Source organism: Sorex araneus, chromosome 4 (genome assembly GCF_027595985.1).
Source record: "Sorex araneus isolate mSorAra2 chromosome 4, mSorAra2.pri, whole genome shotgun sequence".
NCBI lineage: Eukaryota > Metazoa > Chordata > Mammalia > Eulipotyphla > Soricidae > Sorex > Sorex araneus.
This window is the reverse complement of record NC_073305.1, coordinates 208,862,246-208,933,545: the sequence shown is the minus strand read 5'-3', so window position 1 is coordinate 208,933,545 and position 71,300 is coordinate 208,862,246. Positions and strand designations below refer to the sequence as shown.

At 47.1% G+C, this 71,300-nt stretch overlaps 1 protein-coding gene and 1 pseudogene across 1 annotated transcript; both read left to right on the top strand.

The window, feature by feature from the left end:
• The first annotated feature begins 13,628 nt into the window (after positions 1-13,628).
• Positions 13,629-65,289, top strand: LCMT1 (leucine carboxyl methyltransferase 1). The gene is made up of 11 exons (XM_004604270.2): positions 13,629-13,886; positions 26,791-26,882; positions 30,789-30,910; positions 35,539-35,615; positions 37,340-37,401; positions 46,664-46,766; positions 50,321-50,441; positions 54,693-54,794; positions 55,865-55,956; positions 62,928-63,025; positions 65,081-65,289. The coding sequence occupies exons 1-11, from the start codon at positions 13,783-13,785 to the stop codon at positions 65,101-65,103; spliced, it is 996 nt and encodes a 331-aa protein (XP_004604327.1). The 5' UTR covers positions 13,629-13,782; the 3' UTR covers positions 65,104-65,289.
• LOC129404612 (small nucleolar RNA SNORA73 family) lies at positions 43,149-43,332 on the top strand (annotated as a pseudogene).
• Positions 65,290-71,300: the final 6,011 nt, after the last annotated feature.

Sequence of the window (71,300 nt, the reverse complement as noted above, 5' to 3'; positions counted from 1 at the left end):
ATGGTTCCTTTTTAGCGGGTCGGACTTTGGTGGGAAATCCTAACAAGAATAGTAAATCTTGTGCTGAAATATTGAAGGCTACCAAAGTGGTAGCCATCTCTATAGACTGAACTAAGCCATATCCCCACGCCGGCTGAGAAGAAATATCCTTCTTTCTCGGGAAGAAACTCGGCGTGGCGTTAACCATAGTATGATGTCCATTAAGCTGACACGGACCTGGTGGCGTGGGAATGGGATACAAGGGAATAAATTTTTATGTACTTGGAACAGCGGGACGCTGGTGGAATCTCAAGCCGGGGCCGATACCAGCGTATTACTTTTGGTTCCAGAAACTGCTTGCAGACATTCTACCAGACTATCAACTAAGCCAGAGCCCCACGCCGGCTGATGACGGGAAATAACCATCTTTTTTGGTTTGTTTTCCCTTTGTTAGGCAGTGTGGTGATTACTAAACAGGCGTGATCTCGGTGGCGCAGGACGAGAGGGTAAAAAAATTGAAAAGTTATGTAACAAACATCGGGACTTAATATCTCTACATTCTCAGCAATGGAGAGCCATCAAATGCTTCCTTGACAGTGGGACTGTCTTCTCTTTTTTGGGGGGAAACCCTAGCAACAATAGTGAGTTATGTGTTGAAACATGGACTGTAACCAAGATAAAGCATAAGTGAAACTTATCACTTACAAGGGCGGGGACTGGAGGGGCGGGAGGGGGCGGGAGGTATAATGGGGTGGTTGGTGATGGAATATGGGCACGGGTGAAGGGAAGGGTGTTTGAGTATTGTATAACTGACATAATCCTGAGAACTATGTAACCCTCCACATGGTGATTCAATAAAATTTTTAAAAAATAATAATAATAAAAAAATGTTTAAAAAAATAAAAAAAATTTACCCGAATATTTCATGAATATACAAAAGACTTCAGCTTCCTATTCACTGTAAGTTTTTATTTACTACCCTTTCAGTTTTAAATTATCTTCTGCATTTATTATTCTGTTAACTATTTTTAAAATACTTATAATGTGCTTGTCAGTAAAATGAAATGTCTAAGAGTTTGTCAACTATATCTCTCTTACTTTTTTTAAAATTCTATTTAATTTTTATAAAGTAGTTCACAACAATTGATTACATTTAATATGCGAACACCAATCCCACCACGATTACACCTTCCCACCACCATATTTTGGATGTTTCCACGATCTCCCCTATATTTTACATGTGCTACAATTTGTGTATTAGCAGTGCCTTTTAAATGAATACAGTTTGTTGGTATTTGACATGTGTATGTACAATGAAGCCAGCAGCATATTAATTTACTGCCAGTAACAAATTTTTCCTACTCCCTATTATTTTTCCTCCCTTTCCTTTGTGAGGAGATAGATAATATAGTTATTACCTGGCTATTATTCATGTTTTCAAACTTATTATTTTTTGGGGAAATATGTATTATAAATGTCTTGGAAGTTCCTCATTACAGTATTGTTTTTTTGTTTTTTTGTTTTTTTTTTCTTTTTGGGTCACACCCAGCGAAGCTCAGGTGTTACTCCTGGCTTTGCACTCAGGAATTACTCTTGGCAGTGCTTGGGGGACCATATGGGATGCTGGGGCTCGAACCCGGGTCAGCCGCATGCAAGGCAAACGCCCTACCCTCTGTGCTATCGCTCCGGCCCCTCATTACAGTATTGTTTCAGTTGGTCCATATTGTGCCTGGCGATTTTCACCTTGGACCAGATGCTGGGAGAATTTTGCGGAAGATCCCGTTCATTGCTGCCTACTTAGGACTGGTGTGCCTTTGCCATTTTTCTCTGGAGAACTGTTATTTGTGTGAGTAAACTGAGTTTCCTTTCATATTTTTTTCCTAGTAGTTTTCTCAGGTTTTGGCGGATATTCTGTTAGAAGTATATATTGATTTTCTGTTGTTCAAAGTATAATCATTAAGGATTGGTACATCTTGAGAAATTGACCACACTACCACAAGATAGGACTGGAGCAATTGCACAGTGGGTAAGGTGTTTGCCTTGCACGCTGCCAACCTGGGTTCAATTCCTCCATCCCTCTCAGAGAGCCTGGCAAGCTACCCAGAGTATCCCGCCCGCCCGGCAGAGCCTGGCAAGCTCCCTGTGGCGTATTCTATATGCCAAAAACAGTACCAACAAGTCTCACAATGGAGACGTTACAGGTGCCCGCTCGAGCAAATGGATGAACAAAGGGATGACAGTGCTACCACAAAATAATGCCCTATTCCCTACCTATTCTGATAATTATCCTTACTCTGTAGCACTTTTTTTTCTGTTTGTTTTTCTTTGGGAGCCTCACATGGTAGTGCTCAGAGCTTACTCCTGGCTCTGCACTCAGGAATCAGTGCTCAGGGCTTACTCCTGGCTCTGCTCTCAGGGATCACTCTTGTGAGCTCTAAGAAGCACACGGGTTGGGTGCTGGGGATTGAATCTGGGCTAGCTGTGTACAGGGCAAGCACCTTATCCCCTGTATTATTATTCACTCTGGTTCTGTAGGCTCCTTTTTCAGGGACAATTTTACTGACTAAAGAATTTTAGATAGATAATACTTCAACACTTTATAAGCTTAACTGCACTTTCTTGCTGATTGTATGTATTCTGAAGAGAAGACTATTCTCCTTATTCTTTGGGTAAGGAGTTATCTTTTCTTACCACACCCTAATCCCCAGATTCTTCCAATATTTGTTCTCACTATGATTTTCCATAATCTGAACATTATATAAGTACAGATTTTGGTGGGTTAGGGGGTGGGTTTGTGTTTGTGTGTGTGTGTTTGTTTTATTAATGTAGGAGTACTTCCATTTATTCAGCCATTGATAAAGCTGATTGAATTGGGCATGAGCTCCACATTACTTTTTAATTTTTTAAAAATTGTTATTAGCTTAAAAAAACAAAAATCCAAATAAAAGCTGCATTTGTCTATAAAAATGTCAACCACACACATGGTCAAAATTAAAAATACTGATTCTTATTCAATAATATGTATTTTGGTTGAAATGTTTCATAAAGTATCATGACTTAAATTTTAAAAAATTCTACGTTTTATTTTAATTCATCACACTGAATAAAATTATGACAGTAGTCCCTCTTCATCCATGGTTTGCTTTCTGAAATTTCAGTTACATAGTCAATTGCTGTCCCAAAATGTTACATATAAGATATTTAAGGGGAAAGAGATCATATTCATGTTTTCTATAATGTATGTGATAATAATTGTTCTGTTTGATCATTGGATTTTGTCATTAATTTCTTTCTGTGTCTAAATAACAAACTAATTTGCTTACATCAAATATACATAAAATAACATTATATGTGTGTGTTTTCATATATATATATATTCAGTGGGCTGGAGCGATAGCCAGCGGTAGGGCGCTTGCCTTGCACGTGGCTGACTTGGGTTCGATTCCTCCACCCTTCTCAGAGAGCCTTGGAGTATCCCACCCGCATGGCAGAGCCTGACAAGCTCCCCGTGGTGTATTCAATATGCCCAAGACAGTAACAACAAGTCTCACAATGGAGACATTACTGGTGCCTGCTCAAGCAAATCAATGAGCAATGGGATGACAGTGACAGTGATTATTATGATTATTATTATTCGCTTTTGGGTCACACCCAGCAATGCTCAGGGGTTACTCCTGACTCTGCACTCAGGAATTACTCCTGGCAGTGCTCAGGGGACCATATGGGATGCTGGGATTCAAACCTGGGTCAACCACATCCAAGGCAAATGCCCTACCCTCTGTACTATCACTCTGGCTCCTCTTCATTTTTTTTGTAACATAGAAAATCCCTCTGCATTCAGCTTTACCTCCCAAGTTATGTAAAGTAGCCCACTGAATAGATGTGAAAGAAAGGTACCTAAACAACTTACTCAATCTCTATACCTCACAATGCTGAAATTTGGTATGAGTTGGAGGCAATTAGAAAAAATATTAAGATACATTTACACATATATCAATATGAACAGATTTGTATATTTCTTTAAACTTTATATTGATAGCCATTAAGAGGAGCTGTTTTTCATATTCTTTGCTTTCTCCTTGACATATGGCCATCTGACCCACTATTCAGTAAGGAGGAATTCTGTGGATACACAAAAATTTATAGCACGTGATCTTTATTTTCTTTATTGTGCATTTCTTTTTGTTGTGTGCTAAACTTCTTTGTGTGTAAGTCCAAAGTGGATTAATCACTTTCAGATGAACCATGGGGTAGCAATGGCAGATGTTTGTTTCTTTTCAGCATTTTAATTTTTTTTGAAGGGGGATGCATTATACCCAGTGATGCTCAGGCTCATTTTTGGTTTGATGCTGAAGGATCATTCCTAGTAGTGGTCGGAGAACATGATGTGGTGGTGGGGATCCAACCCAGGCAGCCATGCAGTGCAAGAAGTGCCTTAATCCTGTACTACCTCCATGGCCTCAGATGTTTGTTTTATGTGTCATCTTTTCTCTTTTCTTTTCTTTTTTTTTTTAAATTTTTATTAAATCACCATGTGGAAAGTTACAAAGTTCTCAGGTTTATATGTCAGTTATACAATATTCAAACACCCATCCCTTCACCAGTGCCCATATTCCACCACCAGAAACCCCAGTATACCCCCCGCCCCCACCCCCTACCCCCTACTGTATAACTAATGAATTTCACTTCATTTTTTCTTTACCTTGATTACATTCCATAATTCAACACAAAACTCACTATAGTTGACATAACTCTCTCTCTCTCTCTCTTTTTTTTCTTTTTCCTTTTCCCTATTTTTTTTTTCTTTTTCCCCCTCATCCCCCTTCCTGCGCCTCATAGTATGGTGTACGCCACGCCGCGTCGGCCAGCGTGGGGCTTTTGCTTAGTTCACAGTCCAGAGGTGGCTGCTACATTAAAAACCTTCAATATTTCAACAAAAACTTACTGTTATTATTTGGAGTTTCCCCCCCAAGTCAGACCTGTTCAAATGGAACCGTTTCACATTGCTGACAATTATAAATGTTAAGTCGAGCGTCCGCAGCTGCGTCCGCGCGGTTTTGGATTTCTGTATAAAGTCCAGGGAAAATTCTGCCAGAAATCACATAGCCCAGCTCACAGTCCCAGTGCATTGCTGTAAGAAGTCTCTGAATTCAAAGTCTTTAGGCGCAGAGGGTCCGATTCGCGCTCAGCGGCTCTGGGTTTATCTGGGCCAAGGGCGTGCCGGTTACGCCCCCTTCCCATGAGTTCCTGGGAGCCCCCAAAGTAAAATCCGAATACCTGTGGGTTTGGAGTCACAGAAGACGGCGCCTGCCACATGGGTGCCGCCAGCCCACCGCTTTCCGTGCAGGAAGACAGGGTGGGGAGGAAAAAAAAAATCCACCCCCAGCAGCACAGAGTTGTAGCCCAGTTTGGTGTCCCAGTGCATCACTCTCAGATACTGCGCTGGATGCCAGAATGTGTTACATCTTTGGAATCAAAGTCTTTAGGCTCAGAGGGTCCGTCATCTTTTCTAATACCTATCAAGCAGTCAGAAGTGAACGCTGAAAATGAGAGATCAGAATGGAATAACACTGAGATCTCGTAAATGCAACCTGTAAGGTATGTTGATTGATGGGAAGAAATGAAATCTCCAAGTATGGGAATGAGTTGGCATTGGGAAAGGAAAGTTGCTGCCTTGAGGGATCTTGCCCATCTCCTCTTTGACCGAACCCATGGAAGCACATAGCAAAATAAGTCTTCCTTCACAGAAATGAGAGGGACGCTGGAAGAGAGTTATAAAAGGCTGAGATCCCTGCAGAAAAGCAAAGAAGTGGAACTCAGACAACTGAAGAATAAAAATTACTTCTTGGTGACATTCTATCAACAGAAAAATGCCAACATAGAAAAGAAAGGTGTTTTGTGTGAATTCTAACAAATATTGTTGTGTGAGTGACTACATCTCTAATGTGCACAGATTTATTTTTCTTAGTGTCAGATCCAAGATATTTATTCCAGATCCTTCAGTACATATTGTGTCTGCCCTACCTTCCTTGATTTCTAAAATCTGCATTTTCCTTTCTGATCTAGCCAGCTATCTCATATTTGGAGTGGTGAGTATGATATGGACATTAATCTCCTCATCTCAGATTCCACTCTGGGCAAATCTTTGAGTTTAAATCCTTCCACATTGCCTTGTCTAGACCTGTGTCAAATAACTTTTTATTCAGTGACAGGCATTGCATGGTCAAAAATATTTTTTAAAAATATTGACTTATGTTGACAAAATATGGGAATTTTCTTCTGGTAGGTGGTCAGAGGTGCCAGCTGTACTGATGCCTTGAAATCAGTCTGAAGTTGGCATCATTCACTCCAAGCCCAATCTCCAATATACCTTTATCCCTACCCAGTAAGTCTCTTGGGGCCCAACCAAAACTGATGGCATCACTACAACTCACCACCTTTGTTATCAGACTCCAAATCCATGTTTTCCTCCTAAGTCAACACATTTGTGAAAAGGTGATTCAGTTTTTTTAAAGCACTGTTCTTGGGCACTCAGGATTTCATTGTATATGATAGCACAGTAGGTAGGGTGTTTGCCTTGCACACGGTCACCCTGGGTTCGATTCCTCTGGCCCTCTTGGAGAGCCCAGCAAGCTACTAAGAGTGTTCCACCCACATGGCAGAGCCTGGCAAGCTCCCATGGTGTATTCGATATGCCAAAAACAGTAACAACAAGTCTCACAATGGAGACATTACTGGTGCCTGCTCGAGCAAATCGATGAGCAATGGGGTGACAGAGCCCCTGGGCAGCTGACAACATCTGGAGCCCAGCCACAGCCATGCTCAAGGCCCCTTTCCACACCTGCAAACTACCTAGAGTTTCCTGCCCGCTTGGAAGAGCCTTGCAAACTCCCCTTGGTATATTCATATGCAAAAACCAGTAACAATGCTTGATCTCATTCCCCTGACCCTGAAAGAGCCTCCAATGCGGCACCATTGGGAAGGACGAGTAAAGAGAGGCTTCTAAAATCTCAGGGCTAGGACATTTCTTAAAATGTGCAATTATATTATTTATGTAGACCTTTTCATATTTCCTAATGAATACATATGTAGTTATAAATTTTCCTCTTAGTGCTGCTTTTGCTGGTACAAATTCTGGTAGCTTATGTCATGATTGGTCTGGAGGGATAGCACAGAGGTTGGGCGTTTGCCTTTCATGCGGCTGACCCAAGTTCAGTTCCTCCGCCTCTCTCGGAGAGCCCGGCAAGTTACTGAGAGTATTGAGCCCACCTGGCAGAGCCTGGCAAGCTACCCATGCATATTGGATATGCCAAAAACAGTAACAATAAGTCTCTCAATGAGAGACGTTACTGGTGCCCGCTTGAACAAATTGATGAGCAATGGGATGACGGCATGTCATGATTATCATTGATTTCCAGAAATCTCTTGATTTCCTCTCTCGCCCTCTGATTGTTCAGAACTGATCTGTTTAAATTCCAAGCACTTAAGTTATTTATCCATTTCTGCTTGTGATTACCTTCTATTTTCAGTGTATCACAGTCTGAGAAGATAGTATAATTTCTGTCCTCTTGACTTTATACGGTCTTTTAATTTTTTTGTATGGTTCTATCCTAAACCAAGTGTCATGTTGAAATACTTTCATTTAGAACCTAGTTTTCTGATGGTGACACTGATAATGAGGTTTTTTTCAACCTATTGTTCCTTGCTGTTGTTAATTCTCCATGACCTGGTTCTTGTTCAGATGGACTGGCATTCAGGGATTTACTCTTGTACATCTAACCATATCTCCTAGAGATATCATTCTGACTGTGGATGCCCAATCCTTTTACAGTTAATAAATGTTGCCAGCACAAGGATTTTTATTGATTCCTTAAATATATCACGGGAGAGGCAGGGGCTCCACTCATGAATTCTAGACATGTCTGGTAATGAATTGCCGTCTTTATGGGGCCTTGTCCTGGAAGATTCTCCGTGTGACAGCTGTCCATGCCAGAGAAAAGCTTGAAAATGGGAGTCAGGCGTCCCAGTGCAGGAGTGAGACTAGTCACAAACCCTGTTTCACGGTAGAGTGTCGTTGTGGGGCCAGAAAGACAGCCAAGTATGTAGGCAACTTGTCTTGCACATTGCAGATCCAGATTCAATCCCCTGCAGCCCTCGTGATCCCCTGAGCCCACCAGGAGTGAACCCTGAGTGCGGAGTCAGGCCTAAGCTCGAGGACCTCCACGTGTGCTTCCCACCAAAAAAAAAAAAAAAACCAAAAAAAACCAAAAACCCACTGCTCCAGATTTCGCAGGAGCAGTGCATCCACAGTGTCAAGAATTCCCCTAGTTCCTAGAATGGTAATGAGGGGAAAGTTTCTTTTCATAGGCAGCAATAGCCATCAGAGGGTATGTACATTCTTATAGGATCAAGTTTCAGCAGAACTTGCAGGGACCTGGAAACACATCAGCTAGAGGGGGAGTCTGCAATGCTTGGGCCTCTTCATTGATACATAAGGAGCCTCATTTTGGCCCAAAAGACGGGGTGGCAGCTCTGTGCAATCTCTGGGGGAACTTTGCTGGGAATCTCAGACTCTTGCATTTGGGTTATTGCTGCTGGATTTTTTTTTTTTCTGACAGTACTTAAATTAAATTTATCCTACAAAGCGTCTCTTGCTTATGGAGTTCTAAGCCACTACTTCATAGATACTGCGCTAATTTATTTTTTTTCTTAAGGTTCAGGACTGTTTGAGGAGAAATCTCACTCAAATCTGGAGGAATTAGGATGTGAATAACTAAACATTGGATTCCAGAACTGAGTCTGGGACAGTTCCCTCCCCTTGTCCAGTCATAAAGGATCTCTAGCCCAAGGTGAAGAAAGAAACGCTGCTTCATGAGAGAAATGAGCCATAATAAACTCCTACTTCATCCCAATGCATTGATTTGTGATGAGAAGGTCAGGCCTGATTTTCCACATGATAATAAATTTCTGCTGTCCCGTTCATAGGAGAGTGGCAAGGAGCATAGTGCATAATTCATACATACTTTTAATATTTGTTTACTGGAGTGATGCTGAGTAGATAGCTGTGGAGAGAACTTAGAATTGCCAAACACAAGCTGAATAGGCTGGACTTTTGTCCCCATTTGGGAAACTTTAGTTCTCTCCTATGTGTATATTGGTCGGTTCATGGATACAACTGAATCCTTACCTTAAGGTTTCTAGGAGGGAAGAAAAAACTTGTATGGACAGTAAATATTTCTTCACCTCTTGGGAATTTGGGAATGAAACAAACTGAACAAGTGAAAGGGGGAACCATCTATCAGCCTCAGAATAGAAATGAAATCGACTGCAGAGGAAATACCTAAGTACCAGTTCAGCTCCTAAACTAGCAACTGATAAAACCTCAGTTGGATTTCTTTTCAACTTTTAACTTTTTATGGAACACAATATGTGAAAGCCAGAATAAATCATCCATTTGTAGCCCTTGTCAGTCAGGAATTGCCTTAATATAAAAAGTGTGAGAAGTGATAAGTTGTACTCAAGTGAGGTCATTCAAAGGGCAAAGTAAAATCCATGGTTCAAAACATTGTTTTCATATGTAAATATTTTTGGAAATTTTCCTTTTTTGTCATCTTCGGTTTGCACACAAAAATCCTAATTGTACACAGGCTGAAAATTGTGGATCTTTCAGATGTGTTTCTGGATCTCATAGCCCTGTTATACGTTCAACATAAAGTCAACTTTTTTTTCTTTACCTTGATCCAATTAAAAACCCGTCTTTTATGTCCCTACCTTAAGGTTCCATGACATCCCCATCCAATTTGATAATGAAACAGGAGTAAATATGTGACTAACTGAATATAGTTAGGTTGTATTATCTTGAAAGTTGTTTTTTGTAGATTTGAGTGATTGTAACCCCTTGTAGATACTATTCTGAAAAGCTGAACTGTGGTTTGAGTGAGAACAGAGGTCAGTAATATTTGATGGTCCTGGTTATATGCATGGTTATATGTTCTCTATGAAATATACACATGCTAAGCAATTATCATGTCATCTGTCATTTACCCTCTAATGATTTTTGGGGGGTTTTGGAGCCACATACATTGGTGCTCAGGGCTTACTTCTGCCTCTGTGCTCAGGGGTCACTCCTGGTGGGGTCGGGGAACCATATGGAGTGTCATCTATAGAAGCCAGGCTGGATGTGAGCAAGGCACACTTGCTATACTGTCACTCCGGCTCCTATCTTCTAACAATTTTATTACCCACATTAAAACTCAGTAATCAGGGGCTGGAGCGATAGCACAGCGGGTAGGGCGTTTGCCTTGCACGCGGCTGACCTGGGTTTAATTCCCAGCATCCCATATGGTCTCTGAGCACCATCAGGAGTAATTCCTGAGTGCAGAGCCAGAAGTAACCCCTGAGCATCGCCGGGTGTGACCCCAAAAGTGAAAAAATTTAAAAAACCTCAGTAATCAGTCCAGACTTATCTCATGGGTATTTTGGACCCAGTAGAAGAATCCATCTGACTTCTAAGAATCAGACTGAAATATTTAAGACTTAAAAGGTCATATTAATTATTCTTAAATCTCTCTCTTTCTTTCTTCCTTTCTTTCTTCCTTTCTTTCTTTCTTTCTTTCTTTCTTTCTTTCTTTCTTTCTTTCTTTCTTTCTTTCTTTCTTTCTTTCTTTCTTTCTTTCTTCCTATTTTGCTTTTTGGGTCACACCTGTCGATGCACAGAGGTTATTCCTGGCTCTGCACTCAGGAATTACTCCTGATGGTGCTTGAGGGACTATATGGGATGCTGGGAATTGAACCCGGGTCGGCCGCATGTAAGGCAAATGCCCTACCCACTGTGCTATTGCTCCAGCCCCCTGTTCTTAATTTTCTTTTAGCCAGTGTGCTTTATAATTTTACAATACTGTAAGTATATAATTTTACAATACTGTAAGTAGTAGGGTTTCATCTGTGCAATATTCCAATACCACACGGCCCCACTAGGTGTCCTTCATGCTCTGCCCCCCCCTCCTCCCCCATCTTACCAAGTTTCTCCAACATGCTGAGCTCTGTTTTGTAGACCACTTCTTTGGTTCCATCACTTATGGTCATTTGTTGTTACCTCTATGTCCCATGTATGAGAAAGATCATTCTGTATTTTTTTCCGTCTCCTTCTGGCTGACTTCACTCAGCATGGATGCCCTCCTCTGTGAAGGAGAGGATCTGTGTCTGGGCAATGAATATAATAGAATGTTATATAGTGGAGAACATGAACAAACTAGAACTACTATCAGAAACATAACATTCTGTGGAAGATAAATATAGAGCACTTTTGAGAAGATGAGAACAAGTGAAACGGGTGATCCATCACATGTGGTAAACCAGGAGATGATTGATGGGACCCCTATGACTAAGGCTGACCATGTACCATGAGATAAGCGGACAGTGGACCTTGGCAGCTCTGCAATGCAGGGACACAACCTGCAGGCTGTGCTCCAGTTGGTAAGCACCCCTGGAACCTTCCCCTGGGCCTGGATTCTGTGCTCAACATGCACGGGCCATTGACTTGGTTTGGTGACACTTGAGTGGATGTCAATTGCTTCTTCCATTGCTTCAGTGAGAAGTGTCAAAGATCTAGGAGAAAGTTCCAGCTGCTCTGGCAGATAAAGGAAATGGCCTGAAGAATCTTGAGGCATCCTAGGAGTTACAGGGTGACAAGTCCTCTTGGTCACTGGGTCAGGGGCTATCTGATCCCGAAGGAGCAGACTATCCAAAGCTGAAGAGCTTTCACAGACCACTCCAGCACCCAAAGGACGGATGAGAAGACAAACCAGTCGCACTAGAGGAAGCAGTCTGAAACCGTGCTGAGAACTTTCAGGAGCAGCTTCAAGACCTCAGCAGTGTGGGCAGTACCACAGTGAGAGACAGGATTCCATTAAAACTCTGGCTAAGGAGAAGGACCCCCTAAAGGGAGATAAGTGGGAGCTGTAGCACCAAGCGAAGAAAGCCTGGAACCATGCCTTGGCCCTATGATCCCAGGAGAACTTCAAGGATTACAAATAACTGGGTGAAAGAGCTGGTGTCCAAGGTGGTGGCCATGGGCTATAGGGAAGGCTTCCGTGAAATAAAAGGTAGGCAAAATCACACCATGCTGATATATGTTTGGGTAGTCCTTAGCTATGCTAACCATAAATATAACTAAGCAGAATTTTCTCACCCTCAACACACAAATCTGTGCTCAAAGCAGGCAGGGAATTAGTGGTAGCCTCCAGACCTTGGGCTAACTACCACCATGCTGTAAAGCTTTTAGAGTCCCTGCTCCACCACACCCTATCTCCCGACACAGGCCTGCAATTGGTGTATCTGGAGAGGCTTTATGGAGAACTACAGTCCTCTGAATCATCAGCTTTTATGGATCCAAGGTGCAGTCAGCAAAAAATGCACTTTGCTCATCAAGCAAAGAAGGTAGATCAAAGCATCTGCCTTCACATACCAAACTCAGTTTGACCATCCACACCTGTAGGACCAACACCTCCCACACCTTGTGGTTAAGACTTGATACCCACCAACACCCACTCAATGTGTACATAGTCCAGCTGGGAGATTATTCTTTCTCATTTACTTGCTTTACCTTCTTGGCACTGGACCACTTATTACCCCCTGGCAAAACTCCCTAACGTCAATATTTCCCACCGCCATTTCCTAGTGGTACCAAGGAGCTCTTGTTTTCATCTGTTGAATATCAAGTTGGCATTTGTTATCTGATCTTGTCCCCAGATGTATCTGCTGTTTATTTTTGGTTTATTTTATTGTTTGTGTTCCTACTTTTTAAAAGTGTGCATGCACCTGTTCCAGCTACCACCACCAATTGATAATAAAATTGAATGTAGACACTTCTTTCTATGTTTTTAATATTTACTTTTGAATGTTTTATAAGAACCCCGATATCAACTATGCTATGAATATCTTGAATATGCATAATATTGAAAACCACATATTAATGCCTTCCAGCTTAGTAAGTAGTTTAGGTGCTTATGATCTTCCCTATTATATGTTCTCCAGTATCAGAATATATACTCTCCGATCCTCCACAAGGTACAAATACCCTGGTTTCAGTCATGGATAGAGACAAAGTGATAGCTCTATTTCATGCATTTTTACTGTTATTTTATTTTCCACGAAATCCTTCCTTAACTAAATCGAGCGTCATTTAACTTCTTTTTTTGGGGGGGGAGTGGGGGGATCTTGCATGCTTTGCTAATGAAATGTCACTAAATTTTATATATTCAAAGCCCCTTAGTAGTTCCTGGTGCTCAATAAGTATTCACTCAATGGTTGAATGACACTGAATCCTGCAGCTGGATTTTCTGTCCTTCACCCTAGCCATGAGCCTCCTGCTAGCTCTTCCCGTCCTGAGTTAAATGTAAAAACCTGGAAGAAGCAATGAACGGGGGGTGGGGCGGAGGGGAGGTTGGAGCAGAGGGCGTGTGTAAGCGCGCAAGGTACCTCCGACTACAATTCCCCGAAAGCATTGCGGCACCCTTCGCGCCCATTTCCGTTTTCTTTCCGCGCTCGGCGAGTTTCCGGGTCTGGAGGGCGGGGCCAGGGGGCGCCATCCAATGAGCGCCTCCGCGGGCTGAGGGCGGCGCCAATCAGCGGGCCGCTTGCTGGAGCCGCCTTCGTGGGCGTCTTCGCTGAGAACCAGCGGCGGAGCCGGGTGGAAGTTCAGCGCCCACTCGCTCGTCTTCGACGTTCGCACCTTCCCAGAAGCCTGTCGACCCCCGCTTCCATGTCCGCGGTGGGCCCCGCACCCCGCTCCCGCCAGCGCCCATGGCCTCCAGCCTGAACCGGCCCGTTTTCTCTCCCTCTTCCTCCACCGACGCCGACGACGAGGGCGTGCGCGGCACTTGCGAAGATGCTTCGATCTGCAAGAGGTGCTGCTGGGAGCGGGGGCGCGGCCGGCTGCGGGGGCCCGGGGGGCGGGGGCGGGGGGAGGTGGGCGTGGAGCCCCCCGCCCGGGGCAGAGGGGCTCGTGGTGGAGCTCACGATGATCTCTCTGGCTTGGATCTTGCGCCGGGCTCGGTTGCAAGCGCGGGCTTGGCGGTGGCGGGGGGTGCTGGACCGCCTGGAACTAGGTCGTCGCTGGGCCTTCCTGGCCTCCCCGGGAAACGAAGACGCCTCGGGAGCAGGACAGCGCTGAGGCGCGAGGGGCGTTGCAGCCGGGGTGGGTTGCAGGAGACGTAGCCGCTCGTTCCTGGAGGGGTCCGGTGGGATGATGATGCTTCGCCGTGCAACCTGGACCCCGGGCCAGTCGAGACGGGGAGATGGACTGGGGCCGGGGTAGGAGGCCAGCGGGGTCGGGCGCGCTTGTCTCGCCGTGCGGCTGGTCCAGGTTCGACCCCTGGCTGCCCCCGACGCGGCCCCCCCAAGCCCGCCAGGACTGAACCCTGAGCGGAGTAAGTCCTGAGCACCAGTGGGTGTAGCCCAAAACCAAATGAGAGAGAGAGAGGGGGGGGGGGAGGAGATGGACTGCCCAGGACCACAAAGTAGTTGCCCGCAGAAACAGAATTTTCCAGAACTCCTACTTATATTCTTAGCCTATGGAAGGTTAAGGGTGTAAAGGATGGGGGGTAGGCAGGTGGGGGCGGGGCGGATCTTTTTGAGCATAGATACGTGTTACACATCTGAAAGTGTGGAAAAGAAAATGACAGATTAGGAATCTTGCGTGTACTCCATCCATCTATCTGTGCATCCTTTCATTTATTTATTTATTTATTTATTTATTTATTTTGCTTTTTGGGTCACACCTGGCTCTGCACAGGGGTTACTCCTGGCTCCGCACTCAGGAATTAGCCCTGGTGGTGCTCAGGGGACCATATGGGCTGCTGGGAATCGAACCCAGGTTGGCCGCGTGCAAGGCAAACGCCCTACCCACTGTGCTATCACTCCAGCCCCGCATCCTTTCATTTATTCTTCAACACGAATTGTTGGGCTTCCTTTGTGCCAGGCCCTCCCTTTGGGTTGGTGGTGGAAAGTCGGGATTTGGAGCACTTGATGATGAACAAGGCTTATGGGGTGTGTGGCCAGCTGAGACCCAGAGCCTAATTGTTAAAAAGACCAGATGGAAATAATTACCCCCACTCTAATTACAGTTCTCTGTTGACTGCAAGAGAATTACAGCAAGGCCATTGGTGGTTGCAGTTTATGCAGTGTCATTTAAGCTGAAAGCAAAAGAGACTTTTTTTTTTAAAAAAAAAAAAAAGGTTTCTGTAGGAGAGTGTTCAGGAATATCGACTTTAGAAGAGCAAATGGGGTGTGCTGGAGTCGGGGTCCCTCAAGACTATGGAGTTGAGACAACCAAAGTTTAGGGCTGATCACTGTATCACTGTCATCCCGTTGCTCATCGATATGCTCGAGCGGGCACCAGTAACGCTAGGGCTGATGTTTGCACTTTCTGAAGGTTGTTGGAGACCAGCCTGGTGATTCCGCCTGTTAATTCTGGAGCCAGGCCTTTTTTCCAACTCATCTTAGCTCTGTCACTGGTTGAAACTTGATGGAGTCACTCAACTCTTCTGTGTCTCCTGGTTTGTAAAACCATAAGGGTATTAACATCCACTTCACAAGTGGCTGCAAAGATTAAATTATTTTGTATTAATAAAGGACTGAAAACAGTGTCTGCCGTGAACTAGTGTTAAGCTGGTTAAGGAAATAAGTATGAAAGGCATGCAGGCAATCTTTGGCGGCATAGGTTAGTGAGGTTCAGTTAGATTATCAGGTTCAAACTCTGCCAGGCACTGTGTGTGGTGTGTCCCATCACCTCCAGGATGGAGTACAGAGCCAGGAGTAAGCCCTGTGCACTGCTGGATGTGACCCAGCCTCTTCCCCCGCCTACCCACCCCTTCCCCAAATTGTGAGATTTCTGTGAGTTAATGTTTTAAGATGGGCTGGAGCGATAGCACAGCGGTTGGGCGTTCGCCTTTCATGCAGCCGACCCGAGTTCGATTCCTCCGCCCCTCTCGGAGAGCCCAGCAAGCTACCAAGAGTATTGAGCCGAGCGGCAGAGCCTGGCAAGCTACCCGTGCGTATTGGATATGCCAAAAACAGTAACAGTAAGTCTCTCAATGAGAGCCGTTACTGGTGCCCGCTCGAACAAATCGATGAGTAACGGGATGACAGTGACAGTGAATGTTTTAAGATACTTGGGGGCCTGAGTCTCTAAGTGTGGATATACTGTGCTATGCATCTTCATTGTAATGTATTAAGACCATAAATTATATCCAGAAGTCATACTAGAGGAATTCCTTATAAATTACAGGTAAACTCTTTGCTTGTGTCTCCTCAGCTTCATAATGGGATTTCACAATGGTAATAGAACTCTGAGGTTTGAGGATTTAGGGAAATCCTTGATGGGAAGCAGTTAGCAGAGGTCTAGCACAAAGTCAGGCCTTAAGTAATTTTTTTTTTTTTTTTTTGCATCACACCTGGCGATGCACAGGATTACTCCTGCTCATGCACTCAGGAATTACTCCTGGTGGTGCTCGGGGGACCATAAGGGCCACTGGGAATCAAACCCAGGTTGGCCGCATGCAAGGCAAACGCCCTACCCACCGTGCTATCGCTCCAGCCCCAGTAAATTGATTTTTTAGTGGTTTTTGACTCTTCTGAGTATTGTTTTGATTTACTGACTGTATAGCAGAAAGGTTCCTGCAGTCCTGAGTTAGTCATAGATAACTAAGGAACATTTAAAAGCCCCTTAGTTCTCCTATCGGACTCTGTTTTAAGTTTATTCTTCCTTTTTTTTTTTTTTTTTTTGCTCAGAATGCTTCCAGGGACAATAATGAAGGTGTGGGAGGACTGAGTGTAGAGTGCTTCCAATCATGTTTGACACACGGTGACCAAAAAGCGCATGGTAGATGCAGAAACATGGCAGTTCTTGTCATCCAAGCATCATCATGATTCACTTGTGCTGTCAGCCCTACAATCTTGTAGTTAGCATTTTTCTGATTTGATGTGTTGTGTTGACGCTTGATAATTGCATTTGATTGAACTTGTCTCCATTGATTAATTGTTCATTCTCCCCACACCCTCTTCTCGCCTTTCTTCCCATCGTGTCTCTTAAGCCAGTTCTCCGCTCACACATTGGCTGGCCCGTGAGCCCCGCACTGCCATCAAACCCTTACCGTGCTTTCTGAAACTGCCACGCCACCACCAGCCTCCCCAGGTTCCTCAGCTCTTATTTGCCTGGACCTTGGCCCTTCTCCAGACATCTTTGAAGACTTCTTAACTGGTGCCTCTGCAGCCTCGCACCAGGGGTTCAAGGTGTGCGTTCCCCGTCTGCTGGTCTCCCATCCCGTTTCTTTGCGGTCACGGGACCCAACGGGGCACTGCTCTTCCTCCTCGCTGCCTCCTCCCTGCTCTGCTAGCTCATCTCCTTCTTTGAAGATGCGGGGGGCTTGCTCACAGCCTTCCTCGCCACCTCAGTTCTTTCCATCACCTCAGCGGGCTTCCCCGATGGTGGAGGATCCTTCTATATGCGGCTTCGCATTTTCTGGAATGCCTTGACTGCAGTGACCGCGCTTCTTATTCACCTCCGGAAGTCGTCCTTCTAACCCGGACTCCCGGGGCTGGCGTCCAGGTGCTCCCCATGGCACGGGTGAGCTCTGCAGCACCTGCTGTCAGCCACATCTTCATTCCAGAGCCCCCGCAGGGTACTTCTGCTGCGCCTGCCACATAGTTACCCACGCTGGTGGGCATAGATTCCTTGATTTCCCTCACCCCGCATTCAGTAAGTCCCCAACCCTAGTTGAAGCAAATAATCCAGTTTGTTCCAGCTGGTGGCAGAAATCACAAAACAGGAAAACTTGGAGCTGCTATGCTTTCCTTCGACCTGTGCCCTTAACACGGCCTGCCATTCCGGCGTGATTCGCCGGTCGGTCAACTTTTCCTTATGATTTCCAAGACATTTCCATACTGCTTCCCACAGGGATGGAGCCAGACTGCATTCCCACCAGCTGGGAGTTTCTTTTCCTCCACATTCATTTGCTGCTTTCGTTCTCCACCGAAACTTTTTCTTAGGACTAAAACATGCTGTCGGAGGCGAGGGGCGGGGGGGGGGGGGCGGATATGTTAGATCTAATCATGAATCATGGGCTGTCGCCTTTCATACACAGATTACATAGCTGTGTATGAGAAATAGCTGCGGAAGATAATGATCTTTCATGCAATCTTTTCCTCTTATTTATTTATTTATTTTTGATGACAGAGTGACTTTACCTTTCTCCAGTAGCCTAATCTAAGTATGTTGTAACTTTCGGCAGATCTACTTCGTTTATTTTAATAGTTATACAGAATGACATGGTGTGGTTTTACCCGACATTGCTTGGCATTTCTCCCATTGTTCTGGTTTTTAGAATAAGAGCTTTCATTTTTCTGTTAAGGTAATACTGTGATGAGCATTTTGCTTATTGAGTGTTTGGGGCTGTGTTCAGGGCTTATTCCTGCCTCTGTACTTAGGGATCACTCGTGGCCGGGCCCATGGAACCTTGTGTGGTGTTAGTGATGGAACCCTGACTGGGCATTGGTTAGACCTTACCCTCTGTACTGTCTCTCAGAGAATATCTTTTTTTTTTTTTTTTTTTGCTATTTGGGTCACACCTGGTGATGCACAGGGGTTACTCCTGGCTCTGCACTCAGGAATCACTCCTGGCGGTGCTCAGGAGACCATATGGGATGCTGGGAATCGAACCCGGGTCGGCCGCGTGCAAGGCAAACGCCCTACCCGCTGTGCTATTGCTCCAGCCCCGAGAATATCTTTGTAACTTGTATTCATTGTCACCAGTAGACGGAGCATCTTCATCTGTTCACTCTCTTTCTCTTTGTGAAGTAACCGGCCTTATAGCGTCTAAGGTTTAGGTGTGTATCCATGTGTGTAAATACCACATCACGTTAACTAGTGAAGGTTTAGTGCTAGACCAGAGAGATGGTACAGTTGATGGGGTACTCGCCTTGCATGCGAGTACCCAGGCCAACCTGGGTGTGGCACAAAAACCAAAACAGAACAAACAAACTTTAGAAGTCCAGTTCTCTCTCTCCATACAGTGTCCCCCTTTACCAGTTTACCTGCCTTCCTGTCCCTTCCCTTCCAGTAATCGCTATATCGATATTATAACTGGAAGTTTGAATTTCTTTTATTTTGTATGCCCATTTATTTTTTCTATATAACACCTGTGAGGTCAGATTGCTTATCTTCCTCAGACTTAATTTCACTCAGCATAACACAGTACTCTAGGTCCATTCATGTTGCAGACAGAAATTAAGTTGTTTTTTTGTTTTATTTTTATCAAGTTGTTCACAATGACTTATTGCATTCAATATTTCAACACCAATTCCCCCACCATCACACCTTCCCACCACCAATTTTTCCAGTGTTCCCAACCAGCAGCCAGGCCTGCCTCAATAGCAGGCCCTAAATGATTCATCGGTATTGCTGGCTATGGTTAATTCACTAAAACGATCAAAAATGCTTTCATTAGAAGTGTGTAAAGATTGTTGTAGCTCACCCTGGAGCCATTAAGCCCTTGTGTAAGAGATTCTTAATGTTAAGGGTTAAGCCTTGTATGTTAATCTTTTTTCTTAAGTTCACAATATTTGATTGCATTTAATACTCAGACACCAGTCCCACCACCATGACACCTTCCCACGACCAAATTTGGCATGTTTCCATCCCAAATCCCAATCCCTGTCCCAAAGCAAACCGTAAGAATATATTTTGTATTGTCTATTACGAAGCACTGCTGAACATGCTTACAAAAAAGTAAAAGTGTCCCTATAGGAAACAGTGTGAAGATTGTTCTGTTTTGGCAGGAGCCATTAAGACATTCTGTAGGATATCACTAACATGCTAAAGTTTGGGTGACGTGAGCTTTGGTATATGTATCTGAAACTATGTATATGTGCACATATATATGTATATGTATACATATATGTATATATTCCTCTATGATTTGTTGCCTCCTGTCTGAACCCCATGGAGAATGGGTTAGGGAGTGTCATTACATGTCACTCATATGTTCACTCATATGTGAGACTCGGCCTGAGCACATGGGGCGCAGCCTTGAGCGTGATGGCGTTTGGGTTGTGGCGGTCGGCTGCCAGGGCTGGGTCCCTTGGGGCAGGGGGGGTCTCTCACCCGCCCCCCTCTGGGGCGGCCCATGTGAAACAGGCTGACGCAGAGCCCCGTGGCATGGCTCCAGGGGCCTTATTTTATGTTCCCTTCCGGGAGAAGCAGCTGTGGGGTCTGGAGGGTGGCCCGCGAATTGAATTTTTTAAATGTGAACCTTCTTTCCATATCATTTTTGTATAATGTCTTTTTCTTCTTCTTTGTGTTTTTTTTTTTTTTTTTTTTTTGCTTTTTGGGTCACACCTGGCGATGCTCAGGGGTTACTCCTGGCTCTGCACTCAGGAATTACTCCTGGCGGTGCTCAGGGTACAATATGGGATGCTGGGATTTGAACCCGGGTCGGCCACATGCAAGGCAAACACCCTCTCCGCTGTGCTATCGCTCCAGCCCCTCTTTGTGTTTTTATTATGATTTGTAAGAACTCTTATGAGTGATGGTAATCTGTTGCCTCTGTAGTTATGACAGTCTTTTTTCTCAAATGGATACATGTCTTTTAGTTTTACTTGTATATTCCATAAAACTGAAATGGTGAATCTTTATGGTGTAAAATCTGACAGACTTAGCTTTATGGCATGTGGATTTCGGGAAATGCTTTGAAAGACTATCCTCAATCATGATGATATTAGCTCTTAGCACTTTCATTCCACGCTTGGAATCTTTCTTGTATATGATTTTATTTGTTGTAGGATAGAGGTTTAAACTTAATTTTTAAAGTATTTCCGTACTCTGTCAACTGATTGGTCTTTATTTCCCACTGATTTGAAATGTGACTTGTTTGGCTTCCTGAATTCTTACCCGCCTTAACTCAGCAGTGTTACTTCAGGCTTGCAATTGAGGTTTTTCTGTTTTGTTTTGGTTTATCCTTCTCAGAGCCTGAATACTTTGACTCATAGTTTCTCTGCCCTCCGAGCTTGCTTCCCAGAGTAAGCAGAGGTTCCTACCTGGAATATCAGACTTTTCTTAGTCTATTTGTGCAGCTGTGCTACAGAAGGGGGGCGGGCGGGGGCGGGGGGAAGCCAGGAAAGGAATGCAGAAGACTTAGGTCTCTCCCTGCTCACCAGGGAAGCCTCCCTGGGGCGCTCTACCCTATATTTTCCTGCGTAGGTTGTCATTAGGTGTCGTAAGAAAATGTGGGTCTACCTTGAACTGCAGAACATCGCAGTGGATGAGACTCCCTAATTGAGCTGGGGATGCTTCAAACAGTGTTATCGACACCTCTTTGGAAGAAGGGATGTGTGGGCATTGGAAAGGGGCCGTGCGCAGAGGGAGTCCGCTGCAATTCTTATTATTACCTCCAGAATTTCTCTAGAGATTCTTGAGAATGGGGGTAAGGAGGGGCAGAGAGAGGGGGACTCTGTCTTGGTCTTCAGCGTTTGACACTTGGAATTATCTTTGTAGCACTGCCTCAAAGTAGATACCAAATATTTCTGAAACGCTGCCAGGTTCCCTTCTGTCTCTTCTGGTTAGTCTCCTTTCCCCACCTGGCACTCATTTTCTGATTTTGGTTGCCATAGGTTTGCCTGTTTTTTTTTTTTTTCTTTTTGGTTCACACCTGGCCATGCCCAGTGGTTACTCCTGGCGGTGCTTGGGGGACCATACGGGATGCTGGGAATCAAACCTGAGTCAGCCGCGTGCAAGACAAACGCCCTACCCGCTGAGCTATCACTCCAGCCCTGGTTTGTCTGCTCTTGAAAGTTTGGTAAATGTCACTGTCAGTTTCCTTCTTTCTGTTGTCTTCCACTCCTCGTGCTCTTAGAGATTTAGCCAGGCTTTTGTGTTGTCAAAAATAAAGCCAGAGATGGCAGTGGTATCACTGTCATGGTATCACTGTCACCCCGTTGTTCGTGGATTTACTTGAGCGGGCACCAGTAACGTCTCTATTCCTCTCAGCCCTGAGATTTTAGCAGCCTCTCCTTACTCATCTTTCCCAACAATTGAAGGCTCTTTCAGGGTCAGTGGAATGAGACCTATCGTTATTATTTTTTGGCATATTGAATATACCATGGGCAGCTTGCCAAGCTCTGCCGTGTGGGCGGGATACTCTGAGTAGCTTGCTGGTCTCTCCGAGAGGGATGTATGTATCTGTTACTGTGTTTGGGATATGAATACGCCACGGGGAGCTTGCCAGGCCCTCCCTTAACAGTGACTTAACAGTCATAGTCACTTAAATAGCAACTGGTATTAATCTCCACCCCCCCCAACAGGGTGACAAAGAGGGTTCCTAGAGTATCACAACTATCATGAGTGTTTTACTAATGACATGGAAACTGTACAAGGACATATTTGGAAAAGAAGTTTCTCATATAAACATGACCATACTACCACCTTAAAATATACAGAGATGCTTACAAAAATAATTTTTTACTACCTTTTACCATTATAAAGAGATTACGACTTTAGGACAGATACCTCAGAACTAGCTGTCTTCAAAATCAGGACTAAATAAAAATACATTAAGCAAGAGTACCCAAGCTAAAACCAAGCTAAAACTATGAAAAAAATATTTGCAGTGGTAGCATTTTTAATCTTAGAGATTCATCAGTACTACTCCAGTGAGGAAGAGTCCAGCAGAGACAAAACTCCAAGTTTTGTTGTGGAGTGTTTGAAAGAGAGTAAGAGCCGGTGGACATTCGGGCAGGGGGCCGGGCCGGGGGCGGCAGGCAGAGGCTGAGTAAAGCTAGAAGTGAGAAGTTACTCCGGAGAAGAGGGAGGGGCTGAGCCACGTAAGCCCATTTGGGTTTGGCGACTGGGAAACGGGGCCCCTGACTTCACGTGCTGCCTGGAACAGCGAGATCAGAGCTCTCGGCGGCCTGGGCTCTTTCAGGCGAAATAAGAGACACGCTAGGAATGTGCCTTTGAACTGTTAGACTTATTAGTGGGCGTGGGATTTTGTTTTTTCCAGGTCTTAAAAGCCAAAATTGAGGCCTAGTCAGGCAGAGCGCTGAGTGAAACCTCACTAGTTTGGGAAAGGAATCTTTCCTTCCTTCCTTCCTTCCTTCCTTCCTTCCTTCCTTCCTTCCTTCCTTCCTTCCTTCCTTCCTTCCTTCCTTCCTTCCTTCCTTCCTTCCTTCCTTCCTTCCCCCCCTCCCTCCCTCGTCCTCTCTCCCTCGTCCTCTCTCCCTCGTCCTCTCTCCCTTGTCCTCCTTTCCTTCCTTCTTTCCTTCCTTCCTTCCTTCCTTCCTTCTTTCCTTCCTTCCTTCCTTCCTTCCTTCCTTCCTTCCTTCCTTCCTTCCTTCCTTCCTTCCTTCCTTCCTTCCTCCCTCCCTCCCTCCCTCCCTCCCTCCCTTCCTCCCTCCCTTCCTGTCTTCCTCCTTCCCTTCCTCCCTTCCTGTCTTCCCTCCCTCCCTCCCTCCCATCCATTCTCCCTCCTCTTTGCCTCTCTCCCTCTCTTACTTGACCTTTTTTCAGGAGGAGGAACTAGAACAGGAAATAGCTTTATTAGGGACTATGAAGAGGGCCAGAAGGGAGAGAGAGTAACACATTGAAAACGTAGCCTCCAGAGGGGAAAGAGCCCCTAAAGCAAAGAATTTCATGACTCGGGGTTAGGTGCAGGTGACCCCAGACGCGGGGTGTGTCCTTTAATTTTTGCGTGGGTGTGTGAGTATCCCATGATTTGTTCATCCAGCCACCTGAAGAGTGGTTTTGTATTGCATCCATTTTGTGGTTTCTGTGAATAGTCTGCAATGGCTATTCTTATTTAATTAAGTCTTTTGTTAGTCTCGGATAAATGTCTAGGAATAAAATTGCTTCTCATGGGATGGGTATATATTGAATGGCCGAATTGATTTCCAGAGTGATTTATCAACTTAATACTTCTCACAGCAGTGTATCAATAATTCAGTATTGGTATTTGGTATTGTCAGTAAGTATAAAATGACACCTCATTACGGCCTTAAATTGCATTTTCCTGGTGAGTAATGACATTGAACACTGACTTTTGTGTGCTTATTGAGCATTCCTGTATTTCATTTTGTGAACTCTACATCCCATTCTTTTTTCAATATTTGTTAGTGGTTTCTTTGTTAGTTTTGACTCATTGGAGTTTTATATATTCTAGATAAGAGTCCTTAGTGAGATGAACATATTGTTATTATGCTTATATAACAGAAATGGAATTTTGAAATATCACTTAAAGTAATGTCAAAGACTGTCTAGAAACAGATTTAATGAATGACACCTTTAAAGAAGTACCTTTACGCTGTGCTATCTACCGTACTATCCAGCCCCACGTTCTTGTAATTAAAAAGGAAAGAAATTAACAGATTGATTTTAAAATGTATATGGGATCCGTAGAATAGCCAAAATTATTTTCAAGGGAATAAAATTGGAGAAACTATGGGTTGGAGACATAGTATAGAGATTAAGGTGTTTACCTTGCACCTGGCCAAACCCAGCACCACAAAGGGTCCCCAGCCCTGTCAGGAGGGACCCCAAAACAAGCAAAGGAAGGAGAGCTTACAGTGCCCAAGACTGCTTGATGTTACGGTCTCCAGTAATGAGAGCACGTGGCCTTGCGCAGAGCTGGCTGGTGTTAGAGGAGAAAGAGGCCACGTAAGCCCAGGCACTAATCAGATGATTTCCACCACCTCCCACCACGGGCTAAGTCATTTCAGAGGGAGACAGAAAAATGCTTTCTTCAGTGATTCTGCACCAACTGGAAATGCAAGTGAAAAGAAAATGAATATTGAGCCCTACCTCATCCACTTGGGGAAGATCAGAAATTGAAATAAAAGCTGAAATCAAAAAGCTTCCCGATGAAAGCTGCTGTCTTGGTCATCTTGGGGAGGGAACTACTCTAAGTAAGAAACACAAGAGGCATTTAACTACAAGAGAAGTTTCCCCCCCAAGGGAGCTGGTCCATAGCCTCGCCCCCGGGCTTTCTCACTGGCTTCTTTCAAACGTGGGTCTCTTTTCTGCCCTTAACCTTTGCCCGTTATTCATCTCTGCATACAGCGGATGCAGTAGTTCATCTGACTAATCCCTGGAAGGTACTTAGACGAGCCAAATCGTGATGGATCCCTCGAAAGGGAGGTATAGCCCGGGAGTCCTTGCCCGGCCTCCCGCTGACTGCCCTCAAGTGTCCCCAGTAGCCTTCCCCTTCTGGCTTCAGGCGCAGGTCTGACTTTGACCGCTAGATGGCATGAGATGGGTCTTTTGATACCTTTGTGCAAATGGCCTTTTTTCCTTTTTCACAAGCTGTCAAAGAACAGAAACCTAGCTGCAGGATCTCACTATCTCGGCCGCTCACGCTCTCTCTGTGTCTCTGTCTCTGTCTCTTCTCTCTGTCTGTCTGTCTGTCTGTCTGTCTCTCTCTCTCTCTCACACACACACACACACACACACACACACATTTTCAGCCTACTTTTCAAGAAATGTGCAAACAAGTGTACTGATTTGGACATCAGAAAGGACGCTTCAAGTACTAGAAGCCCAGCACAACACACACACACACACACACACACACACACACACACACACACACACTTTCAGCCTACTTTTCAAGAAATGTGCAAACAAGTGTACTGATTTGGACATCAGAAAGGACGCTTCAAGTACTAGAAGCCCAGCACAACACACACACACACACACACACACACTTTCAGCCTACTTTTTAAGAAATGTGCAAACAAGGGGGCTGGAACAATAGCACGGTGAGTAGGGTGTTTGCCTTGCATGCAGCCGACCCGGGTTCAATTCCCAGCATCCCATATGGTCCCCCAGCACTGCCAGGGGTAATTCCTGAGTGCAGAGCCAGGAGTAACCCCTGTGCATCGCTGGGTGTGACCCGAAAAGCAAAAAAAAAAAAAAAAAGAAATGTGCAAACAAGTGTACTGATTTGGACATCAGGGAGGACGCTTCATACTGCAAGTACCAGAAGCCCAGCACAATTTTTCTTAAATGTGAAGATATTAGAACGTAAAGTGTCAGTTAAGAGGTAGACTGGGCTCCAGGCCCATTCGGCGAGGCCTGGCTCGATGCAGGGGTTCATAGCCACCTGGGGCTTCTCACGCACCTAGTTGGTGATTTCCATGCACAGTTTTCACACATCTGGTGGTTGACCGGGGCTCTGGCCCCCAGTATTGGACCGCTAAAACTTTGATTCCTTGTAGGATAGACCAGGGTAAAGGGCATGTAGGCCTCCAGTAACATTGTCCAACTTGAAACTATTTCATTTGCTCCTGGTTTCCCTACTGCGACTTCCCGAAGGAACTAGAAACGACTGGTACCTAATAGAGTTAGGGTATAACTCTCTCGGTAGGCGCTTTGTGACACTTGCCAATTGTGTGGGGGTCTCTGGATACCATGCTTTGGGTAGAGAGCTTTGAGTAGTATGCGTCATGGAGTTTGCGGAGTGAGGAGAGGGGTCACAGGTTCTCTGTATGAAGCATGAGGTGAAGTTATCGGCTACTTAGAACTCCGGGAAAGGAATGAATGAAGGAGGCCACTGCGAGACATCTGGCGGGCAGCGTGACGTGAATATCAAGATGAGGAATGGGCATTGAATTCGTCACAGAGCCCTGGGTGTGCTAATGTTGGCTGGGGTGGGAGGGGAGCTGCTGTCTCCCCTCAGGACCCTGGGCCTGGCCTCTGAGTACCTCCCCTTGAATCCCGGCCTTCAGCTCCTCGTTGACCTGCTTCCTGTCTCATCTTCCCCTCAGGTTTGCAGTCAGCATTGGGTACTGGCATGACCCTTACATCCAGCACTTTGTGAGGCTGTGTAAAGAGAGGAAGGCCCCTGAGATTAACAGAGGTGAGTGACCACCTCCCACCCCCGGCCTCTTCTCACAAACCCAGAGGCCTGGGCTGCGGGGGTTTCCTTCGTGTGTCGTGTTCGTCTTTCCGTTTGTCTTCGGTCGCTGTTGCTGTGGAAGCTGCAGTCCCCGGTGTTTGAGGCTCCGGAGTTAGAGGGCAGAGCCTCCGCAGGCACGGCCTGTGCCCCGCCACTTGGGCCATGCTCCACCCTGGGGAATCTCTTCTCGAAGGGGTCTCGTGCAGTGTCTCCAGTTGTCGGTGGAAGTGCTAATTTCCTTGACATCTCACCACCGTGGAATGAAAGGTGTGTCTTGGGGGGTGGGGGCCTCACTGCTGGGAGTGCTCAGGGGCTGCTCTCAGACTCGGGGTTCACTCCCGGTGGTCTCCAGGGCACTCTGGGATGCTGGCGATTGAACCCAGGCCTCCGCATGCTGAGCGGGAGCTCAGCCCATTCAGCTGTATCTCCAGTCTCTGGAGGCGCCTCTTAATCTTTGTTGGTCTGATACGTGAAAAGAGGTGTAAGAGTCATTTCATTTTCTTCCTCTGGATGACTAGTAGGGGCGAAGGTCCTGTGTGCAAAAGGACACTTGCCTGTCATCTTCCAGTGAATGGTCTTTCCACGTACGGGACTCGTTTCGTTGCCTCTTGTAAGTGTCAGTGATAGTATTGGAATCTGCAAGTCATTTCTGTCGAAGAAGTGGCAGGACTGCTGAGAGGAGGAGGACTTCAGCGCTGCCAGACTGGGAAGTGGACCAGCTGCCCCAAGCACTAGTGCACCAGCGTACATTTTCCACCACCGATGTCCCCAGTGCCCTCCCTCCTCCACATGCACATCCCAGTCCTCACCCTGCTTCTCTGGCAGACAATCTCCCCTATACTCTCTCTCTCTCTCTCTCTCTCTCTCTCTCTCTCTCTCTAATTTTGGGCATTATGCTTTACTGGAGTGATAGCGCAGCGGGTAGGGCGTTCGCTTTGCACGCATCCGACCCGGGTTCGATTCCTCTTTCCCTCTCGGAGAGCCCGGCAAGCTACCGAGAGTATCTCGCCCGCACGACAGAGCCTGGCAAGCTACTTGTGGCATATTCTATATGCCAAAAACAGTAACAACCAGTCACACAATGGAGACGTTACTGGTGCCCACTCGAGCAAATCGATGAGCAGCGGGATGACAATGATACAGTGATACAGTGACACTTTGCTCGAATTTTCCCACCACCATTCAGGCCTACATGCCAGGGGCAGACATTAAGTAATTTATTTCCCAATTGTGGCTATTCTTATAAAATGCAGTTGAAGAATTAAATAGTAAAATGATTGAAAAAACACATTTACAAATATGAACCCAAATTATGATGAACAGATTCAACAGCCATAACATTCTTTTGTCAAACTGAATAAAAATTTCTGAATACTGGGCTGGAGCGATAGCACAGCAGGTAGGGCATTTGCCTTGCACGCGTCTGACTCGGGTTCGAATCCCAGCATCCCATATGGTCCCCTGAGCACCACCAGGGGTGATTCCTGAGTGCATGAGCCAGGAGTGACACCTGTGCATCGCCGGGTGTGACCCAAAAAGAAAAAAAAAATTTCTGAATACTGCTTGCAGATTTTATTCTTCACATAGTCCCCTCTCACCAGCAGTCCTTTCAAACAGAGTTCGGAGACCCCGGATTGGGCTCATCAGTACCTACCTGGGATGTGTCAGGCCCCGAGTTTGAGCTCCAGCACCGCAGAATGGAAATGTTTTAAAAGAAGAGCAAAGTTCTTCCTCCTTTTTTTCTTTTATTTTCTGTCTCAGTTCCCCACCCCACAGCTTAACAAATCAATTTCTTAGCCAGCCATTTGCTTTTGCCATCCTCGACCTGTGACCTGGCCTATGAAGCCATACACGTTTTGACTTATCCGTGATGAAAACGGCAGGAATGTGGTTAGACACGCGGTGTCCTTTGCTTTGAAACTCATGTCTGCCCAATTTTCTGGCCTAACATCTTCTCTAGGTGATCTCAGCTTTGAGTTCTGCAACCATACTTTGTGCCATTTGTTGTAGCAAGAAAACAAAAACAGAAAAGCAAAAACAGATCTAGAGTCCAACTCCCAAGAAAGCCTGTATGTAGATTAGGCGTTGCGTTTCTGTGCGGGTGCTTTGTGGTTTTGTTTGGTCTCCCAGGCAGTGCTTTGGTGGCCCAGGGGCTACTTTCAACAGTGCTCAGCCAGTGCAGCCTGACGCTGCAGAGCCCCCCAGCCCCGCCCCACCCCCACTGCCCAGTGATGCTCAGGGGTGGCCCGGAGGTGCCCAGGGCTCTAGCCATAACACTGTGACAACACGCATAGGTCCACGCACTCCTGCCTTCCAACCTAATGTCCAGCCCCTAGAGCAGGTGTTTCGATGCTGGATACTTTCGTTAGTGTATGTGGAGGACATTTAGAATGTGTAGTTGAGATGTCTGAACTAGGCTTCAGGAAAGATGGAATCCTGCAGTCTGCTGGCAAGTGTCCTGCGGAGGGAAGTTAGCCGTCGGGGGCGGGACAGGCACAGAACAGCCCTTCCTGCATGGGACATGAGCAGCAAAGTGGGGGGTGGGCCTGGCCCTGGCCAAAGGGTGGCGATTCACCCTCCCCCAAAGCGGAGCCCGTTCCGTAGACTGGTCTCCAGGCTGAGGTGGGGTGTGAGCAGGCCGAGTCCCCACCCTGCAGGGGTGCCCCTCGCCCCACCCACACCCAGCTTCCTCCAGCGTAGGAAGCCCAGCCCCCTGCCTCATCCCGAGGAGACGCCAGGCGCTGAGTCACCCCAACTCCACAGCGCCTGGTCTCACAGTCCTCGAGGCCCCAGCCGAAGCACGGCAGGTTAGTGGGAAGGTGGCACAGACGCCCGCTCAGCTCCAGGAGTGAAAGCAATGGCGAAGGCTCGGCTGGCACCTGACAGCGCGGGGCATCCTCAGTGACTGCAGTAACCGCACTGTAAGACAGATGCCGTAACAAGCAGTAGAGAGTTGTTTGGTGCCCGCTAAGGGGGCAGGCTTGGGGAGGGGGGGAGGGGGAGTGGGGACCAGGGAATATCAGTGGAGGAAAGGTCACACCGATGGGATTGATGTTGGAATTGACCTCCTGAAACAACTGTATTATGAACAGCTTTGTAAATCACAGTGTTTAAGGTTGCAGACGTTAAATAAAAGAAGCTGAGTAGGGGGAGAGCAGAAGGCCAGAGCAATAGAACCTGGTCTGTAGAACAGAGGTTACCTCGGGGGGTGGGAGGTGGGTGGGGAGGAGGACGCTGGAGGGGCGGTTCCCTGAGAGGGAGGGGAGTGGAGTGGACAGTCAGGGTGTGGGGGGTGGAATAATGTTGGCCTGAAACCCTGCCATTAATTGTCTTGTAAATAGCGATGACTAAATTATAGACATATAATTTTAATAAATTATAAATGTGCGCATACTTATATGTAATTTAAAATTTTATTTTTATGGACACTGTGATTTGCAAAGTTCAGAATAAATTTGCTTCAGGCATTCACTGTTCCAACACTTACCCCCCACCAGTGTCACCTTCCTTCCTTCCGTCAGTGTCCCCAGGTTCCTTCCCACCCCTCAGCCCGCACCCTTGGCCGGAGTTTAACAAATTCATTGTATATTGCTTGCTCCAAACAAACTTCAAAGGAATGGCAGATGGAATTACCTGACAGTGAATCAGTAAGTCAATTTGTGATGATTGCTGTATGATCATTTCATTAAACATATGTCTATGTGTGTGTGTATATATTTAATTAAGCATCATTTCATCATTTAGCACTTTGGTTCACGAAAGAGCACTCGAAGCCTGCCGTTTCCCCCTTCAGGTCCCCTCTAGTGTGGGCCTCTCGGCCGTTGTTCCTCATGTCACCCAGTGACCACTCACCTCTCTGTCTTTCAGGATATTTTGCTCGAGTCCAGGGCGTCAGTCAGCTTCTAAAGGCATTTCTACGGAAGACAGAATGTAATTGTCAAATCATCAACCTTGGGGCTGGGATGGACACCACGTTCTGGACCTTAAAGGTGAATGATACATTTTCTCTCTGCTTTTCCCAGTTGTTTTCATTGTTGTAATATTTGCAAAACTTTTTCAAATGTCTCACCTGTCTTCAATATACCAGGGATGTCTTGTTTCGTTTTTGACTTTTGTGGATCATATCTGCCGATGCTCAGGGGTTTCTCCTAGCTCTACGCTCAAGAATTACTTCTGGCAGTGCTCGGAGGACCATATGGGGTGCCGGGGACTGAACCCGGGTCAGCCGCATGCAAGGCAAATGTCCTACCTGCTGTGCCGTCACTCTGGCTCCATATCCCAGGGCTGTAGTGAGCAGTCTGTCTTTCATTCTGGTCTCTACATGTTGCACAGTCCCCCCGGTCCCGCTGTCCCCAAGCCATAGGTGTATTGTTTCTCATGTTTGCAAAACTAAGTGAGAAAGTCCTTGTGAGTGTTTCTGACTGGACATATGGACATTTGCCAGGAGAAGACTGTCAGACCAGCGGAATAGCTGGGATAAAGAACACATAAAGAGCACATGTGTGAGCCGGAGCAGTAGTACAGCAGGTAGGGCATTTGCCTTGCACATGGCCGACCCCGGTTCAATCCCCGGCATCCCATATGGTCCCCCAAGCACTGCCAGGAGTAATTCCTGAGTGCAGAACCAATAGTAACCCCTAAGCATCGCTGGGTGTGACCCCAAAGCAAAAAAAAAAGAATACATGTGTTTGCAGTTTTGATGATAAGCAATTTTTAATTTGTTGGCAGAAACTTTTAGGATCTTAGGTCAGTTCTTATTTATTACCATCATCATCATCATCATCATCATCATCATCATCATCATCATCATTATGGGCTACACCCAGCAGTGCTCAGGGCTTACTCCTGGCTCTGCGTGCAGGATTCACTCCTGCTTGGACTCGGAGGACTGTGTGTAGCTTTGGAGCACTGACGCCTGTCAGCCATGCGTAAAGCAAGCGCCTTACCTACTCTCTCTCCAGCCCCCAGAATCTTAGGGCACATTTTCGAGGTCGCTGGTCTGGGTCATGTATATAATATGAGGCACATCCATTGGGCTGCTGTCCTTTGATTTCCCCCCGATCAGTCTTTTGGGGCCTTGGGGCAGGAATAATTGCACTCACTGGGTCATAATCTCTGGCCCCCCATAATGGGTAACGAGGCAGCCCACTCCTTATTGGTGGCCACAGTACTCAGTGTCCACGGGAACTTGGGTCTTGCAAGATTTGTCGTCTTCTGCACCAGCCCTCTCACTCCTCAGGGCTTAGGGATGCTCTCAACAGGCTTGTTTCCCGCAGGCTGTGTTGGTGGTCACGACAACATGTTTGATTTCATCACTATGCCCCTGGCAGTGTAGAAAGCAAGTGTTCCACACGTGCGGCGAGGGGCTGAGGTGGCCAGCTGTGGAGCCAGCTGTGGGTCAGCGGGGGCCTTTTCCCGTTGAGTCCCTTCCCTGGCATTCCCAAGTCGCCAGAAAAGAAACCTGGGTCTAGTTATAGCCCCGGGCTGGCCTTTGGCTCCTGCCTCGGGAATGGACCCCCAAGCCTTCGCCCTCCGGAGATGTTGCTGATTGGCATTATCTCTCTTTCGGAGCCTGGTACAGATTTTCCTTGGTTCTTCTACCAGGTTGGTCATGTGGCAGCACTGGGTACGTGCATTTGCCTGGACTCCCGGCAGCTGTACACCAAGATAAGTATGAGTGTGTGGGCATGACCTGACCCGTGTGTCAGTTTGCCCCTAATCAGCTCACCTGATAAGGTGTCCTGGTCACGGTGCCTCCCACCCTTTTTTCTTACTCAGGCGGGAAATCAGAGGCCTCACTGTGATTTTTTTTTTTTCCTGCCTACACAGTGCGCACACTTTCATTCACAAAGCGTTTTTACATGGGTGAATTCACAAATTAGCATTAGAGCTCTGTGTCGGGGGAGGGGTATCCCGAGGTGGGGGTGGGGGTGTTGTTTATCTTGGGGAGCCCTGCCTGCTGGTGTGCAGAGGCCCTTCCTGGCTCTCTGCTCAGGAGTAACCCCTGATGGTGCTCAGGGGAAGCGCATGTGGTCTGTGGTCCTTGGAACCCGTGTCTGGCTGCCACAGCTGCTTCCAAGGCAAACACCTTACCTCCCATGCTCGCGCTCTGGCCGGCCCTGAGTGGTGGGACGGCCGCGTCCCCCTGTTACACAGTGGCATGGAAACGTGCTGTAGAGTGGGGCGCGTGTTGGGTCCCACAGTCTGGTGATACGGGGGCTCTTCTCTGTGGGGGGATTGTCCTCTTGTGACCCCGCTGTGGAGAGTGGAGCTGTAAGGAATGCCGGGGAAGAGTCTGTGCTGGGGGCCGCTGGACAGCTCCTGTCGGTCTCACACCCCTTTGACTTGGTCACAGACGTGTTCTTTCTTCCCTCACGTGGGTGGGTCCGTGATGGATAAATCTGAGGTGTTCGTTTGTGAGTGAGTGATGTTCCTGCAAAATAAGAAGTTTGTGAACTGTCACTCACATTCTTCACCATTGGCATGGCTTTTCTTAGAAGGGGGACATGAGCCGGGGGTACCTAACTCAGAAATGTTGTTGCCACAAGCTGTATGAGGTATAGTTGGCACAGCTGAGGAATTGAGTAGACGCTGTGGGAATATGGCCAGCAACCAAATATAAAAGGCAGATGGGGGCTAGAGCGATAGCACAGCGGGTAGGGCGTTTGCTGGTGACCGGGTTTGATTCCCAGCATCCCATATGGTCCCCTGAGCACCGCCAGGAGTAATTCCCGAGTGCAGAGCCAGGAGGAACCCCTGTGCATCGCCGGGTGTGACCCAAAAAGGAAAAAAAAAGGCAGATGGGGGAAGCAAGGTGGGGAGAGAGACAGAGGGGGATTCTGTGTGTGTGTGTGTGTGTGTGTGTGTGTGTGTGTGTGTGTGTGTGTGTGTGTGTGTGTGTGTGTGTGTGTGTGTGTGATGTTTTTGTGTTCCTGATGAGATCAGTTTCTGTTTTACTGCCTCCTTAACCAAACTACCTGGAGGGGCAGTTTGTGAATCCAGCGTCAGCCATCAGGCTAGTGTCTTGCCACCGTCACGTCATCGGGCATCGGGACCGGGGAGTGTTCAGTGAGGAGGAGCTAGAACCCCAGACGGGGAGATGAAGCCCCAGACACAGGGACATGGCGTGTGCAGAATGGCGTCCATTCTCCTTAGAGGGGGTGACGCCTGCCGTGTGTCCCAAAGAAGCAGTCCAGGGTGGCCTTGGCCGGCAGTGGACAGTGTCCCAGGCCTCGAAGACCTCTGGAGGCAGGCATGGGAGGGGCCAGCCGAGAGTTGCTGCTCAGGTCGGCCACCCCATGTCTTTAAGGACAGCAGGATGGCATCGGGATGTCATCTGTGTCCTCACAGTCCCATAAAGTTACCAGTGTTTCTTCGTTACCGGTGAGGAAATTGGGATTCGATGACTTTCCAAGGCCGCCCGCAGGCTAACAAGTTAGGTCGTGTCACACGGTGGGCTGCAGGGTGCCTGTAGTTTGTTCCACAGGAGAAAAATAAAATAATGATGTGATCAGATAATACCTGCCCTCACCACACGTGTTTTCTAACGCTTGCTGTCGCTTTATTTTCGGCAAAGTATTAGTAGTCGGAATCCTACGTGTTGATCTCCCGCCTAACAGGTCTTGGGCTGCTTGTTGTTAAGCACTTGTTCCCTCCTCCTCTTCCCAGAGAAACTCTGAACTCCCTCCTGCATCCTAGTAGCCAGACCGCAATTCAGACTTTTTGTTCTTTCTGACCTCGGTGATTACAGTTATTTAATTTTACTTCTTCATCCGCTCTCCAGTCAAAGACATAGTCACATGGGAAATACATTTCTGACCCCATCATTACTCTGACTGCGAATTCTGAAGAGCCCTACCTTTCTTCAGGGCCCGCCACCTGGAAACGAAATGAAAATGACCTGGAAGTTTGAGTAAATTAAGAATTTATATAAAGGACTGGAGATAGTCCAGTGAGTGGGACGCTTGCCCTGCGCATGACTGACCCGGGTTCAATGCTCAGCACAGCGTATTAGTCCCTCCAGCACTGCCAGGAGTGATCCCTGAGCACAGAGCCCTGGACACACCTGTGGCCCGGTCCTCCCTCCCCACCCAAAAAGAGAAGAAGCAAGAAAGTTACCTAGAGATCATTGTCTTGGGGCCGGAGCGATAGTACAGCAGGGAGGGCATTTGCCTTGCATGCGGCCGGCCCGGGTTCGATCTCTCGCATCCCATAGGGCCCCCCGAGCACTGCCAGGAGTAATTCCTGACTGCAGAGTCAGGAGTAAGCCCTGAGCATCACTGGGTGTGATCCAAAAAGCCAAAAATAAATAAACCAGTAACTCCGTTATTAATAAAAATAATCACGGTCACTGTCACTGTCATCCCATTGCTCATAGATTTGCTCGAGCGGGCACTAGTAACGTCTCCACTGTGAGACTTGTCGTTACTGTTTTTGGCATATCGAATACGCCACGGGGAGCTTGCCATGCTCTGCCGTGCTTGCGGGATACTCTCGGTAGCTTGCCGGGCTCTCCGAGAGGGATGGAGGACTCAAACCCAGGTCGGCCGCGTGCAAGGCAAACACCCTACCCGCTGTGCTATAAAATAAAGAAAGCACATTACCTTTTTTTCCTCAGGATGAAGATCTTCTTCCAAAAAAATATTTTGAAGTCGACTTTCCAATGATAGTCTCGAGAAAGCTGCACAACATAAGGTACGTTTTAACCCAAGGGAAAAAACTGTGAAATTAGACGTTTCTTAGCAGGGCCACTGGAATCGCACAGACCTCACTGGAGGGTTTTCCTTTGGCTTCATCCCATTTCCTTGCCCGGACTCCCCATAAATTGCTCCTTCCCTGCTGTCCACTAATGCAGTTTCTATGGTCCAAAGAGACAGTCAGTGGTTAGAGGCACAGGTTTTTGTTTTGTTTCACTTGGGAGGGAGCCACACCCGGCTGAGCTGCACCCGGGGATCCCTGCTGGTGGTGCTTGGGGGGCTGTATCGGGTGTTGGGGATCAAACCCAGGCAGCCTCGTGCAAAGCGAGCGCCCTGTCAGCGGCCCTTGCCATACTATCAGTACGGGCCCTTGAGCGCATGCTCAGCACAGCGGGAGGCCTGACTTTGGTTGTCTGAAACTGCTCAGGGGCCATCGGACCCCTCCTGGTGATTTTTCTCCAGCCGGGCCAATAGTTCAGTTCTACGGCCAAAGGATGTGGTACTGATCGAACCCTGTAATCTCGGAGGATTTCCTGGGCTACTCCAGTGGCGCTTAGGGTCCTCCAGGGATATTCTCGGCAATACTCAGAAGCTGTGTGATGCCGGGGGCTGAGCCAGGCGGTTTCCTGGGAGGTCTGCACCGTACCGTAGCGCCTGCCAGTGCTCCTTTGGGTGGGATCATTTAGTCCCCAGCAGAGTCCTGAGTCTGGGGCTACTGTTTACCATTTTCCAGATGAGCAAACCCAAGGGGCGAAGAAGCTTAGTTAATTTCCCAAAAGCCACCAGGATAGGAAGACATGGAGCAAAGATTTAAATCCTGACTTCCCACCCAAGGTCAAGGTTTCTTGGTAGTTTTAAACCACACTCTCTCCTTTTTTTTTTTTTTTTTAATTTGTTGTTTAAAATCTTAACTCTTGGCTCTTTCATAAAATATAATTAAGTTACAACTTTCCGTATAGAAATTTCCTACTCTGTATGAACAGGAAATTTTTTTGTCCAAATTTTATTCTGTTTTATCCTTTGGAGAGAAATTTCGTACCCTTCCCAAGCATAAGATGATATTAAAGGTGCTTTTTAGAAAATGGGTGGTCACTCTGAGACTCTGGGGGCTACAGGTTACCACCAAGCTTCTTAGAACTCCGAGTGAAATAAGTACAGGTGGGCTCTGTTAAACCCACATCTTGTTTCCTGGGCCAGGGACGTGTGTCATGATGGTTGCAGGGACTTGGGACCCCGCTCTGGTTGCAGACTGCATGTCCTGTATTGGGGGAGTTACAGACATGCTGCTGGACCGTTGGCCTGCGTTACAGACAGTACGTCTGCCTATGAGAAATTATAATAGTGATTTCTGACATTTTGTTTGAGACAAGAAACTAGAGATGAGCTAGAAAACGCTCAGCCTTCTAGCCGGTTGAACTTGCCTTGAACTTCCTTCCTAGCCTGTCTGTTCCCGGTTCTCAGTCTAAGTAATTCACTGTTAGCTTGTGGTTTTACGTTGGATTCTGAGTGTAATAATGAGCTGCCTAACCTGAGTTAAGACCTGGCCCCATGGAATTTCCACTCGGTTCACCCTAAGATCAAATCACGAGGCAGAAGGCCTCCCCCTTGCTCTTAGACGGGACCAGACACATTGGCCATTTCTGTCGTGATGGTGGAGTGCGGGTTTCCCGCAGCAGGGGACCTCCCTGACTCATTCCTCTCCTTCTCCCCTTCGTCCCATAGGTACAAACCTCTCCTGTCGAAACCCATCATAGAGTTACATTCAGAGGACTCGCTTCAAATGGGCAAGTATCCGTCGAAGGGATCCACTGTGGACTGTGACTTGGCGGCTCTTTCTCCCTTTTCTTTTTCTTTTTTAATTGATTTTTTTCTTTTTTCATTGAATCACCATTGAACACCCATCCTTACACCAGTTCGCATTTTTCACCACTGTTATCCCCAGTGTCCGCTCCCTCCCCACCCCACCCCTCCCCCTGCCTCCCTGGCAGACAGTTTCCCCCAGACTCTCTCTCTACTTTGGGGCATGATGAATACTGAGAGGCCCTCATGTTTGGTCCTTCATCTACTGTCAGCTCACATCTCCCATCCTGACCGATCCCTCCAACCATCATTGTCTTCGCGATCCTTTCTCCATCCCAGCTGCCTTCTCCCCCAGCTCACGAGGCAGGCTGCCAACCATGGTCTTTCTCTCTTTTCAAGGTGGTCCGAGTACGCATTCATGTCTGCACAAGCCCCCTGCCCCCCACCTCGATGTCACACTGTACAGGCATTAGGGCGCTGATTTCGGTCCCCAGCCCCTCATGCTGGGCCCCCAGCCCTGCTGCACCTCTTGAGGTGGCCCTGATGGACCCTGGCGACACTGGGCATGAGCACGACCCTGTCAGGCCTGCACCACCGTGCCAAGTAGTGCTGGGAGTGACCCCCAGCATCCCTGGGCCCTGCTGTGTGGACTTTCCAGAAGCACAAGAATAGAATAGCCACAAATAAATCAAGTCTGAACGAGAAAAGGAGAGGTGGTAGCAAAACAAAATAATTTCATTGATGATTTAAGTCTCACAATGAGAGACGTTACTGGTGCCTGCTCGAACAAATCAGTGAGCGACAGGATGACAGATGATTTAAAACTCCTAAACATTTTTTGGGGGCTGGAGCAATAGCACATCGGGTAGGGCGTTTGCCTTGCACGTGGCCGACCCGGGTTCGATTCCCAGCATCCCATATGGTCCCCGGAGCACTGCCAGGGGTAATTCCTGAGTGCAGAGCCAGGAGTAACCCCTGTGCATCGCCGGGTGTGACCCAAAAAGCAAATAAATAAATAAATAAATAAATAAATAACTCCTAAACATTTATTGTTTGTCCCCCCTCCTTTTTTTTTCCTTTGGCCTGTTTTTGTTTGAGCTCAGGTAAGATTGGTCTTCGTCGTGTTTCAGTAGTGTTTTTCACTGTCTTCAGAAGTAGGCTCTCGCACCCCCCAAGCGCCCCCTTTGCTCTGCCTCAGTCCATTGGACCCTCCTGGCCTTTGATCTTGTTGCCCCTGTTACCTCTGCCCCCTCTGGCAGCCTCGCTTCTGCGGCCCGGAGCCAGGGCTCGGCTGGATCTCACTTCTATGTCTTCTCTGGCGTCTTGCTTTTTATTGGCATCCCACATACGAGTGACGTCATCCAGTGTTTGTGGTTTTCTGTCTGACTTAAAAAAAAATGTAGTATGTTGTAAGGGTGTGATAATTATAAGGTGACGATTGTAAGAAGTGCCACAATTTTCAGTTAAAAAAAATTGCTATGACAGATAAAACCAGTTCCTCATTGATTATTAAGTACTTCCTGGTTTCAGAGAGAAATACGCATCTCCGGGTGGTGATGGGGTCTCCCCGGGTGGAGCCTGAGGACTGCACTTCACTCTGCTCCTGCTGCTCGTGGTGGTGCTCTGGGCGAGGTGCTCACAGGGCAGGCCTCTGAGCCCTTAGCCCTTCTCTCACTCTGGCCTCTTATAGGTGATATTTTTCAGGCTGAAATGCACACAGGGCCAGAGCCTGCAGTGTATGAATACAGGCACACCATAAAAATTAAGGCAGAGGGGGCTGGAGCGATAGCACAGCGGGTAGGGCGTTTGCCTTGCATGCAGCCGACCCAGGTTCGATTCCCAGCATCCCCTAGGGTCCCCTGAGCACCGCCAGGAGTCATTCCTGAGTGCAGGTCCAGGAGTAACCCCAGAGCATCGCCGGGTGTGACCCAAAAAGCAAAGAATGAAGTCAGAAAGGTCAGAACAATGTCTTTAAAAGTAAATCAGGAGCTGGAGAGATAGGACAGGGTTCAGGTGCTCGCCTTGCAAGTGGCCAACCCCTGTTTGGTTCCCCAGCACCCCTGGAACTTTCCAGGATGGCAGGAGTCATCCCTGCGCAGCACCAGGTGTGGCCCAAGCTTGTCACCCACCCCTTGCCCCCGCCAAAAATTGTGAATCAGGAGCCTTAGCAATAGTAAAGCGGTCTCCTGACATAGAGGAGACCTCAGTTTGATCCCTGGCACCCCATATGGTCCCATGAGTACCCAGGAATGATGACTGAGCATCTGGGGTGAGACTCAGCCCCCAAAGGGGAAATTGGGTCAAGGCGAGAGACGGTTCAAAGCCCCCAAGCTTGCTTCCCTACTCGAAGCTTGAGTCCCTCCCTCCCTGCCCCCGGGGCTCGTGCCGCCCTGTGCTGCTGGACCCTGTCCTTGAACTGTCCAGCGTGGTTAGCCACATCACCGGGAGTGCCCCCCCCCCCCCCCCCAAGATTCCTTGGGAAGAACAAAGAAGTAAACCAGGTTCTTTTACTTCCTGCCAACTCTTCCTACAGTGGGACGCACAGGGCTGGCAGCCTGGGGATTCTGTCCCCCCCACCCCCACCCAGCACATGCTGGCCTCGGGACGTGCCAAGTGTGATGTCCGTTTGAAACCTTTTAACTTTCCTTTTCCATGGCCCTCAACTCCCCTTGTCCTGTCACATGCCGGACGCCTCATCTCTGTCTGCTCAGCCACCACCTCTGCAGAGAGACCCTGCCTGGCCACCACCAGCCTAAGGACTGGTCCCTTTTCCCTCTGCCACCGTCTCCCCATGCCCCATTTTCCGTCCCCTTTCCGCGGCACTTAACGTTATGATCTTACCTTGAGTCGTTATTTCTTTAATGGCTCATTGTCGCTCTCCCTCCTTGGGAGTTCATGAGAGCTTCCGAAGAAGGACCTGGCGGACAGACACGGCTGATCAAGTAAGCACAAGCACTTGAAACGCCTGTAGGCCCCTTTGGAACTGAGCCCCGGTGAGGAATTACAGGAGCGTGAAGGTTCTCAGAGAGGCATCAGGCGTTTCAGCTGAGCCCTGAGGAGGAGCTGAGGGGCGCTGGGAGGCCCCATCCCTGGGTCTCTGTAGGCCGTTGTGACTGGAAGTGGAGGTGCATGCTCAAGGTGACGGTCAAGACGTTGCAAGGCTACTTCAGGCAGCATCTTTTTAGCGTTTGCCTTAGTTGTCCTTGTGCCCTCTCTCATTCTCCCCTGCTCCATGTAATCTCTGAGGACAGGGACTGTGTGTCCTCTGGTATATCGGTGTACTCCCAGAACTTGACCCTGGACTCCGAAAAAGGTAGAACAGACATAATGTTCAATATGGTCCAGAGAGCCTCCATTTCACAATTTTCAATTTTCATGTGTGTGTGGTGGTGGGGGGATGGCGGAGGGGTCATAACCTACAAATATTAAACTGAAGTGTTCTAGGAAGATCTATAGCCTAAAACAACACTTTGAAGTCATTAGTAGGTCTCCCATGGAAAACATAAAGCAAAAGAAATTAATGGGATTAGCTCTAGTTCAAGTCTCTAGTTCAATTCTCTGTCTCTGTCTCTGTCTCTGTCTCTCTCTTTCTCTCAGAATGCTTGCCTAAAGGTTATGTTGCTTGTGTGCATAGTGGGTTTGATATACTTACTGTATTACACTGGGTAACTCTTACGCTGTCTCGTGCCTATCCTAGGCATGAGTTTGATGAGGCAGATAATGAAATCTTTACTCGAGTTTTTACTCTGTACCAAACCACTGCAAAGCAAAACAAAGCAAGTGTGTCTAAAACAACCACCGTGTTTTTCAGCTCACAATTCTCCAGCAGGGCAGTGTGGGCTGGCATCGTCTGGGTGGAACTTCTTAGCTTGGCTCACTGGATTTAATCATGGTGGTCTCGTCTTCACAGAAGACCTTCACTTGTACCAGGCAAGCTGGGCCAGGGGGTCCCACTCTCTCTCGGATCACATTGCCCTAAATGTCTCAGGAATTTTTCACAGTACCCCAAAAACATATCAGCAGTTCTGTTTATTAATAAATTGGGCTCAAACATCCTAAGTACTTATGTCTGAACAACTTACTAGTCATTTTTCAAAAAGAAATGATACATATGAATGGAAAGACTATTATATAACCAGTTAACTACTTTTTTTTTCTTTTTGGGTCACACCCAGTGATGCTCAGGGGTTACTCCTGGCTCTGCAACAGGAATTACTCCTGGCGGTGCTTGGGGGACCATATGGGATGCTGGGGAATCGAACCCAGGTCGGTTGCGTGCAAGACAAACGCCCTCCCCACCGTACTGTCGCTCCAGCCCCTAACCAGTTACTTCTAATTGCATATATAGCCTCCTACTGAACATCTCGTGACTGCTAACCCTGGAGTCAGATTAAAGAGCCCTAAGTTTTTCATCACCACCCAGTCTCCAGAAAACGGTTTTACAGAGCCGTCAACACGAGGAGAACAGAGAAGTCTACTGTTGAGACTCTGGCCTGCTGGAGCCAGCAGTTGCTTATCTCTCGTCCATGTCGAGTGTCTGCTTCCCTGTCAGTAATTGCAGTATCTTCCTCTGCCCTTCCGTGGGGTTGCTCCACCCCGCTGATTTCCCACCGTGGGCGCCACGGAACTCGGCACTTCGCTTTAGTCCTTTCCATAATGTAAAGTCAACATTGCCCACATTACATGTGTCAGAGAAAGGTGACCAGGGGGCCCAGAGAGTCGCGTGCCCAGCGCTCAGAGAGTAGGGCTTCGATGTCAGAACTCAGAGCGGAGCCTGCTGCAGACGCTTCCCAGGGGGTTCACCCTCGGAACCGCGTCTGGGATGGAAGACTCAGCACGTCTGTTTTCCCGAGGAGATAGCGATTAGACTACTAAAGGCGAAACATTTTTAGTGGCCAGTGATGGTTCTAAGTCAGGCTCGGCTGTTGGCATTTGGGATGGAATCTCCTCCTCCTGGAGGGACTGTCCTGTGTCCTGTGTGATGAGTGGCGGCAGCCCTGGCCTTTCCCCACGGGATGCCAGTAGCATCCTCCTGTTGCACAGCAACCAGAAACATCTCCGGACACTCCAGGTGTTCTCTCGGAGTGAAGTGGCCATGATTGGGGCCACAGCTTTAAGGCCGTCAGGAACCAAGTGCTTACATTGGCAGCACCTACGAAGGGACCATCATTGGGGACGGGCCGGAGGAATGGGGCTCTCATAACTAAATTCTCATTCTTGCCATATATAAATTGATTTCTTAAGATTTTTTTTTTCTTTTTGGGTCACACTTGGCGATGCTCAGGGGTTACTCCTGGCTCTGCACTCAGGAATTACTCCTGGCAGTGCTCAGGGGACCACATAGGATGCTGGGAGTCAAACCCAGGTCGGCCTCATGCAAGGCAAATGCCCTACCCGCTGTGCTAGGGCTCAGTTTTTAAGAGTGCTCATGACCAGGGGCTGGAGTGATAGCACAGCGGGTAGGGCGGCGTTTGCCTTGCACGCAGCCGACCCGGGTTCAAATCCCAGCATCCCATATGGTCCCCTGAGCACCGCCAGGGGTGATTCCTGAGTGCATGAGCCAGGAGTGACCCCTGTGCACTGCTGGGTGTGACCCAAAAAAAAAAAAAGAGTGCTCATGACCTATTTTTATATCACATGCTCATTGGAGACTCTGGTCTCGGAGGAAGACATCTCCCCTAAACGGCATGGGGTCCTTGGGAATTGCATGCTCGAGAAATCTTCCTGTGTTCCAACGTGGCTGCCCTGAGAGGTCACTCCCCCGGCACTGCCCAGGTGGCCAGTGGACCATAGGGTTCTGCCCCTTTCTATACCGTTGGGGATCGAGCTGGGCCCCAGGTCTGCGCCTGCATTGTCCTCCAGCTTCTCAGAGTCCTTGGCAGTGACTGTGGGGACAGACAGTGCCAAAAGCAAGTTTCTGAAGAATCGTAATATAGTGCTGGATAGAAAGTTCTTTCTGTGTGTGTACTAATGCTTTTTGCAGGAGGGCATCAAGTATTTGAGAATCACTGTTTTCATAATAGGGCAGCAAGTCTCTTCTTATTCCTTATATTCTTTACATAATTTGGACACTGGTACCCGGAGGCTGGCTGAGGATCCCCACTAGCCCTTTATAAATTTTTTATATTTAGCATGTTCTAATGAGATGATGGTGGTTTATTTTGTCCTTGTTTTGTGACCAAATGTATTTTGAATCTGTTAAATGGGTTTATGAGCATTATAAGAAGAGCCTACTCCTGCTGTGGTTCAGCACTTTCCACTGTGGATTCTCGTTATCAGCAGGGATACGGATTTGCCAGCCAAAAATATATATATATATATATATATATATATATATATTTTTTTTTTTTTTTGTGGGATGGGTGTGCATCAATCCCCGACGATGCACAGGGATTACTCCTCTGGCTCTGCACTCAGGAGTTAACCCCTGGCGGTGCTCAGGGGACCATATGGGATGCTGGGAATCAAACCTGGGTCGGCCACGTGCAAGGCAGACGCCCTCCCCTCTGTGCTATCGCTCCAGCCCCGATATTCTGCTTCCTGGTGGTTCCCTAGAAAAAGTAAAGGGAACGATGCTTCGGTAAACCATCAAACAGCTTGCTCTCCTTTTATTATCATCTACTTCTTAACCCTCTAATTGAAAAACAGTTCAGGTTTGTATACAATGATTGTGTCTTTATTGAATGAATTCTCCACTTCTCTTCATCAGTGCTCATTTCCAAAAGTTAGTCCAGGCTACACGAGGATGGACACCAACTGGGAACTTAATAGGAACGCGGGTTCTTCAAGATTTCTCCTCTTGAAAGGCCTAAACCAGAAACTCAGTGGGATAGAGCCTCTTCAAACTTGAGTAACCCTGGATTTACTCTATATTCTTGATTTAAAAGTTTCAGCCCCATGGGAGGTCTCAGAACATTTGATGATTTATCACTGTCACTGTCATCCCGTTTCTCATCAATTTGCTTGAGCAGGCACCAGTAACGTCTCCATTGTGAGACTAGTTGTTATTGTTTTTGACATATTGATTATGCCACAGGTAGCTTGCCAGGCTCTCCCTTGCAGACAAGATACTCTCGGTAGCTTGCCGGGCTCTCCAAGAGGGCCGGGGAATCGAACCCGGGTCATCGAACCCGGGTCAGCTGTGTGCAAGGCAAACACCCTACCAATTTATTTTAAAATATTTTTTTTTGTGAAATATACTGAGTAACTAGTGACTTGTAAACCTATTTTAGTCTAACCTCTGTATTCAGGGTCATGTAAAAATTTCTCCGGTAAAAAGTGTTCATGAGTGGAAAAGGTATACGGGGCCCTTGTGTATGTCACACCATCTGGCCTCAGTGGAGTGTCTGAAAAAAATAAAGCTGTTTTGTTGTAAATACCATAGTATATATATCCACTGTTTCCTTATATTTTCATGAATCTATCTCTCTAGGCCTACAGGTCATCTAAAGATCTTCCAAATAGTCATATTCTCAAACATCCCTGTGATAGCGTTTGCCAAGAAAAGCCAGAATTCCAGGGATTCAATTCAAATTCAAATCAAATTCAAATTCAATTGGATTGAAAAGCCTGGATTCCTCCTAGCTGGTGTTCTGACTTTGAAGATGAGTGTATTCCTTGGCCAGGGTGTTTGAAGGAGGAGATAAACTACGTTCTTACAACTGGCACAACCTTTTGAGAGTGACCAGCTAGTTAATCTGCACCAGTTTCTTTTTAATTTCCCTTTTATGTAAGGAAACTGTTCATAATGGATGAGGAACCACTGTAGTGATAACATCTTTTAAAAACTTATTTTTTATGGAGGTCTCATAGTTTACATGCTATTAGGTCATTGTTTTATAGCTACAGGCTCGCCCTTGGCGTTTCTAATTCTTGTAGTCATGTACTTTAAAAGAGAATTTGACATGAAATTTTCTGCAGCTGGGCGCTTTGGGCTACACCGTGTCTCATGGTGAGGGAGTACTAGATAAGTCTTGTCCAGTGGAGTGGTAGGAGATTGTCACAGGAAAGGGTGTCCTTGGTGCTGTTGTTAAGTAGGAGAAATCTCAAATATTGGTGGCCCGTTTTCTTTTTTTCTGTGCAATGAGTGAATGTAAGAGGTGTTTGTGTTGCAGATCTACAGTATAACGAGAGAGACTGGAGTGTTATACGCCATAGCACTTAATAGTTATCTTTGTAAGGTGTGGTTTTATGTGATCTTCCTTCTCTAATTTTTTTTTATGAGCATGTACTCATAAATCATGTTTCTTTGAACCATCATCACAATGTCTTTTATTTTTTATTAGTTTATATGCATTTAAAACTTGACACAGTAACTTACTATTGCAAAAATATATTAAGGGGACACCCATATGCCAGTATACAGAGAAGAAAACTGAGAAAAAGGTCTAGATCATTCATGGCACGCAAACAGACTCTGGGGCTTCTGAACTCCCCACGTGTGTTTCCACTCTGCTTCTGTATTCTCTACACTTGCTCCAAAACTTGTTTTCACTTTATTTATTGGTTTGGTTTGGTCTTTGGGTCACACCCAGCAGTGCTCAGAGCTTACCCCTGACGCTGCACTCAGGGATCACTCCTGGCGGGACTGTTGGGGACCGTGTGGGGTGCTAGGATTGAACCCAGGTCCACCACACGTAAGGCAAGTGCCCTCCAGCCCTGTTTATCCTGTTAATTCTTCATATGACTGACACCAGGGGGGGATGAATGACTAATGCTGTTCTGTAGATCCTCAAAGTTTTAAGGCTCGGTCTTCATTGCAAAATACTACTTTTATTAAAGTAACGCTACCTTGTAACATTTTCAGATGTAGGTAATCAAAATTCAACACATCTATTTACTATATATCACTAGACTTTCAATTCTGTACCGTACTGGGTCCCCCTTTACCAAATTTACCCACCCTCACTCACTGCCCTTACTTCTTTTTTTTTTTTTGCTTTTTGGGTCACACCCAGCGATGCTCAGGAGTTACTCCTGGCTTTGCACTCAAGAATTACTCCTGGCGGTGCTTGGGGGACCATGTGGGATGCTGGGGATCGAACCCGGGTCGGCCGCTTGCAAGGCGAACGCCCTATCCGCTGTGCTATCGCTCTGGCCCACTGCCCTTACTTCTAATAACCACTGTTAGATCTTAATTTATTTTTATAATGGAAAAACAAACCAGTGTACTTAATTAAAAAAACAACTCACCTGTTCAAGTCTTTTTATTTCTGTTGAAATTATGATCTCTTCTTGCATTTACAGATGGGAGCACATTGGATTCAAAGAGATATGCCATCATTGGAGCAGATCTCCGAGATATACCAGAGCTGGAAGAGAAACTAAAGAAATGTAACATGAATGCACAGTGAGATTTTTTTTTCTATTTTAGAACCTTGCGCATTAGTGTTTTCATGTGAACATGAATTACAAGGCCAGTGAAAATACATCGTGATGCTAGTGTTCCACTTCTCTGTTCTTTTAATTTTCATCATCTCATTTCTATCTTCAGTAGTTTTCTGACCTTTTTAGGAAATTTCAAGTTTATTTTTATATCAGAAACATCTGTCCTGCTGTTGCTGCATACTGGTGCAGAATGTAAATACAAAAGAAGATAGCTATGTGCCTAGGAACATAGAATTAAAGCATGTGGAGAAAAGATTATAATTGAGGATATATAAAGAATAGCTAGTGTTAAAAAAACAAAAAGTCCGTTAGAGTGCACTCATTTGTGGAGTATAGAACAACATCACATGAGGCTGACACCCAAGGACAGTAGATACAAGGGCCAGGGGGATTGCCCCATAGATGGAAGCCTGCTTCATGAGCGAAGGGGAGAAGGCAGATGGAATAGAGCCGGGATCACTAAGAAAATGATGGCTGGAGGAACCAGTTGGGATGGGAGATGCATGCCGAAAGTAGATAATGGACCAAACATGATGACCTCTCAGAGTCTGTGTTGCAAGCCATGATGCCCAAAAGTAGAGAGAGAGTATGGGGAATATTGTCTGCCATGGAGGAAAGGGGGGTATACCCAGGATATTGGTGGTGGGGAATGTGAACTGGCAGTGGGATGGGTGTTTGATCATTGTGAGATTGTAACTCAAGCATGAAAGCTTGTAACTATCTTACGGTGATTCAATAAAATTTAAAATAATAAATAAATAAATAATCCATTAGAAAAATGTGCAAAGGAGCAATGACCAGGCAGATAAAGATGAGAAACTGCGTGGCTGGACAGATAACGGGCTGGAGCTTCTGTTTGCAGGCCCTGGGTTTGTACCCAGACACTGCGTGGTTCCCCCCGCACGGCCAGGTGTGGCCTTAAGAGAAGGGGAATCGGAAAGTGAGTAGTACTTGGAGAGAATATTGACTCTTGGTGGTAATCATGACCTTCTGTGTTGCTCTGTCCAAGTTGGTTGAGTGTAAAGGTCTTAACAGCCCTGAGTGTTAGAGAAGTAGTTAGTTAGCCACGGGTGGGAGTCCAGTACCATGTGAGGAACAGCTGGACGCACTAGTTAAGTTGTAGATGTGTGTCCCTTCAGAGAAGACAATTCCAGTTTCAGCTGCATGCTCGGAGAGGGTCTGCTTGTGCGTACAAGAATATTCATTGCTGGGGCTGGAGCGATAGCACAGCGGGTAGGGCTTTAGCCCTGCACGAGGCCTACCCAGGTTTGATTCCCAGCATCCCATATGGTCCCCTGAGCACCGCCAGGAGTAATTCCTGAGTGCATGAGCCAGGAGTAACCCCTGTGCATCACCGGTGTGATGCAAAAAGAAAAAAAAAAATCATTGCAGCCCTCATTTTAGAGCTGAAAAAACGAAGACAACCATCAGGAGCGCGGATGAGTTAACATACACAATGCATGGCCCCAGGCGCTAAAAAATAAAATAAAGGAGTTGCAGAATAATCTGCATAGTATAGTACCAAATGGATGAAGTCGAGCCCTCAGCTGCTGTTTTTCATGATTTTTGTCCATACCACTGAGGTATCTGAAAGGTAGATCGTGGCCTGAGATGTAGTTCGGCGACAGAGCATCTGCCTTGCACGTGTGAGGCCTCAGGTTCCATCCCCCGCACTTGGGGGGCAGGGACAACCACAAGGCTTTATGCCCAATTTGGTGCTGGGGGTCAGGCCTCATACATGTGGCACATGCGCTCTCCCACATAGCTACATGCCGACCCCCGTAGCAGGTTCTCGAGAGCAGGCACCCTGGGGGCTACTCCAGCAGTGCTCCCGCAGAGCTCCCAGCCAGTGGTGCTCTCGGGGCCACAGGGTGCCAAGGCCATGCTCATGATCGTCATGTGTTCCGCCACTTGAGTTGTGTCCCTGGGCCCCATCAGACATTGTATTGTTTAGTTGGATTTTTTTTGGGGGGGGGTGCGTCGGGCTTCAAGATCCTTCAATGAAGCCAAAGAATGAAGGCTCCTTTCGTTCTGTGAGTAAGAGTGTCCACGTTGTGTCCGTCAGCTTGTGGTGTCAAAAGTCACTGGAAGTTCAGTGATGCAGAACCACTCACAGTTTAGTCGCTCGGGTGACTGTGAGCTTCCCACAGTTTGGTCTGAGCTCACTGAGAACAGACCCAAAGTCAGTCATTCATTGTCCTATGGCAGAAATCTTCTCTTATCCAGGAGGGACACGGACAAGGACAGAGGGGGAAAGGAGGAGAAAGGAGCCAGGTGGAGGGGGCTGGAGAGATTGTGGAGTGGGCAGGGCACTTGCTTAGCAGGAGGCCAACCCAGTTCAATCCCCGGCATCCCATATGCCCCCCTGAGCCTGCCAGGAGTAACCCCTGAGCACTGCTGGGTGTGGCCCATAAAACAGCGAAACAAGAAGAGCCAGCCATAAACCAGGGAGATCTGAAGATGGCAAAGTCTGCTTAGACCGTGTTGGTCCTGTCAGCATGACCGTGTCTCAGGTGGGGTGACACAACAATTGCTCCCTACTTCCCCAGATCTTGTAGTCTAAGATAAAGGACCGACGCATACCCACAGCTCTGTCCTCTGGCCGGTGTGATTTGGGGCTGCGAGGGGGGTTCCCTTTCAAAGTGAGGACTCGGAGACTTTTCTGAGGGAATGTGTCGCTTTTCTTAATTCCTGATGAATGAATGACTTTGGGTCTGTAACTCAGTACGTGCTCGCCGACATCTCTGTGTCATTTCGCATCCTTAATGGTAAACATTTGTCTGAGAAGGCTCCTTTCGTTCTGTGAGTAAGAGTGTCCACATTGTGTCCGTCAGCTTGTGATGTCAAAAGTCACTGGACGTTCAGTGATGCAGAACCACTCACAGTTTAGTCGCTCGGGTGACTCAGCTCAGTGAAGTGTGTCTTGTGTCGGGAGCCCCTGGCGCTGAGCCCCTGGCGCTTCCTCAGCTGTGGGCAGTGGGCAGGGAGCCGGGAGCTGGCCACAGCCGGGCTGCTTCGCTCTCGTCCTCGGGGCCCTCCCTCCCCTGACGGGCCTGCAGAGCTTCCCGCCTCCCGAGGGCGCTGAGAAAGCAATCGCCAACATGCAGGTGGTTTCCCAGCCTCTCTCCGCATCGTGTTGGTGGCTGTTTCCTTGGCCAGTGCAGGCTCTGTGACTAACTCCGATGCCAGGGCAAGGGAAACAAATGCCCCTTGGACGGGAGAGCCCGTTGGCTCCCCTTTGCCACTCGTACAGGCAGGGGAGAGCTCATGCCTGTTTTCAGTTGACCGTGCAGTGAGTATATTTGCAAGCGCCAGGTCAGTCGCTTCCCGTTGTCCAGTGTTGTAGAGTGTGAAACTCCGGGGTGTGATGCAACGACCCCCGTGGCACCCACCTGATGGGACTGTGTCCTTGTTGGTGGCTGCGGGTTTTCCTGGGGAAGGAAGTCGGGCGTGCAGCGTGCTGATGTGATGGAAACGTACTTCGGAGCCTTACGTTCTTTCCCCCCTTCTCTCAAGATTACCAACACTCCTGGTGACCGAGTGCGTGCTGGTTTACATGACTCCGGAGCAATCGGCAAACCTCATCAAGTGGGCGGCCAACCTTTTTGAGACTGCCATGTTCATCAACTACGAACAGGTAACAGGAAGCGCGAGGCCTTGCCTCCTGCACACGGTTCCCTCTCGGCTTTCCCTCTCTGCATCCCCCTCAGCCCCCCAGCCCGGGGGCCGCTGCCCGGTCCTGCCCTTCTGCTCAGCTGCCCACCCAACTCCTTTCTTACTCCGTTCCGCAGCCCCGAGATTCCTGATCTCTCGGTCGCCTCTAAACTTTACAGCTTTTGGGATTCCTCTCTCTGCCTCTCTCTGCGTGTAAGCAGGTGTTTGCCTTCCTGGTACGTCGCCGTGCTTGCTCTGAAATCACAGGTGTGGGTGGCGGGGACGGGTGGCTGTCAGCAGTGTAGGGAGAGCGAGCCCGGCTGCCTTCCGAGGTGGGTAGGTGCTGTGCCTGCAGGGAGGAGGCCGGCCTTCCAGGCGGGGTCAGTGATGAGCTGGCCCACCCGGCACCCCTCACCGCTCAGTTCCAGTCACTGGTCCTGTGTGGGCAAGTGAACAGAGCGTTGCCAGAACGCCGGGCGTTCGAGAGAGGCGAGAAAGGCAAGATGTTAACGCAAAACACTCTTAAGTTCTGACATCACTGAGTTTGAGCCATTGGTCACTTGCTCTTCTCTTTTAATCTAGGGTTATCTTTTTATTTGATGCTTTTAACTTTTTGGACCACACCTGGTGATGCTCAGGCGTTACTCCTGGCTCGGCACTGAGGAATTCACTCCTGGCAGCGCTCAGGGAACCCTATGGGATACCAGGGACCAAACCCACATTGGCTGCATGCAAGGCAGTCGCCCTCCCCGCTCTCATCTCCCCAGCCCCCGAGGGTTCTCTTTTAGAGATATAGAGTTGCCGGGTGTGGATCTGAACCCTGGCCGGACCTCTTACTGGCCGGGGACTTCCAGTGGAATCGCCTGGTGGTTTGGGGATCCATGCTCTGGAGGAGGGGGATGCCTGACTGTGTGACCTGCACAAGTCACGTGACCGCTCCTCTGTCTTGATTGCTGAATCGAAAAAATGAGGATAGTGATAGTCTCCACTGCATAGGGTTCTAGAAGTAGTCAGTACTGCCCAGTTGGATGCCTCACTCTTGGGGTCTCTTTGAGTCTCTCCAAACCTTCGTGTCTTGTTTTTAAGGCATAAAGGTGCCTGCCAGGCTTCACCAGGGAACACTGAGATGCCACACAGAGGTCAGCACGAGCGCCGGGTACCTGATAGCTATATTTATTGTTTCATTTCACTTCCTATTTAAGTTGTGTTGCCGATAGACAGTTCTTTCCCAGTGTCATGTAGGTATGGATGGGTGTGTAGGGAGTGAGGCCCAGGGCTCCTCTGCAGGGGGCTGGTGAGGGGGTAGGTGGGATGTTGAGCCCTGCTCCGGGGTGCTCAGGAGTTAACCCTGGTGGCACTCGGAGGCCCAGACGTGGTGCCCGGGTTCCGTTCAGCTGCCTTGCTTCCTGCACTCGCTGTCCAACCCCCCAAACTTGGTCTTCTGACCTTCTCTCTACTCCTGCCCCAGTTCAGCTTCCTGTCTGGGCAGCATTTTTGGGGGGAATTTTTTTTTTTTTTTGGCATTTTCTTCCTTTCCTCAGAGTCACTCTCCAGTTCTGCTGAATATATACATTCGTTGCTGTACCTGTTGTTGTACTTGTTGGTCTCTTGATCTTTTGAAATGTGAGTCAGTTCTGGCAGTTCTCTTGGCGTTCATGATGCCAAACCTGGAGAAAATGAACTTTTACTCTCCACATTTGCACACATATCCAGTGTGCGCTTCTCCATTCACCCGCTTCCTTTGTGTATTCTTTGATTCAGCAGCACGTGGATTGAGACACAGTGCCACTGGGAATGGACTGTGTTCCAGATGTTCAGATTTCACCTGCCATCCTCACTTGCTCTATTTACATCGGGGGGGATATGTGAACATTGAACATAATATATAACAATTATAGAATTATCGGCATTCTTGCATATATTGCTTGCTCACATTATTTCCTAAAGTGATAGAACATCTTAGGTATTGATAAACGTCATACTTTTAATAACAAATTCTTAGAATTTGCCTGTTAGGTGCTTTCATAGATAGTGGCCCTTGAGTAAAACACAGGTTTGAGCCCAATGGATCCACTTACCTGTGATTTTTTTCCAGTAAGTACTTTGGGAATTTAGGGACAGATTTTCTTATGGTTTTCATTTTTGATTTCTTTGGCCATAGCTCCCTGTGCTTAGGGCTACTTTCCCAGTGTCTGTGCTCAGGAATCACTTCCGACGGTACTCAGGAGACCACCAGGAGTGATGGTCTTTATATATTTTATTTTTGTCTTGTTTTGCTTGGGCCATGCACGGTAGGCTGGAGGCTTACTCCTGGCTCTGTGCACAGATATAGCCCCAAGTGCCAGCTGTGGTGCCAGGGATTGAACCTGCTCAGCCTCCTGCAAGACCAGCACCGTCCCTGCCCTGCTGTCTCTCCAGCCCCTCATACGGTTTTCTTCATAACATTTCCTTTTCTCTGGTTCATTTGCATAGTCCACTGTGCAGATGGCGGGCACAATACATTCTCATGGGCTGCCCATGTTACGAAGAAAGCTACTGGGTTTGCAGTTGCATGTTAGACTGAATTTTAAACTGTGTGCAGAGAGGAAATTGGGGGGAGAGTAATCAGCACCCCTCAGGCTGAACTTCCTTAGCTCGGACAATCACAGTAGCTCACAAGGTACTCCCCAGGGGTCCGATCTCAGTTTCACAGGTAAGAGGAGTGAACCACACAGAGGTTGAGTATCTTGCCCACGCCCCACAGAAATTGCCAAGCCAGGATTCTAACCCAGGCAATAAAATAAAAACATGTACGCTGACCCCTTTCTCGCCCCACGGGGAGCGTGGTCTGGTCACTTGTGCCGCGTGGCCTCATGCATCCACTGAAGAGAGGAATACGGGCTGTTGCTTGACTCTAAGAGTATATATAAACTCTGGGAATGGTTTTATTTGTTTAGAAGTAACACATTTTTGCTACGTCTAGAGAGAAATGGGCTGGAGTGATAGCACAGCGGGTAGGATAGCAAGCTCCCCATGGCATATTCGATGTGCCAAAAACAGTAACAACAAGTCTCACAATGGAGATTTTACAGGTGCCCGCTCAAGCAGATCGATGAGCAACAGGATGATAGTGACAGTGATACTAGAGAGAAATAGTAGCATATAGTCTGCAGTCCTCTACAAGTACGCTGTGGCATTTGTATATAATATGGAGATAGATAACATTTTAGTGGATATAGTTTTAATTAAAAACTTACTCCCATACACACAAAAACAGAACAACTTGAAACCACATGTCAAGTGTTTTAGTACAAGGAAAAGTGCCTCTGTCCTACTGTAATCTTCAGCTCTCTCACCAAGGAAGTGTTTTAGAAATTTATATATTTTCTTATTTTTGTCTTGTTTTGTTTGGGCCATGCATGGTGGTGCTTGGGCCTTACTCTTGCCTCTGTCCAAAGAAATCACTCAGGTGGTACTTGATGGACCATATGTAGCACCAGAGAACAAACCTGGGTTGGTAGCGTGCAGAGAAACATCTCACCCACTCCACTAGCTCTTTGGCCCCAAGATTTTTTTCTCTTAAAGGTTGATGAGAGGTTGTTGTGTTTGTTTTTTCCACATGTCCTCCCATTATTTTGGTGGAGGAGGAGATGATTGGGCCACACCAATTGTTGCTCAGGGCTGACTCCTGGCTCTCTGCTCAAGGATCACATCTGACAGTGCTCGGGGGACCTTATCCAGTACCTGTTGGCTACATATAAGGCAGGCGCCTAAACCCCTGAACTATCTTTCCAGCCCCCCTTTTTAAGAGTTCCTTTTTATGAATTTGTCCTAGAAATAATTTCATATCTGTTTCTCTTCCTGTTTTCATGGCTGTATAGTATTTCATCAGAAGGATGTACCCCAATTTATTCAACTTCCATTGATTGTTTATTTCCATTCTTTCCCAAATCTTTCTATTCTACATGATGTTGCAGTAACATCCCTCATCTTTGCATATGTGTGCGCAGATATTTGTAGGACACTAGTTAGGTCACAGGCGGTGCTCACAATGGATCTATGCTGCCCGGCGGCCCTTGCAGCAACTGTACCACCTCCCCTCGCTGCTGTGCTAGCGCTGCCCCCGTCACTGCAGTGCGCAGGGTACTAGCAAGGCTCGGCCTTGACTGGCTGAAAACAGGACAGCGGTGTTTGTATTGCGCCCAGAAGCAGCCAAGCCTTGTGGTGATGCCAGACCTCCTCTCTCACTCCCCAGGTGAACATGAATGACCGGTTTGGGCAGATCATGATTGAAAACCTACGGAGACGGCAGTGTGACCTGGCAGGAGTGGAAACCTGCAAGTCCCTAGAGTCACAGGTCAGCCAGCAGAGACGGGGACACCCCGGGGGCCCTTCCTCAGCAGAGATAGGTGCCCTCCCGCCGCACTGCCGCGGAGGTGGGCCGGGCTCCCCGGGGCCACCAGTGCTTCGTCCTAGAGAAATCCACGCTCTGCTCTGCCACCTTCCCAGGCTGAGTGCCCCTTATGCGCTGAACCGCCCATCAACTCACTGAATGGCGCTTGAAATAGCGTGGGAGGTGAAAGAGTAGTAGAATAAATACTGACGTGTCCCTCCCCTCCAATCTCCAGTACTGCTGATATTTTATCAGTATCTTACTTACCAGCCAGATTCCTGTTGCAGTTGTCGCTGGACTGTTTTAAGGGAAGCCCGAGGCGGTATGTCATTCCCCCCTTAGATGCTGAAGTGTGACTCTACCAATAAAACTTGTATTCGCCCCAAGCTAAGAGTAATACCACTGTTGCCCCCCCCCCTTTTTTTTTTTTTTTTGCTTTTTGGGTCACACCCGGCGATGCACAGGGGTTACTCCTGGCTCTGCACTCAGGAATCACTCCTGGCGGTGCTTAGGGGACCATATGGGATGCTGGGATTCAAACCCGGGTTGGCCGCGTGCAAGGCAAACGCCCTACCCGCTATGCTATCGCTCCAGCCCCTGTTGCCCCTTTTAAACCAGTAGTAACCCTCCATCTCCTCAAATACCCATCCATATTCAGTTTTCTCCGAAGGTTTAAAAAGTTTATAGCCGATATAAGAAGATGGATAAAGTGTTTGAATCGGGAGCCTCCCACCCCCCCATTTGAGAGCCATTAGTTTTGCCTGAAGAGACCCCCCCTCCTGCCAGGCGCCCAGTGTCATGGGTTGTGCCCAGGCCACTTCAATAAGGCCCTTGGCTGTTCTTGATGCTTCGCCGAGTCTCCCTCCCCACCCCCACCCCCTGTGTAAGGATGATGCTCAGTTTAGGGAACTGCAGGGTAAACCGAGGGACCGGGAGAGCGGCCGGAGTGGGCCTAGGAGGGACGGCGTGTGCTCCGCGTCCCGGGGCCCGTCGGCAGCTCTCTGTGGTGTCTCTCTCTCCGCTGCCCGCTTCAGAAAGAACGCCTCCTGGTGAATGGGTGGGAAACGGCCCTGGCGGTGGACATGATGGAATTGTACAGCAGATTGCCACGAGCTGAAGTGAGCAGGTATGGCTGGGGGACTGTCCCCCCTGCTGATTAATTGGGTCGTGAGGGCATTCCGTGAGAGCCTGTACCCTTGGGGGGGAGGCAGAGGGGGGTGATGGGAGGCCGGGAGCTGCACCTGCATTTGGGGGGGGGTCCACTCTCAGCTCTGTGCTCATGGGCTGCTCCCTGCAGTGTTTGAACCCGACAGTGCTGGGGATTGAGCGGGGGTAGGCCACGTGCAAGGCCCCTTACCCCCTGCACGGTCTCTCAGCCCACAAGTCCTAAGGTGTTGAAAGGAAAAGGAAAAAAAAAAAAACCAACCAGACATACTTTAAAACAAGTTAGCCTACTAAGAAGATTAAACCCTGATAGCACCTTGCAGGTAACCCATTAGCCCCTAGCTGAGGGCCCGTGTATGCCAGAACGCACGGCCTTCGTCGGAATAAGCAGGTGCACCTGGAAAATTCCCAGAGCAGCCGGTGCCGTGGAAATTTGAGGGGGTGGGGAAGAATGGAGGCTTCCTCAGGAGGGAAGGGGTTCCGCTCACAGATTTGGGAATCACCTTTGTCTCGTAAAAGAAATTCATGCACGTGCTAAAAAAAATTCTCAAAGCCGTGGCGTATAAGTTAGTTGTAGGTGTACCTTGCAGCCGCTGCCTCCCGCGAGCTGCTGTGAATAAGCAGGCGTGTGTTCTTCGTGTCTGCAAAGACAGATGTGGATGCAGAGATGGCTGTTTGATTAAAGCAGCAGGTTATTACACGTGTTACTTTGTAAACTGCTCTCCGTAAAACTTAGTGATAGATCATGTTTGTCTCTGATAGCGGAACAGGGAGGCGTGCCGTTTCCTCTTTATGGAGCGTGGTCTCATTTTCTTTCTTAAGCTGTGTGGATAGATGGACAATAATAATAAAGCTTAGTGACTGAAAAGTTTTGTGTGTAGCCAGGCATTTAATTGTCCTGTGTAGCTTGATTTTGTGTTAGGGACCATAGCTAGTTTTTCTCAGGGACTACTCCCAGCTCAGTGCTCAGGGAATCACAAAGTATGCCCTCTGGTCCTTTGAGTCCTCTCCCTGGCCCATTTTTTTTCTTTCCATTTCTCTGTTACAATAGTAACAGAAATTGTTCCGAATGGGAGATGTGTGCCTAGAGTAGGTAAAGGACCACACGTGATAGCCTCTCAGTATCTATATTGCAAATTATAATGCCCCAAAGTGGAGAGTATGGGGGAAACTGTCTGCCATGGAGACAGGGGGAGGGCTTAGAAGGGGTGGAGATTATTGGGGACGTTGGTGGTGGAAATTGTGCACTGGTGGAGGGATGGGTGTTCAATCATTGTATGACTGAAACTTAAACATGAAAGCTTGTAGCTATCTCACATGATTCAATAAAAATAAAAAATTAAAATAAAAAAATAGTAACAGAAAAAACATTCCCATGTACATCTGGATAGTGCCAGTGATAGCTTGCCTGCCCGCCCTCCCTCCCTCCCTCCCTCCCTCCCTCCCTCCCTCCCTCCCTCCCTCCCGTCCTTCCTTCCTTCCTTCCTTCCTTCCTTCCTTGCTTCCTTCCTTTCTTCCTTCCTTCCTTCCTTCCTTGCTTCCTTGCTTCCTCTTCCTAACTTCCTGATTTTTGCTTTCTTCTTTCCTTGGGGGCCATGGGGTTACGGGTTTTGTTCTCTTAGAGATAATGGGAAGCACTTTAGGCCTCGCATCTCCACAGAGCTCCAGTAAGAAGTCTCACTTGTAGAAGTGAGAAGTCCCTTGTAGAAGTCTCACTCCTAAATCATGCATGTGTCGCATGTGTCAGAAACTTAAATTTTACAAAACCATCATCTCATTACTTCCCAGATTCTTCCAGAATTTCCCTCTCCCACATGGATATTGGTGTCCCACGGCCAACCACAGTTCCTGAATAGCCCTGCTCTGGCATCCGTGATGGAAATTCTCCAAGTTCCCCCACAGTCCCAGGGCGGAGTTTGTGGCTTGTGTTGGGCCCGAGGGGAAACAGCTTATTCCTCGGCCAGGGGGTTTCGACCCTTCTGCATGTGTAGACCTGCCACTGGCCCTCGGGCTGGCCTCAGAACACCACCGTTCTCCACAGGCGTTTGTCTCTTGTGGCCCCTGGCCATTTGTAGACGGCAAATGTCCGTCAGAGCTGAGTTTCTTAACTGTGGCTCCAAACCCACTTGGCAATTTGATAGGGAGGTCCTGAGAAATCTTGTTATAACAAGAAAACTTGTTACAGGGGCTGGAGCGATAGCACAGCGGGTAGGGCATTTGCCTTGCTCGCGGCTGACCCGGGTTCGATTCCCAGCATCCCATATGGTCCCCCAAACACTGCCAGGAGTAGTTCCTGAGTGCAGAGCCAGGAGTTGACCCCTGAGCATCACTGGGTGTGACCCAAAATGAAAAAAAAAAAAATACAACAAATGGATTTGTATGCCTAGAAACACAGGGCAAAAAAAAATCCTGGTGGCACTGTGCTGGGTAGGCTAGAAGGGAGGGATCCAGAAGCTTCCCCCTCATGTAGTGGGAAATAAAGCAACATCGTAGGGGGGGCGACGAGTGGCCACAGGCAACAGAAAATGAGAACTCGTCCACAGAACCGAGCTTCCCATGGCAGGGTGATGGGGGGAGACGGAGAGAGGGGAGACACAGTAATGGGGGGGGGCAATGGTGTGGGCAAGCTGAGTGCGTGAAACACTGCCGAGGGTATTGTAAACCCCGGTGCCTTTATATATATATATATATATATATATTTTCTCCCCCTCAGGTGAAAGGGGTCACTTAGAGAAGGAAGGTTCCAGGAGCCCTTCCTTAGGCGAGCCTTCAGGAGCCGAGGCGGGCTTCGGCCTGCCCGGGCCAGGCTGCACGGCCCTCCCAGGCTGCGGATGCGTCAGAATTCGTGTCCGCACTTACTGAGGGCTTTTTCCAAACATAAAAAGAGAATTTTCAGATTTGTACATGAAAAGCGCTCTGAGGCAGGCCTGGGGGCTTGGCCAGTGCTGTGCCCCCGGGCACCGTTCCTCCCCCCAGGGTGGGCAGCAGTCAGGCGCACTTCCAGTTTGATGCTCGCACCCCGTGGTCCCTGCAGCAACCCTGGGTGCAGCCCTGGAGGCCTGCAGCGCCACTGGGCTGCCCTGGGCTTATCGGGGTGACCTGGGGGTCTCCGGCGTGCAGGGCCAGAGCTGCCCCACACGCTTGGTTGTCGGAGAACCACCAGTGCAACCGCTGGGACTCCCGAGCACTGTGAGAGAGGCTCCTGTCTCCCGGCACCTCCAGCGGTGCCTGCCCTGGGCCGGGTCTCAAGAGCAGCTCCCGAGGTCGTGGCCTCGCTGGCGGAGCCTGGAGCATCCTGGAGAGTCAGGTGTGGTGGTGTCTTCCCCGGGAAATGGGTCCCGCACAGCGTCTGGGAATACGCGTCAAGGAAGCAAACAGAGCACTTTGTGGGTGATTATTCTCACCTGCGAAGTGGCCCTGGGCTCTGCGTGGCTTGACAGGAGTGAATGTGCCCGTCCAGGCACAGGCACGTGTACGCCAGCCTTTGCAACTGCGTCTAAACAAATGGGAAATGCCAGATGGTTAGTAAGAGGCAGAGTAAATGGTGGGAATATGGACCATTTTAATTTCCTTGATACTTTTTAAGAAAGCATCAAAAAATAATTTCTGCCTGAAATTCAGCAGAAAAAAATATCTTAAGCTGTTTTCATATATTTATGCATGTTTCTGTATTTGCATATTTATATTTTACAGTTACTTCTATTTACTTGAAAGAAATATATGTGTTTGATTAGAAAAAGAAACAGTACATTAGGATAGAGTAATTTATTGTGAAGAGTGTCTGTTTACTATCTCCTCCTTGGCAACAACCAGCACTGTTGCAAGGTTATTTAGTATTTCCCAGAAGTCATCTGCAAATACCAAACAGGTTTTGCCCCACTTTTCCTTTATATAGGTAATGTACTATCCATATTACTTACCAAGTTATTTGCTTTTAAAATTCCATTGTATATTTTAAAGGCTGTTCTGTATTAATACATCTATTTATGTTCTTTTCGTTTGTTTTGATTTTGAGCCACACCTGGCAGTGATCAAGGGTGACGCCTGACTCTGCACTTAGAAGTCACTCCTGGCAGTGATGAGGGGACCATATGGAATGCCAGGGATTTGAACCCAGGTCGACCACATACAAGGCAGATGCCCAACTTACTATACTATCTCTCCATCTCCATACTCTTTATCACATAGTATTAATACATAGTATTAATATATACATTAATACATACTCTTTGTTAATAGTATTGGTTTATTTAATCCAGGGTATCTTGAATTGGTTTTTGTTTTGCTTAAGACCTCTTTTCACCAGAGGGAAAAAAATTTTTCCTGCAAAGATATTTATTTTCTATTTTTAAAAAATGTTTTTTTTTTTAACCTTTTCTGCAGGCAGAAAGAGAAATCTGCATCTTTTGGCAGTTTTATAAGTATTCTAATTGTTATGTAACATGTAATAAGCCTCAAGGCATGTTTGATGAATATTTCAGCAAAATAAACACATTGCCTTAAAGGTGGTCCATCATAAAGTAACTGGTCTCTGACTCATATCATTAAGAACTTCAAAGGCTTGACAAAATATATAAAACCGCTATTGAAAGGCCATGAAATTAGTAAGCAGTTGAGCACAATTCTCAAGAGCGGAAGTAGATTAGCAGCTTCCCACATTCACTCCAGCTATCCCTCAGACGTTATTTTCCAGTTCTTTTTCCCAAGAAATTTTCACCCAACCCTAGATACATAAAATGGGCCTGCAAATCAGATCTGACTTAGTAGTCATAAATTTACTTGAGAACATTTTTGTGCCCCGCCCCACACATTCAGTCATGCCACCTCCAGTAAGTTGTAACCCACAGTTGAAACAGCTAGGATTTAACCTATTTCTTACAGATTGCAGTTACTTGCAATGCATATGCAATTTTTAAAAACAGGTTACATTGGAGCTGGAGTGATAACACAATGGGTAGGGCGTTTGCCTTGCATGTGGCCGACCTGGGTTTGATTCCCAGCATCCCATATGGTCCCCCGAGCACTGCCAGGAGTAATTCCTGAGTGCAGAGCCAGGAGTAACCCTCGAGCATCGCCACACTCCCCTTAGCATTCTCAGTTCTGTAATTCAGGGCCAAGAGTTTGTCATCCTTTTCAATCTTCCTCTCCCTCGTCTTGTTTCTCTGTAAACAACAGATGAGTGAGATCGTTAGTCCTCCTCCCTCTGATTTTCTTCGCTTAACATGATACCCTCCAGGCTTTTTCAAGTTGGAGTGAACTGTTTGATTTCATTTTTTTCTGTAGCTGCATAATATTCCTGCGTGTGTATTTACAGTAATTCCTTCCTCCACCCGTTCATCTGGTGTGGGGCACTTGGGTTGCTTCCATATTCTAGCTCTTGTACTAAATGCATTGAAATAAAGCGTGATTTGTCTTTTCAAGTTAATATTTTCTATTTCTGGAGGTAGATGCCAATAAGTAGAAATGCTAGATCACTTGGAAGCTCTGTGGTGCTGCTTTTTAGGAAATCGCCGTAGTCTCCACAAACATTTAACCAGACAACATTCTCACCAACAGTGAATAAGTTCCTTTTTTGCCACATTCCTGCCTACACTGATTGTTTCCTGCCTGTTTGATTTATGCCATTCTCACTGGTGTGAGGTGATACCTCAGTGTCATCTTGATATGCATTACCTTGATAATAAGTGATGGTGAACACTTTCAGATGCTTGTTGCCTATCCGTGTGTCTGCTTTGGAAAGTGTTCATCTCCTCTCCCCATTTTTTTTTTTTTTTTTTGCTTTTTTGGGTCACAGGGGTTACTTCTGGCTCATGCACTCAGGAATTACTCCTGGCGGTGCTCAGGGGACCCTATGGGATGATGGGAATCCAACTCGGGTCGGCCGTGTGCAAGGTAAACACCCTACCCACTGTGCTATTGCTCCAGCCCCTTCTCTCCCCATTTTTGATGAGATTGTTGCTGTTTTTTTTTGTGGAGTTTTGTTAGATGCTTTATATATCTTGGATATTAGTCCTTGTTTTTTTTGAAGTATTGGGCTGGAGCGATAGCACAGCGGTTGACCTGAGTTTGATTCCTCCGCCCCTCTCAGAGAGCCCGGCAAGCTACCGAGAGTATCAAGCCCACGAGACAGAGCCTGGCAAGCTACTCGTGCGTATTGGATATGCCAAAAACAGTAGCAATAAGTCTCTCAATGAGAGACATTACTGGTGCCTGCTCGAACAAATCGATGAGCAACGGGATGACAGACAGTCCAGTCCATTGTGTGCCAGTATTTTCTCCCATTCTGTAGTGTGTCTTTTTATTTTAGCTTGAATTGCTTTTGCCACATAAGAACTTTTTAATTTGAGGTCCTGTTTTTATTTTTTTGTTTTTGTTATCTTTGCCAATGGAATCAAAGCATTGAAAACACTTCTGAGGTCCAACAGAGTAAGATTTCAAAATCAGGAGATCTAACCAAATCACTCCCCAAAGAAGTTGCACTGTTTTGTAGCACTAGAGGTAAGGCAGGGGAGCACCTTTCCCCAAGGTCCCTGTAAATGTGTCAGCTGTCTTGATCTTTCTCCATCTGAGAGCTGATGCCTTGTACTTTTAATTTACAATTCTCATAAATGAGAGGGGAAATAAATCACTGATCTGTCTTTTAGTTGGCTTTTTAAAGCTGTTATTGATGTGTGACGACTCTTTATATAGCAAGGCAATCTACCCGTTGCCATTTGTATTGCAAACGCTTCTTTCCTCACTTTATCATTGATAATTTGTCTTTGGACTTTGTTGATGGTATTTTTTCTTTCCAGTAAAAATAAAGACTGGAACCACATTGTATGCACATACTGTTCCGTCCTCTGCTTCGGCTAATACCCCTAGTGGTGCGTCACCATCCTTATTTTAAACTGGGTGCATTGACACATGGCTCTGTTTTCACTCTCCCCACAGAATAGAGTCCCTTGAGTTCCTGGACGAGATGGAGCTGCTCGAGCAGCTCATGCAGCATTACTGCCTGTGCTGGGCGACGAAAGGCGGAACTGAATTAGGTACGGCACTGGGCTCTTAGCGATGAGACCTGGAAACGGAGAACATCAGTGTTGGCAAAGAAGGCCTGCCCCTCGGGGCCCCCGAAGGAACTAGAGGGCTGTGTACGTGCATCCCCGAGCGTTTCCAGAGAAGTCGCTCTTACACCCTCTGTTTTCATAGTCCCGAGAGGAGGAGAGCTGTTCAAATAAACCGCAGGTACCAAAACTAACAGACCAACCAACCTACACCCTGGAAAGGACTGCTCTGGAATTTCCTCCATCGGAAGATAAGACCTTGGGAGTCTTATTAATAATCACCCCAATAAAAGCAGCCCGTGTTTGTTTTTTCAGTCAACGTGTAACCAGGCTTAGTCGGTATTAAACAAACAGACGTTATTCCTGACAGCTGTGCAGCCATGCATTGGGTTTCTCCCTCTCCTCCTGTGATTAATGTGCAGTCCTGAAAGGCAGAGTAGGACTTTTGTTGGGGAGAGAATGGATCTGAGCCTCATATTTCTTTTTTTTTCTTCTTTTTGGGTCACACCCAGCATTGCACAGGGGTTACTCCTGGCTCATGCACTCAGGAATCACTCCTGGCAGTGCTTGGGGGACCCTATGGGATGCTGGGAATCGAACCTGGGTTGACCACATGCAAGGCAAACGCCCTACCTGCTGTGCTATCGCTCCAGCCCCTGGGCCTTGTATTTCTTAGCACTTTGGTCTTGATCCGGTTCTTTCTTGACAGACTGCCTCATGTCTCTCTTGCTTCTCCTAGGAGTTACCCTTGAGTGTATCCACAGCCTGTAGAAATGATGCTTAGCTGGGTCTCAGTTCTGGCCTTTCCGCTACTGGAGGCGGCGCCCTGCCCGTGTGTCCAAATAACATAGCCATGGGCCGGCACCCAGGCCAAGCAGCTTGGCAGAGAGGTACACCGTCGCCTTGGTAGAAATTCCAGATTGGCCCTAAGTTATTCATCTTCACCTTCGAATTCTCTTTACAGACTTACCCGGCTATACTGTTCACCCCACAACATGTTTTTTTTTCTCCTTAGATTTGTTTTATATATAAACTTTATTGTGTATTTTTGCATTACCTTTCCTCACCGGTTCTTAAAATCAGTATAATTTTTTTTAAATTTTTTATTCTTTTGCTTTTTGGGTCACACCCGGCAATGCACAGGGGTCATTCCTGGCTCATGCACTCAGGAATTACCCCTGGCGGTGCTCAGGGGACCATATGGGATGCTGGGATTTGAACCCGGGTCGGCTGTGTGCAAGGCAAACGCCCTACCCGCTGTGCTATCACTCCAGCCCCAAAATCAGTATAATTTTTATTAGAGACTTTGGAGACATTCTGAAAAAATATGGTGAATAAAAGAAAAGCCACCGGTATCCCATCATTCTGAGATAGCCTCTAACATCCTTTTTCTTCCACTTTTTCTATTTGTTTTTAGCAGAGTTGATCTCTAAATTTCTGTAATTTGATTACTGATCCTTTCAGTGTAATAGTGTAATTTAGGCACTTGCCTTTGCTATTAGACTCCACAAGTATAATACTAACGGCTGTAAAACTCGAGCATGAAATTCTGGCCAAAGCGCTTTTGCAAACGTAGATTGTAAGCACAAATGAGTTCACTCTGGCTTCGTATAAAATGATGACGGGATGCAAACCGTTTTGCAAACGAGGTTTCATTTTCCCCGTTTCCCACTTGACTGCTTTCCAGTATCAGTACTTGCTTTTGCTGTGGCACTCTGTCTGCTGAAGAACCACATGTGCTTTTGCTCAAAGTTCAGGCGCTTAAAGGATAGACTTTCCGGCCCTGCCTGCAGAGACCCATAAACTCTGAAAGCTTTCTTAATCCCTTTAAACCCCCCCCATAAGCACAGTCTCGCCCCAGTCTCACTGCGTTGTGAAATCTCATCTTGCAAAACAGGAGGCCAGAGCCGAGGCGTTCAGGGTGAGGGCGGTGCCTGGAACCAGGCACGGTGGGCCGGGGGTCCGCACAGTCTCATCCTCCCGCCTGTGTCCTTGGTTCCACACGTGAGTCAGCAGCGCTCCTGTGCTTCCTCCCCTCAGGTTTGAAGGACATCACCTGTTAATCTGTTCAAGACTTGCGTGGAGCCAGAAGCCGAGGATGCCCCTAAGCCTTCCCGGAGTTGACACCTGGAGCCCCCCGAGTGGCGGCGGCCAGGCCTCGTCTCCCGCCCAGTCTCAGAGCTCAGCTGCCGAGGGATCGCGCCGACTCCTGTTGACCTGTGTTTTCAATAAACCTCAGTTGCCAAGTGCCCCCGTGTTGCTCGTCTTTCCCTCCAGTGGGCCAGCGTGTACCCCGCCAGCAGCCTAGAGCAGAGCGCCCGGATCCCAAGTTGCCCTTGTCTTGCCACCTGTGGGTCACGGCCATGCCCCTGGTCCAGTGGGGGTGCTGTGTGCTCATGGGCAGTAGCTCAACTCCTCTGTGGCCTTGCTTTTCTGCCCTTGCCAAACTGGCCTGCTTGGGTCCTCCTATTGGTTGTTCTGGCAAGCTAAATGATGCCCTGAAATGTCTGGACCTATACGTAATAAGTAAGGAAGTTGTGTGTGTGTGTGTGTGTGTGTGGTTCTGGCAAGCTAAGTGATGCCCTGAAATGTCTGGACCTATATGTAATAAGTAAGGAAGTTTAAGGTGTGTGTGTGTGGTGTGTGTGAGTGTGTGTGTGTGTGTGTGTTGTTCTGGCAAGCTAAATGATGCCCTGAAATATCTGGACCTATATGTAATAAGGAAGTTTAGGGTGTGTGTGTGTGTGTGTGTGTGTGTGTGTGTGTGTGTGTGTGTGTGTGGTTCTGGCAAGCTAAGTGATGCCCTGAAATGTCTGGACCTATATGTAATAAGTAAGGAAGTTTAGGGTGTGTGTGTGTCTGTGTGTCTGTGTGTGTGTTGGGGGGACAGGGTATCCATGTTGGCTTAATATGCTTCCAAAGCTGCTTCTAGGAGACAGAGGGTCAGGGGAGGAGGTGGAGTTTGGGGACAGAGCACTGGGAAGCGTGAGACTGCTTTGGAGGTGGATGAAGGGGCCCCGAGCTGAGGAATACAGTGGCCACTCGCTGCCGGAACAGGCAGACACTGTCTCCTCCAGAAGGAACCAGCTTTGTGGACACCTTGACATGTGCTTCAGGAAACTAGATTTCTGACCTTTACAGCCGTCAGAGAATAAATGTGTTATTTCCGGCCACCCTGGTTATTCTTTCTTCGTAAAACAGATGAGTCTTCAGTGTGTACCCTGCGATTCAGAAACTGAGGGTGTATCTATATCTATATTCCCATTCCTAATGAGTCTTTTGCATATGCAGAGTGTAGACGAGGTAACTCCCCAGCCCCTTCCAACCACGCTGGAGAGACCCTTCCGCTGTGCAGGATTTCTACCAGGTGTTGGGAGTGTGCCTGCACCCTAGCAACAAGACACGTCTTTTATTCCCCGAGACAGTGTGAAATGCCAGGATCACCCAGAAATAGTTTCTTGTCAGTGACTTCAAATCTCATGAAGGTTAGGACTGGAGAGATAGTCCAGCAAGTAGGGTGCATTGCTGGGTGTAGCCCAAGTGCCAAAAAAAAAAAAAAAAAAAAAAACCCAACAAGATTAAGTAGATCTCAGGGTTGTACTGATTAACACTAAAAATCACTAACTCGGCACACATGCTGCCTGAGCCCGTGTGTTGCTTGCGCCCACATGCGGTGCCCGAGCACATGTGTCGCCCGCATCTCCCCTCTTGAGATGTGTACTTTCATGCTTTCATGTCTAGTGCCAGGACGTGTGTAGATCTCTCTCCACCCTTGGAGAAGCCCGCATTCTCTCTTGAGCACGTTATTCTTACTATTCCCCCTCTCTTATCCCTTCCTCCTCCCCTCAAAAAGCCTCTAAATAAAATCTTCAAAAAAATAAAAATCACTAACTCATCATTTTATGAAACCCTGGGACCAAGGCATTAGTGAATGCTGAGTTCAAGTAGTAAGTTAAGTACATTTTTCAGAAAACATGTAAGAAAGAACAGGAAAGATCATAGCACGTTGCCATGAATAAGTCCAGGTGTTTCCACTTTGTTGTGGGGCGGTGAGTGAGTCTTGCAGTAATGTTTTGTAATGTTCAGCTTGCAGTCTTTTAAGGCTTCCTAGTTTATCCCTAACTATATTTTCCTTTTTGTACTGTTATAAATAGAAAGGTTTCCTTACTTTCTTTTTGAGTTGTTCATTTTATATATTTTTTTTATTTTTGTTTACCTTTTTTATTGAATCACTGTGAGAGACCCTTAAAAAACTGTTCATGATTGGATTTCAGTCATACAGTGTTCCAACACCCATCCCTCCACCAGTGTACATTTCCCAGCACCCCCACCTCCTACCCTACCCCCTGTCTGCACCTCCCTCTCTCTCTCTCTCTCTCTCTCTCTCTCTCTCTCTCTCTCTCTCTCTCTCTCTCTCTCTCTCTCTCTCTCTCTCTCTCTCTCTCTCACGTCTCTCTCCCCTCCCCCCCTTTTGGGTACTGTGGTTTGCAATACTGATACTGAAAGATTATCAAGAATATCCCTTCACCTGCTTTTAACCCTCAGATCATTCCCAGCTATTATTGTCATACTGGTCTCTTCTCAGAGTGGGGCCTGGTTATTCCTTGGATGGGAGAATTGTTCATTTTTAGCATATAAGAATGCAGCTGATGTACATGTGTTTTGTATGCACCTTTCCTGAATTTGTTTATTCTAATAGATTTTTGGTAGAGTATTTTCTACATATTACATCATGTCATTTTTAAGAATGTTTCTTGTATTCCAGGATAACACCTATAGGCCATAGTTTATGGACCTATTAATATACCTCTTATGGTCATGTACTTTTTAGGTAGTGTCTTTGTGTGACTTTGATGTTCCATTAAAGCAGGTTTCAGAATGAACTAAGACATGCTTCTTCCTCTTGGATTTTCTGGAGGAGTTTGAGAAGAGTTCGTGTAATTCTCTTTTTGGTGGAGTTTTGGGGTGCTTGAGGGGGTGTCTCCCAAGTAGAGCTCAGCCATAATCTGCCTGGTTGTGTGTTTATGTTGGTGCCACTCAGACCCAGTGGTGCTTGGGGACCACGTGGCCACCACGATAGCCACACCCCCTGGTGCCCCGTGACAGTGCTGTACTAAGGATCAAACTAGAGCCTCATGCTGCAAGCTGTGTCTACAGCTCCTAGTGGGTTTTTTTTTGTTGTTGTTGTTGTTGTGTGTGTGTTTAATGTTTTGTAGAATTCACCAGTGAGTTTTGAAACTTCGATAAATGAAACTATCCTGTTCATGTTTTTATAAAATTCGCATCTTAGCTCCATGATGTGGGTGCTTGCCAATTTTGTTTTTGTTGGAAGGTGTTTTGGTATTGATTCCATTCCCGTATAATTACAGGTCTGCTCAGGTTTTTATATCTTTGTAAAAGTCAGTCTTTGTAGCTTAGAGTGTCTAGAAATTTGTTCATTTTATTTGTCTACCCATTTGTGGGTATTCAGTTGTTCAGAGAGTAGTATCCTTTTACTCTTCTTATTTCTGCTCGGTAATGACTTAGTTCTCAGGTTCATTTCCGATTTGAATAATCTGATTTGTGCCTGTGTGGCTGATGATTTTCACTTTACTCTTTACTTTGATTACATTCAATATTTCAACAGAAAACTCACTATTATTATTTGGAATTTCCCCCCAACAATCAGACCTGCCAAAAAGGCATCATTTGATCATTTGTTTCCCATTGCTGAGAATGAAGAGCTATGAGGTTTTGGATTTCTGGTATTTTAGTAATTAAGTCCAGAGAAATTTCTGCCAGAAGTCGCATCACTGCAAACTTGTACCTCTCTTTAGTGGGCCTTATAAATGGCGGTCACCACACTGCCTGCGAAAGGAAAGGCCGAGAGAGAAAAGCCTTTCCCCTCCCGGAGCGGCATGGGGCCGTAGCTTAGTTCACAGTCTACAAGCATTTCTGCAAGAAACCGCTGGGTGCCGAAAGTAGTTAGTGGGCCTCTGGGATCATGGTTTTTTAGGAGAGGAGGAGCCGTTTGTGTGCGGCCACTCAGGGTCACATCTGGGCAGAGAGAGGAGCCGGTAACGTCCCCCATCCCGAGATCTCCCGTGCGTCCCCTCATTACTTTTTTCCCCCCGCCACCAAATCAGGTGTTTTTAGGGGTCCAGATGATGACCCACTGACCTAAATCACTTTCCCAGGGGAGTTCCTCACTGAGGCTGAGTTCAAGCCTGATGCTGTCCGTGTGCAGAGGTGGCCCAGACAGCCTCAGGGCCTGGGGTCCCTGGCCAGGGGAGGAAATCAGGTCTTGCCAATGTTTTACCTTCCCTCACTTCCTTTATGTATTTGACAACATTTCTACTAAAAAGAAGTTCATTGCTTTCTGTCCTTCAGTTCAGTAGTTTCACAATCTTTTGTTCAAACATGGTTTATTTAGATAATATCTTTCTGGGGAAACTCTTAGCAAATCAAACGATTGATGTTTTAACTTCAAGAATAAAAATTAACACAAGAACAATGTAGAAATGCCATTTTGATTCTGCTTAAAACCTTTGTTTTTGTGTATGTGTTTAAAACCTTTTTATAAAAACATTTTATATTTTTATCAGAATATTAACACTTGCACTGTTGAACCTACTTTAAGATTTGTAATGTGTATCTTAGATAATTTTTAACTAGTTTAAGAGCAGCTGACCCAGGTTTCATTCCTCTGCCCCTCTCAGATAACCTGGCAAGCTACCGAGAGTATCTCACCTGCATGGCAGAGCCTGGCAAGCTACCCATGGCATATTTGATATGCCAAAAACAGTAACAACAAGTCTCACAATGGAGACGTTACTGGTGCCCGCTCGAGCAAATAAATGAGCAATGGGATGACAGTGGTACAGTGACACTTATCACTTTCACTTTCATTGTCACAATATAAAGATTTGTCAATGTGATTGAGTTTCTGAAATAATAAGCTTTCGTTTTATTTATTTTTCTGTTCTCTGTTTTATTGGATCTAATCCTTATTTCCTCCCTTCTAACTTTAGGTTGAGTTTTCTCTTTTGTCATTTCTCAAAATGGAAGTTTAGAGGAGATCTTTCCTGTTTGGTGGATAGAGGTAGGGATTGATTCGGGGGTCAGACTTGCTTAGGAACTACTCCAAGCTCTGTGCTTGAGGACTCAACTTTGCAGTGCTCACAACATACTGAGCCAGGCATCAAACTGCGCCCTCTTGCGCGCAGAGCAGGTACTCCGCTCCTCAAGGTACGTCTCTGGCCTCTTTATTTTCAGATGTGCCGTCACAGCTATATAGTTCCCTTCTAGCACTCACTTTGCAGTATTCCATAAGTTTGGGTAGTTGTGTTTCCTTGCCATTTTCCTCAAAACACTTTCTAATTTGTGTGTGTGTGTGTGTGTGTCTTCTGTGATTCTTTGGCTAAGAGCGTTTTGTTAAGTTTGCACATATTTGTGAATTTTCTCTTTTCCTTTCGTTGTGGATTTCCAGTTCCATTTCATTATTGCATGAACAGATAGTTTGTATGATTTCTGACTTAACATTGATGATTAGTTTTGTGTCCTATCGTGTCCTCTGTCTCAGAGAATGTTCTATGTGCAGTTGAGAAAAACACTTTACTGTTTTCTCTCTCTGTTAGGTCCAGTTTGCTTCAGGTGCTCTTCAAGTCACTGTCACTGTCTTCCCGTTGTTCATCGAATTGCTTGAGTGGGCACCAGTAACGTCTCCATCGTGAGACTTGTTGTTACTGTTTTTGGCATATCGAATACGCCATGGGTAGCTTGCCAGGCTCTGCGTGCAAGCGGGATACTCTCGGTAGCTTGCCGGGCTTTCCAAGAAGGGTGGAGGAATCGAACCTGGGTCGGCCTTGTGCAAGGCAAACACCCTACCTGCTGTGCTATCACACCAGCCCTGTACTCTTATTATTGGTCTTCTAGCTGGTAGTTCTTACCAGCAGCTTTTACTCCAGACCTTATCTCAAAGACTGTGTCTTTCACATTGCTTCTACAAGTGCTTATCTTATTTATCTTCGGTGATTTCACTCTCCTCAAATTCTCCACATCTCTAGAGCCAATTAATCTCCTTCCCCTCCTGCCTCTTACATGTTGTTGTTGTTGTTTTTTAAAAAGTCCTGCTTTCTTTCCAAGTGATTCCCCCATTGCACTTGAATTTGTCAGTTAGTGACTGCCTACTTCTCCATGTTCTCTGGATTTTTTTTTCAACCATCATAATTTCTTTATCTCTGTCTCATATTCTCCTGCCAGACTGATTCCATCAGAGGAT

What these genes read in the sequence shown, in the direction of transcription:
- LCMT1 (XM_004604270.2), top strand. Translation starts at nt 13,783, where the DNA reads ATGGCCTCCAGCCTGAACCGGCCCGTTTTCTCTCCCTCTTCCTCCACC. An exon ending in GGCCCCTGAGATTAACAGAG is followed by an intron (nt 26,883 to 30,788) that starts GTGAGTGACCAC and finishes TCTGTCTTTCAG; the next exon opens with GATATTTTGCTCGAGTCCAG. An exon ending in AAATGTAACATGAATGCACA is followed by an intron (nt 46,767 to 50,320) that starts GTGAGATTTTTT and finishes CCTTCTCTCAAG; the next exon opens with ATTACCAACACTCCTGGTGA.